Here is a 72,089-nt window from a genome sequence, read left to right on the forward strand (position 1 = left end):
AAACAAAATAGTAACCTTTGCTTGGAACCCACTATCGTGATACTAAATAAACCACGCTCCACCAACTAAATTAAACCATCCTTCTCATATTGATTCATATTATATTTATAAAATTTATAAATCCAATATGAAAAAGAGAAAAGTTTGAAATGTATTGTTGTTTTGGGAGTAAATGAAGATATAGTGCATTTATCATTGAAAGTATTGGGGAAAGTGCATAGTACAAGATCAGAAATAGCAGAGATTGTGAATCCTCTCAGTTAGCTGAAAGGCCATTTTTATTCCTTATGAAAGAGACTACCCTATCACCTAGTACCCCTGCCATCTTCCTGATACTTTCTGCTCAGAACTAGGATGAATATTAATAAAAATAAGTAACTTTTTTAAGTGTTTATTTAGAAAATAAAATACAATAAAAACAGATAGCAGTCAAAGTAAAAAAATATTGATAGAATTTACTATTTCTAAATTATCCCCTTGGAATCAAACAAGTTCTATTAAATTCTAATTATAAGGAGATTAGTTAACACAATAGTTAAGTGTTCAAAGAACTGATTTAAGAAATAACAAAAATTAATAAAATTAAAATTTTAAAGTTTTTGAAATTATTTTTCTTAAGTTAAATAGTTTAGTTCAATTTTTTAAATTAAAATTTAAAAACCAAACTAAATTGAAAATTTTCTTTTCTTTTATATAAATGTAATATTATATATTTTAAATTAATATATATATATATGAATATGTTTAGAATTATTTTCTAATTTAATTTGATTTTTCTTACAATATATTTCTTTATTAAAATAAGATAATAAAGATTTGGAATGTAATAATTTAATTTGTTTATAAATATGAAGGAAAAATGAAATTATGATTGTGTCAATAATTATATAAAAATAACTCATAACATATTTATATTTAACTATTTTCATTATAAAATATTTAATAATTTTAAAAAATGTTTTATAGTTTCTTTTATAACAAAAATTGATTTAAAGTTTTCTTTTAGAGTTTTAAAAGAATTTTTGTATTGAAAAACATTTTATAATTTTCATATGAAAAAGAATATATTTCAATTAAGTTTCTTAATTAAGGTCTTCAAATTATCTTTTACCTTGTTTTTACATAATACTTAATTTGAAGGACGATATTTTTTTTTCATATAATAACAATTCATTAGATTGGGCCTTTAAATAGGTTGTTTGTTAAATCACACCACTTTCATTGAGGACTTTTAACTCAATCGTCATCATTTATGCCTGCATATGCCTAACTTCCTTTCCATTTTTTTAAAACATAAAGTGACTTTCAACTGACTACCACTACATTCACTATAGACAAGAAAAAGTAATAACGTTAAACTGATTGGTACTAGATTGACTATAGACTAGACATGATAAAGTTTGAACATGTAAACTGTTTTTTCCTTCCTAACTCCAGAAAACCAACTCTTAAAATATTGTTTTGACAATTAATAAGTGTCAATCCAAACAGGTTAGCCTAGTTTCAATACCAAATCAACTGCATATTTGCACTACTCAACCCCACTGAACTCTATCCAATTAGCAAACAACGCCACCGTGTTGCACATTCCTTTGTGAACTACATGTAGACATTTACTTCAATCTCATAGACTTCCAGATATTATTATAATTTTTCAATTACATCCCATCAGAGGAAGCCTATTTCATATTTCTGAATTTACAACTCATTAGCGAAGGAACATTCTGAAGGTCATGAACCAAAACCAAAATGTTTGAATTCCAGAACATGACAATAGAATAAATTCCTCCAACGATCGATTTCTAACACAATCACAAATCATAAAACTACGTTCTACTAAACCAAAGAAATCATTTTACCACCATGAGATTTATGTCTACAGGTGTTTTGGTGGTTCCAAAGTGTCAGCAAAACATTCTGAAACCACCTAGAGGATACTTCAGTCTCTTTCAATCAGATTTAATCTGCTGTGTCTTGTATGATCCTCCGTTCTGTTGCTCACCATATGTCAAATCTTCCTTCAACTAAATCAAAGCAACAGATATGGGAAAAAAGAGAGTCAATCATTGCAATATTGTATACCCAACAAAACTAAGCCCAAAACAAGAGGATAAGAGTCAACAGAGCAAAATATAAAATTGTAGTTGTAACTAAAGTGTCAGGATGCAATCACATTTTTTCAAATGCCAAAGCTTTATAAATTTACCTTCTGAAGTATTTTCTTCTGATACCTATATCCCTGTGACAATCGAAGTATACCAAATCAATATGACATTTGGAAAGACCATTCATGTATTTATGCATCAAAATAATTCCAGAATGATGATATAACCTTGTCAGTTCCATAGATGTAATCACAGTATGTGAAAACTGAAGCAAAATTGCTATGACTTTGTTTTCCAACATAATGATGGTAATCGTGATATTCAGCGCCACCATAAAATGGAATATATTTTGTGATACTCCAAGGAAAGTCATACCTGAGATATGATAAAAAAAGGCAATATAATATAAAGCCCACCACATGCCAAAATTACAATACATGAACTAAAGAATGACGATTAACTTCTCATAAAGGGGAAAACGAAAAGGAGGGGAGGGGAGTATGCTAGTGTTTATCAATGACAAAGAAGGAGTGGCTACTGGTAAATTCCTAAAGACAATTATTAGAAAATTCAAGTTGGACACACTCCACAAGAATATTCTATCTCAACAAAATTAACCATTGTCCTAACATTATTGGATGTTTATCAGAGCAGAAGTTAGCAAATGTTTGTGTTTGACAAATAACAACTTGATCGGCGTATTGTTGAGGCAGCAAACACCAGAAAGATCCACTTGTCGGCATGATTAAGAACATTATAAATTACCAACACAAAAACTAGCAAATGTATCCAAGAAAAAATTTCAATTTTAACTTTTGGCTGTCAGATCAATGACAACAAACAAAAGATTCTCAACAGTAACCTTCAATAAAATTTTGCTTCCTGTTAAATTACAGAGGTCCAACAAGTTAATAACCAAGTTTCTTGTTTAGTAGTGTAGTGACAGCTAAATGTAATAATTTCACACTATTAAATGATTACCAACAAATATAATGCTCGTCAACCTTCTCCCAAACTGCTCGGATATCACTATGTTTAATCTATATTATTATTCATGTTTGCTTTATCATCATCCAGTACAAATTCGCCTCCAAACCAACCCAAAAACAATTGAAATTGCATGTTTGGAAACACATTCTGAGGTCAAAATACACGTCTACATTGTGAAAATGCAAAATCTAGAACTAGTGGCATTCACTTTGATGTTAAAAAACTTTTTCCAAACACACACTAAGTTGTATTTGCATATTCACGCCCACCACAAATTCACATCCGAACCAACCCAAAATTAACTAATAGATCAACTCAAAAGCAACTAATAGACCGTGTTTGGAAACACATTTTGAGACCAAAAAATCATTTATAAAATGAGAAAAGTGCAAAAGACTAGTAACATTCACTTCGATGAGAAAAACCACATCCATGATCTGTTTCTAAACACACTTAGTTGCACTTGTATATCCACATCCATTGGTATAAAGGTGTTACCAAACACGCGGATAATAAGATAAGGTTATCAGGTTTGGCAGACAGACATCTGTGATCCGTTTGTAAATATCCACATCCATTGGTATAAATATAAACGCATTTGCATATAGACGTGTTCGTACGTATATAGACGCATTCGGCGTCTAATGGAACAAAATTTGTTCCCAAAAAATGCGGGTTATAACATATAGTTGCATTTGCATATTCACATCCAATGGTACAAAATGCGTTACTAAACAGGTGAGTAATAAGATAGAGTTTGATAGATACAAATCCACAATCCGTTTCTAAATACACATTTATAACATGTCTGTTTTTCTCATCAAAACAATTAAAATTCAGGTCCAATTTTCACATTCACATAGAAACTACTCTATTCAGTTTCAAGTTTTCGTACCTCTTTTGGTTTCATAGCACATATGGTACGGATGAATAACACAAGGTTAAAACCAAATAACACATTTTTCTTCCACTAGGAATGAGACCAAGGAGAACAAAAAATATCAGATTGTCTTTGAGCAGAGAGTCAAGATTCTCTCCATTTCCTCCATTACTAAGGTCTCCGGAAAATAAATGAAATGGAGAGGATCTTTTCTAGTGAGGAAAGTGCAGCCTAAACAAAATCTCGTCTCCACATATATAAATGCAGCAGGAGCAACATATATAAATGTGGTAAGTGCAAACAAATTGAACAAAAAAAATTATCCTCCTGAAAATTTTGCAATCTTCTTAGAGAAAGAAATAAAATGTGACCGGTTATAATAAAGCAAAGAAAAAGAAAAGGAGCGAAGGGTGTGAAACAGATGCTAGGGCCCGTATGGGATCACAATCAGAGAAAAAGCAAGACACTATTAGTGATCGAAAATAGATTTTGGTGAGTGAGGGAGTGTTACCCGCTGTGCGTATCAATGGCCTCAATCTGACGCAAGGCTATCCACAACCAAAAGGTAACAATGTGGCCAGGGACCATGGCAGGGCCGAGAAAGGAGGGAATCCCGAGGATCAAGATCTCAGCCCAGTGGGCATAGGGCGCCGCGAATCCAATGGGAGCAGGGTACTCATGATGAACGCGGTGAATCTTCTCGTAACCCCAACCGTTATGCAGAAACCTGTGGATCCAATAATTGGTGTAATCCTCCACCAGAAAGTACACCAACAGCTGCGCCAGGATCTCCCACCCCGACGGCAATGGCAACCCAGTCCTGATCCCAATCATCTGAAAATTAAATTAAAAAAAAAACAATAAATTAAGCAATAAATAAATAAATCAGTGGATATAACCGTGAAGATGAGGGTGAGAGTGAGTGAAACCTGAATGGTAGGATAAGAGACGAGCTGGAGGGGACCGACAATGAAGAAGAACATGCGCATGACGTCCTTGTAGCACCTGAACATTTCTTCGAGGGATAAGCGAACCTTGGGCTGGATCTTGTATGAGTCGAAGAAGGAGAAGCGCTTGAGTTCAAGGAAGACGAGGGGCATGGGGACGAGGGAGAAGATGAGGAAGAGGAAGAGAATGTTGTGGCAGTAGAGGAAGTAATCGGACTTGGTGGCGGAGTAGTTGAACCAGAGGGTCTCGGCGAAGGTGAGGTTGCGCCCCAGCGCCGCCTCGACCGCCGAAATGGAAGCGTAGGGAAGCATTCTGACGGGAACCCTAAGACTGCCGGCGGCGGAGGGATGTTTTGTGTTTGCGATAGGGATTGGGAAGGTGAGGTGAGAGAAGTGAGAGAGGTGAGAGAAGGCAGAGAGGGGAGAGAGACGTGATTTGGCTAGGGGACGTGGTGGATGCTGCGCTGGATGTTTGTCTGTTGCAAATATTTGCGGGAATTTTCAAAATGCAGACAACCCGTATTTATAGACTCCAACTCTCTTTTTCCACACTGTTTTTAGAACATAATACACCTCTTCCCTTCCCTGTCATACCAGACCTTCTCTATACACGAATCACACACATCGACAATGCTCAAATCTTCTACCCTTTTCTTTCCCACTACTATTTACCTTTCATCACTTTTTTTTTTTTTATATATCTTACATTTCTAATATTTATTTCGATTAACTAATTTAATACAATATTTTAAAAAAAATTAAATTACTACTTAAAAAAAAATCTTCCACGTCACATTTACTTAAAATAATTTCAATTCAAAATTAATTCTGAACTTAAAAGATGTCTACTTAAAATATAGTTAATTGGTAATTCAATATAGTTTTTAATCATCCATCATTAATTCAAACAAGTTATTCATTTAAAACACGCTATTCCACACATAGATAATAAATTCAGTTTCGGCCTAACTTTTTCTTGGGCTTTTTTTATTTTTTACCAAACTAATTATGAAGCTAATTTCGTGCAAATATTTTTTGTGTTTAGCATATTCTTGTAATGACTATGTGCAACGATTAACGGGTTCACTAATAATAAAACATAGACAATTTGCTTCGTCATATGCATAAGAATTTAGTCCTTACCACTCGTTTTCTTAATCTCTTTTCCTTTTGTTTTTTCTCTCCCTTCAACCAAAAACAACTTTTTTCTTATTTGGCCCTATTGTTTTCTTCTCTTTACTGTGGGCCTGTAGCCATATGTAATCTTAAAAAATTAATTATTATGGCTGATAAAATATATGTTCTTTCCTAATGGAATTATTTGTTGTATATGTGCAAAAAATATCGTAACATGCCAACAAATTATTATTAGCTGCAATGGACAACATATTATACATCAATGTATCTCTTATTTAATAAAATAACGAAATATTTATTGTTAATGAAGAGTATATTGGTATGATTTTTTTCTTAAATATTTACAAAAGTATTTTTTAAATTATGAAAAAATAATTACAAGCTTAGAAATAAACATTTTAAATTCAAATTCATGAAAATAGTTTCTGAAAAAGACTAGGTGTTAGATGGAGCTGCCATTAATAGACCGAAAAGTATAGTTATAATAGTAGGACAAATGTCACAATTTGATTATAATAAAATTCACATCGTGATAAAACAATTTCTGCATACTACAATATTATGCCGATTCAGCATAGATTTATATCACTTATGAAAGTATATTATTTAATATGTTTCAAATTTATATTTTGAACATTTAGATTGTAAAATTATTATAATTAATTTCATTCAATGTTTGGAGTATAAGTTTTATCACAATGATTAAATATGTTTCTCATCAACTTTAATGTTAAATTAATTTTTATTTTTAGTTCAAATTTTAAATTTTATGAATATTTCTATCAATGGAATAAGTCCATTTTTTATATTAACTTTAATGTGGACTAAAATGTTAAAATATTTTTTATTGTTGATATAGAAATTATAATATTATATTATAATATTAAAAATTCATTTATTACCTAAATATTAATAATAACTTTCTTAATATATTTGTTATTTGGTCTAAAACTTCTTGGATTAAATTAAAGAGAAAACAAAATTTGCATTACATAGACGAAAAAACATTTAATCATATCACATCAAATTTTTTTAAAAAAATCTAATAATTTAATTATGAGATGGCAATATTAAAAAGCTATAGCATTAATCAATGCAATTGAAATAATAAGTCAAAATTGGAGGAAAGAAAAAGTCATAAGAAAAGAGAATATATAAGTACAGATGGTATGAATAAAGCATTAAACATTTTTAATAAAATAAGAAATATAATGCAAGCATTAATTTCCAGAATATTAGAATGTGTGTATGAATAATATCATAGGTGAAATTAGTTTATAAATATATACTTGTTTAATTCATATTTTTTTAATATAAATATTTGTTTAAATGTATTAAAAATTGAAAATAACTTTATTTTTTTTAAAGACTATCATAATTGAAATTATACTTTTAGAAAATATCGATAATTATCCATTTTCAGAATTTCATTATCGGAAAATAAACATTTCGATTATAATATATGATCAATTTATTTGTCAAAAGTACTACTATTTTTTAATCTTACTCATTTTTCTCTCTTTCAACTGATAAACAAATGTAAGTAAAACAACTATTATTCGAAGGAGAGAGTAAGCTTTATTTTTGTGGATATGTGTGATGCATGTGGTTGCAGTTAAACAAATTGAAGATTTTTTATTATCAGAAAACAAAGAAATTGAGATTGAAGTTGAAAATCCTTAGTACCAATCATTCCTTGTCTTATTGTTCTTGTTTAAAATGCATGGTTAGGTGAAATTACAGATAAATTTATTGTGAAATTGGAATTCGGAAGGAAGAAAGATAGCGTGGATATTGTGGAAAAATATTTGTAAGCCAAAGGAAGAGGGAGGATTCTCTTAAATTGGTGGAGGGATTTGAAGGAAGTGTGGGCGCCTGAGGGATGGAAATACAACTTTGAGGATAACTATTCATGGGAGGTCGGGAATGACAAGAAGATAAGGTTATGGGAGGACAAATGGGTGGGAAATGTGAATCTCAAGGTCAAATTTCTGAGACTTTTCTCAATCTATTCTGAGAAGGAATCTCTTATTTAGCAAGGAGGGGAGATGAAAGAAAATCAAGAGTGGGCTTGGAAGAGTGATTGGAGAAGGAATTCATTCCAATGGGAAGACTTAGGAACAAGATCGTTGATGAGTCTTTTGGAAAGAAATGCGGAGAAGGAGGATACATAGGTCTGGAAACATGGTGAGACCAAAATGTTCACTGTCAAATCGGCTTACAGAATCCTTAAGGGAGATGCCCAGGGGGATGAGGGGCATTGGTGTGGGTTTTTGGAGGATAAAGGCTCAGTCATCAACTCTCCTCACTGCATGGAGGGTTCTGGAGGATAAGATAATGTCTAAAGCGAATTTGGAGAGAAGAGGAATTAGTAGTATGTGTGGCCTGTGTGGAAAGGAGCAAACTAAGCTCCACCTCTTTTGTACTTGCAGAGTTGCCTAGCTAATATGGTCAAAGTGCTACGCGTGGTTGGGGGTGACATCGACGGAGCATCGCGAGCCAAAAATGCACTTTTTGAGCTTTAAGATTAGTGGGATGAATAAAAACGTTAATCAAATTTGGGGTTGTATGTGGGTAGTGGTAACTGAGTTATGGAAACATAGAAATAAGAAGATATTTAAAAGCGGTAGGATATATCATATTGAATTTTTTACCATAGTGCAAGTGAAGGTATGGTCATGGGTGAATTTCAAAGCGGGATAAGTTTTTCGTATTCTAATTGATGTCTTTAACCTTTGATATGTATGAGATCTGTTAAAAAAGGTTAAAGATTTATGTTTAATTGTGGGGTTATTTACGGTTGTCAGCTATGATCCTATGTTTTATGTGTTATGGTCTGTGTAATTTTTTTTTAGAATTGTCTCTGGTTGACTTTGTATAAGATTTGAGATATCTCTACAATATCTCAATTTAATTTATTAGTTTTTTTCTTGATAAAAAAAACAATCATTGCTTGCTGCTTGTTTACATGATTTTCCAAAATTACTTGTAGGTAAGGAAATATCATGAGTTATTTTTTATGACGTTGCCAGCAAGTGTACCATGATGGTCTTTATCACTTCTCCGTAATCTTACCCTTCTGCAATGATATTATAGAAAAAGATGACAAATTTTCTAATGCCACAACGTAACAATTAAGAAATATATGATTCATCACCAGAGTTTTTGTGGTTAATTTTAATGTGGTAGAAAAATAAATGTGTTGAGTTGTGCTTAAAGAAACAATTTAAAGGTTACAACTTACTACAAGGCACAAGCTGTGCCTTTCTGCATGTTGTTAAAAGTAGTTATTTTAATAGATTATGAGATAAAAGTATATATATATATATATATATATAATTTATAACTTTTACATTATTTTTTTGTATATATACATATTTGTAAGAAGTTTTATTTTTTTTACACTTCTTTTTCATTTATGTATATTATTACTTATTTTATATAACTTGTGAAAACAGGTTAATTAATGAGTTGATATGGATGTTGGAAGCATGTAAAAAGTTTGTACCACTGGTTCCTTCAAAATAATTAGGAATTCTATGTGGAGAAATATATTAAAATTGACAATGATGTATGTGTTTGAGTTGATTTCTGAAAAAAATGTTTTTTTTATTAGTAAAGAATTAAAAAAATTGTTGTGATACAGAAATTTGAAAATTTTGGAGTTTCTGTTTATTTAAATTGATATTTCTATTTTTTTAGTACGTACAAAAGAAAAAATAGAAAAATGAGAATAATTAATGTAAAGTAATCTAATATTATAAACAAAGACAATACATACACATGCGTATCACCACAATTTGGTCAATAAATTCTATTCTTTTATATTATTAGAAATATTTGATTTAATTTTATAGTAATTAGTTGCAGTAAATAAATTTTATTATGGTTAATAATACAAGATATTTTTTTATATTCTTTTGAATTTTGAAGATCAAACCTCCAATTACAATTTCACTAAATATTTACTTTATTATTATATTTATTATTGCTTTGTACATGATAGTATAAAGTTAAGAAAAGTTATTAATATTAAATAACAAGAAGAGTTAAGTAAGATGAGTTGGAAATACTCTACCATATCATAATTATTAAATAAATTTTAATGAGGTCAGATTAATCATAATCATAATTATCAATGTTGTTATTTTATTTTTCCTTTTATATTATAGGAGAAGAAAATAATGATTTTAATTTATATTAACGATTTAATCAATCAAGTTATCAATTCATTAATAGTGTAAGTTTACTTAATATTACAATTAAATTAGTATTGTCTATTGTCCTTTGTTAAGAACATCTTTTTTTTCTTGAACAAGGACAATTTAATCTGTCAAAGAACTTCCAAAGTTGCAATGTTTTGATATCGACAAAAGGCCTAAGTTAGATACTTTAATGTACTATTATAAACGAAGGGTTACGAATCCCTGTTAAAATATCCAAGTATCATTTATTCACTGCATTGTGTTATGCGATGCGCAATATATACGCCTTATTGTTGTCTTATTATTATTCGGTACAAGCACGTAAACTCAGCCCAACACCATATAATTTTTGTTAATAAAATGCAATAAATAGAGGAATAAGTTTAAATTAAAAAATTAAAATATATATTAAAGATCTCATATTACTATAAATAAATAAAAAAATAATATATAAGTCCAAATCTCATTTTTATAAATTAATATTACAAAGTTAAATTAAAATTAAAATTTATTTTTTTAATATGATATTAAAATTATATAAAGTAATAAGTCTTTAAATTTAAAGTCTAATTTTTAATAAAATATATATTTTTAAGTTTCTTTCTATTATTGGTTTAAAAGTTCTATGATGTATTCTATTCCTTCTTGGCAAAATCTTATTAAGACCTATTTTCTTTTGGATAGATTTTTCCACGTAGGATTGGGGTGTGCGCACGAGCTTTTGAAGCGTGGCTGTGAGTCATGGTATGCATGGTTGGTGGTCCTTCAAGCGACGATTTGTAGTTTTTGGCGATGGCTGTGTGGGATTGTGTTTACGTGGCTGGGTTATCTAGACTCTTCACATGACAGGGTTGTTTGATTTTTTTTTTTTTAGCGGTGTGCTTGGCTGAAAGTTTCACGGATCTACTAGTTTCCTCTTTGCATTGTTGGATATTTTTTTTGGGATGTTATAAAATGGGTACTTATAGTTCTGCATTTCAAATTTATTGGGAATGTCTCTAAGATCATCAAGGTTGTTTCTCAAATAAAAAGATCTCTTATACTATTCAATTACAAAAGAAGAAGACTTTGACACAAGCATTAAATAATGCTTATTATTATTAATAATATAAATATATTATTAATATTATTAATTAATAATAAAAATATAATAGAAAATATTATAGTGTTAAATATAAATAAATTTATTAACTATACTAAATAATATTAACAATATTTAATAATATTAATAATATTTATATTATGAATAATATTAATAATATAAATGATATTAATAATATTAATAATAGTTATATTATGAATAATATTAATAATATAAATTATATTAATAATATTTATAAAATTAATAATTTAATAATATAAAATATGATTAATAATATTTATATTATGAATAATATTAATAATATAAATGATGTATCTTGCATTTTCAATGAGTTCTTATCCTGAATGTGACAACCATTAGAGTCAAAGGTAAGAACACAAGATACATCATTAATCAATTTTGATACTGAAAGAAGATTAAAAGTGAAACAAAGAATGTACAAAACATTATATATGACATGATTTTGATTGAAAAAAACACCTCCAAAATAATTGGCAATGACTTTATTTCCATTTGGTAATTTGACATAAATAGGATTAATTTAATGATGTGGAGTGAAATGAGATGAACAAATGTGGTCAGTAACCACTATCAAGAATCCAAAAACTGAAGGATAAAAGAAATTTATTACCATTTTGTGTTATCATGTTGGAAGGAATAACAAAGAATTGATTAGAAACATTGTCATTGGATTTGAACTGTTGTAAAAGAGCTAACAATGTTTGATATTGCTCACGAGTAAAACCAATTTGCTGAGACTGCAATCTTGTCTTTGAACTTTCATGATTTTGCTCATCATTATAAGAATCTTGTTTGAAAGAAGAAATTATCTCTAGACTATCAGAAATATGAATCATGTCTCCTTATGAGAATCTCTCCTATAAATACTTCCATATGTTAAAGGCATTGTCCATACAGATGATGCTATGTATGAAAACAATAAGCTGGTATGAGTGGGAGCTTCTATGATTCCATCAATGAAACCTATCTTGTTCTTTGAAATGAGACTCATTTGAAATAAACGAGACTAATGATGATAGTTTTGGTCCCTCAAGAATAATAGGAACAATGAGAAATGAAGGATTATTAGATGAACTAACATGGTAAGGAGAAGACAATTTTTGTAAGGGATCAACAAACTTCAGTTATGTGTAAATATAGCAAACAAAACTCTCATACCAAATTATAAAAAAAACAACCGAGATAAACAAAAGAGAAAAGGAAGACAAAGGATATGAGAATAAATATTTCTTCTATTTTATTTTTCTTACTTAAATTAAAGCAAAAAGTCTGACTATATATAAACAAGCAATACACTCATTCTAGGTCTAGCTAAAAAGAAAGAATATAAAATAAAAAAATCAATAAAAACTAGAATAAAAAAATAAAATAAAACCTAAACATATATACAAATAAAAATAACTAAGAATTAAAAAAATAAATCTAATATTAGCTTCCAGTCTCCATATCTTTATTAAAGTTAATATAAAAATTACATAGAAAAGATGTGAATGTATAAAATTAAACACAAACGTGGGTTTGTCTAAGATCCTGTAGTCTCACAGGATGGGTTCACATGGGATGTACTTTTTGAATGTATCGCAGAAGTATAAATAATGAAAAAGAAGGGCGAGGTGGTAAAAATGAATTACAACAGTTGAGGTCACCATGGATCTATCATCCCCATTAATAAAGTACAATTCCTGTGCCTCTTTTTGACTCCTACCTATTCCACATCAATTAATATATTGGAGAAACATAGGATCGATATATAGCAAGATAAGACTGTGAAAAGCTGGTCCTGTTGCTGGTCACACTTTCTAAAGGTGAAAACTAATGTTTCTCATGCCAATCCAAAATGCCAGGACTTGTCAAGTATTCATTTTTGGCTCCATGTTACACCTAGATTACCATCATTATAATAAGTTTTCAAATTATATGTTAGACAATTAAGCCAGAACCCAGGTGTGATTACCTTTTGTCATGGGAAAGGAGTTACCTCCACTCCTTCGTAGACCCAACCGGGAGCATGGCTTAACACCCATCATTAATATCTTCCATCTTGCCTTTGCAACCCTATCTTTTAATCATTTGCTCCCTTCACGCTCTTACTTCCTGTTCTTCTATTCACCTTATTCCTATAGTACTTTTGCAATCGGTTTTCACTCTCATTTTTTCATCTTATCATATTCTGATTATCACCGTCATATACTTTCACACTTAACTTCATCATAATCTATATGGCTATGTTCTAGATATCATATATACTTGCTCATGAAACAAATTCACTGTTATTAATATTATTTCTCAATCATATATATTAACATCTACAACCATTGTGTTATCTTATCTTAGCTCACGTTACTCAAAATATTGATTATAACTACAGTGGTAGTAACTAATGAAGCATTAGTAATAAAAATACCACTATTGTTCCTTCTGCCATACCAAATCTTTTTTTCTTCTACACTTATTTGTTTGACTATAATTACCATCAATCAATTCCTTCCCCTTTTCTGCAACTTTTGGCAAACTCCAAAGTGAAAAGCAGAAGTGATCACCCCAAGCTAATCACTGCATGCTATTGATATTTCAACCCCACTTTTATTACGCAACCCGAAGTGCCATAATTGTAAGATCAGAGCTGCAATATATTTCATCATCAAATAGAATGATAGATAGATATGCCTACTCCCAGCCTTTAATTTCCTGGATCTATGAAACTTCACTAGTACAATTTTAAAACGTCTATGCTGCAGTAATAAATCTCAACTGCATGAAGTATACTTTAACCTAAATATTAGGTGCTTTTATTTTCTAACTGAATATTTTGTAGCAGAAAATTAAGGATTCATATCTTAAAATATGACATCTATCTAACTGGTGCATGCTATATACTGAGAAACACGTTCCTTCTAACTGTAGAAAGAATTTTGAACAGTAGGGCTAGTAAGTAAGTGAGAAAAAATGATGGGGTGGGACAGGGAATGGATGCTTTGGGAGTGAGATGATGATTGGATGCGGTGTTGAGCCCCCCACCCATGAATTGGATCAGTGGTCTTTGCAGTGACGATGATGTGATGGGTGCAAATGATTTGGTGGGTGGACTAAAATGACCACTGAAAAAGATTATTCTCCAACTGTTGCATGTTTGTGCTTTCTTATAGCTGTAAAATGTTGACAAAATATGTTAACATCACTTAGGATCTGTAATGCATGTGGTGAGAACTGATTTGCATGCGGAGTTAAGCATTCATCGAGTACCATGTGGCCTATATATGTACAAACAATGGTGACTGTTAATGGCCATCTGGCTTTCTAAAAAAGGAGCTTTAAACAATGGCGGACCCATTCATTACAAATTACAATGTGGGTCTTCTTGCTCAAAAATTTGCATGTATATTAGCATGCCTCTTTGTTGAATTTGTCTTAAAATTGATCTTGCCGTGAAACGAATTGGATACCGATGGAGCTTTTGGTTATTGACCAAGTTGAACTCGCACTGTGTGATCTACTCATTGTTTTTTGAACCTGGTCAATATATCCAATCGATTCACTTTGCCAGTTACCTGAGCAAAAGAGCACGCACAGTTAGCCTTGTAAGTGCGTTCAAATCTAGAGGGATTATATGTCCTTGACTACAACGCACCAATGATATGAATTCGCCCCTGAAAGAGAGGACAAAGCCATGAAATGTGTGCTATGCATGGAGTTAATTATATATATTACCATGAGCTTTTTGCAAGTAAATGTTGCAATTTGAAAATTTTATTATTAATTTCGGTAAAAGAAAAATTAAAATTATTACTGATGATTTAGGTAAGTCGTATCTTGCTGGTAAGGCTTTTATAGTATGAAGTTATGCATGACTTCCATACAGAGAGGTCAACATTGAAGTTATATATACAATATAGAGAGGTCAATAATACAATATGTTCACGATTTATGTGAAGCTTACACAATTTTAGGATACAAGTAATACAATCGAAAGTAGAATTGTGAATTTGTGGTACAACTTTAACGTTAATCACTCTTTATATGAAGGTCGTGTGTCCCGTGTACTAGTTCTTTGTATATGATCAATAATAATTTTTTTTACCTAAATTTGTAATAAATGATTCAAATTCATGCATGTGGGAAATTATGATGCAAATTAAACTTTTAAAGTATAGAGGTAAGAACTAAAATACAAAGATAAAAACCTAAATTCATAAAAATATATAAGAATAAAAAAAATTGAAATACAAAGATGAAAACTAAACGAGAAAATTAAACACTAATTCTTTTAGTCCCTAAAGAGACAAAAGTCAATTGAGATTTTTAAAAAGAATTAATATGATCTTAATTTTTTTTTAAATAATTTCACTACAAACAATCATTAAATATAAACTAATTTTATAGACAAAAAATAATTAGTTGCTATAGTGACCAAATTATAGACAATTTTGGAGACTAAAATAAAAATTGGTTTCTAAATTAGTTTTTATTATTCGTTAAATGATTTCTAAATTGTTATCTAATTAGTGTTGGAGATCCCACATCGACGAGAGATGAAGACAATTTATTGTATATAAGTGTGTGCAAACCTCATCTCATGAGTCGGTTTTATGAGCTGAGTTAACTTTAAAGTTCACTTTATAATATTAGCTACGAAGGATTTTATACTCTTTAGTATAGTAGTGTTCAACTGTATTATTATCAAACTGAATTATTTAAAAAGAATTATTTTAAAAAGTTAGGACCACATTAGTTTTTTTTTAAAAAAAAATTGAGATCAAACTAAATTTTTTTTAAAATAGTTGAATTCAATTTTTTATAATCAGACAAATATAATTAATTTTCTATACTTAATATAGGATTAAAAAGATAATTAAAACTTAAATATTTTTTATTCAACAATTCTAATTAAAAAAATACTCAGAGAAAAACATGGCAAATAACTTCAGAATCTTAAGAAAATAGAGAGAGAACATGAAAGAAATAAATATAAAAAAATTTAAAATTTTTAAAAAATAAATTTAGCTAAATTTTATATTTATATTCTTAAACATAACTTATAAATTTAACACTTATCTTTTTAAAATCATCCTTTTTAAACCAAAAAGTAGGTTCTTACCATTTTAAATAATGCAAGTATATAACAAATTATTAGATTTTTTTTACATTACATATAGTTTTAATATATTATAATAATTTTTAAAAATATAAAATATAGTTATTATTTTTCTTTAGATATAAAATATTTTTTTCAATACATTGAAATCAATATTTAGAATATAAATCCTAAGCACTAAGTACAAATAAAAGATTTAAAAACAATTATTTTAAATAAAATAAAATATTAAAAATAAATATTTAATTAAAAAGTAAAAAAAAATTATTAATGTAAATAAGAAATATATTATTTAATTGAATTTTATGTCTAAAAATATATAATTATCTTAATTTAAAATATTTTTTAATATTAGTTATCTTAATTAACAGTTTTCATTTTTAGCATTAAAATGATTATAGTTAATTATAAGAAAAAATATAATTAGAAAATATCAGGAATTTAAAATTAGTAAATAATTTTGCAAGGGCTGAAAAATAGAATCATATTTGCAGGAGATAAAAATAAATTCTATTATAACTTTATCAAAGTAGAAAAATAATTCAAACTAAATATATAAACTGAACATTCTGCCACTAAATTAGACAACTCAATAATTTATTAAATGGAAAATACTTTATAACATTGTGAACATAAATTAAGTGCATGTTCACACACACACACACACATATATATATATATATATATATATATATCATTTAAATGTATCTAATAATTACATGAAATGAAGCTATTTTATTTTAATTGCGATATTTGATTAAAGTTTTTATTTTAAAAGTTTTACATTGCATGTAAATTTTGAAGTTAAAGAATCATGTATGTGATGTTGTAAAATATTTCAAATAATATTTTCTTCAATTAATTTTAGCATACATTTATATTTAAATATGTAAATTTATATTTTTTATTTTAAAATAATATCATTATATTAATGTGGAATGTATCGATAAATATCCATTATAATGTTTGAATGAAATGAATAAATCAAAATTGAATAATAAATTGGTGATTTTTTTTTTGAACATAAACGATCAATTTAACTTAGGATATATTTTATTGTATCTCATAGTCAGGGACGAACTAGGTCTAACAATATAGAGAAAGTTGCCCCAAAAAATATCTCTATCTTAAAATTTTGCATGAATTAATATATGATCTGATTATTACATTTGTAAGTAAATTTTTCTATAATATATAATTAAATATAAGAACAAAGTATTATGAGTGGATTGATGGTGAATTTCTTCCAAATCAATTAACAAATATGAGGATCGATATATGTAATCATGTAACGTGTTCATTAAACAAAATAAGTGGTTTAAAATTTGTTACAGATTAGATCAAATAAGCAAATGGTTTCTTAATCATGAAATACAATCCTTGAGCTACAGTAACAATCTAAAATATCATTGCAAAACATGATTTTAATCATCATTATAACAATTATTATCCTTAAAAAATACAATTTCTTTTACTAATTCATTTAACTTACACGTGTTGAAATGATATTTTAATTAAATTTAAATATATTGGAAATGCAAAAGTTTCTTATTATTACCCAATCTTGAATTTATTCAAAAAAGCGTGGTTTGTATAGTAAAAAATATGGATTTTTTAAACAACTATTTTTAAAATTATACTTAAAGTAATTAAAATCGTTTTCTTTTTTCAAATTAATATTATATCATAGTTAAAATTTAAGATATTTTTAACGTTACTTTACATATGATTTTTCGTTCAAGATCAATCTTCAGCAAAGCAATTATTTATTAGCATAATTATAAAAAGTATTATATATATATATATATATATATTTATAACAAACTTTCCCCGATATTTCTACGCGTATATATGGGAATCAGATATTTAGTTTTATTCAAATAACGATCTTAAAATAAAAGTAAGTGTCTTTTCTTACATTTTATATAAAAAATATTCATCTTTAAATTCTGAAATGAAAATTTCAAAATCTATATAATTAAACCTTTAAATTTATCATTCATTTTTACCTATCCATAGTGTAGTTAATCTATTTGGATTTTTGGATAACTTTTGAATACAATAAAAGCCCATAAAGAAGTGGCCCAGTTAACTCTAGATACAAAAAAGATAAATTATATCTTGACAATGAGGTATTAATTGGCTATCAATTGAAGATAATTTATTTAATAAAAACACATAACTTGTGATTTTAAATATCAACTTGTCTATAACTCACAAAAAATAATGTGTTCTTTTTAAAACTCATTTTTAAGAGAAATTACTCTTATATTTTCTTAAATAATGTAAAATAACACTCAAATTCTTCGTAATTCTAAAATAGATTATCATCTTTGTTATAATTTTAATAAAATAATATTTAATTTTTTCTCATTTTAAAATAGATGGTCTCTTCTATTCTAATTCTAGTAATAATATTCAAAAAAACTTTCAATTTTTAAAGAGAGATTGATTTTTAATAAATAATATTAATTTTTCTTATATTTTAGGAATGTGATGTGACACTGACATCTTATTATACTTAAATCATTCATTTTTCTATAAAAAATATTTAATTTTTATAGTTAATATAATATATTTAGATAAAATAAGGAAAGTAATTATGACATGATTAAAATATAAAGAATATAAATATAATTTATTATAAACATATAACATGTGGATATTTATTTAAAAATTAAAAACAAGAGAATTATATTTTATTAAAAATATAAAAATTGAATGTCTATTTTAAAACTGGAGAGAATATAAATGTTATATAAAATAAAATAAAGGAAATAAGTATAACTTTCTTAAAGTATATGTTACTATAAAAGAAGTAAGAAAAATATTTTTTTTTAATAAATTATGTGCAAAAGAAAATCTCAAAATATTAGTATAGAAAACAAGATTTGATACAGACTAATGGAGAAATTAGACCAAAACCAATGGTATAAAAAAAATAATAAAGAAAAGAAAAAGAAACGTCCCTTAAATATAAGGGAGTTTGGGAAATCTACTGAGACTAAAAACACGGGCTAAGCCCAATAATAAGTATCCTATGACTCCTGCAACAAAACAAAAGTTGAAGAAGATTAAAATATTATTTCTGTGTTGTTTTATTTGCATAAACATTTGTTTATAGAAATAAATTGAAATATATCACATATAATAATATGGAATTTTTAAATTTTACAATATCGTTATACAAATTAAATATTTATATGTAGAGGACTATTAATTTATTATTTTAAAATTAAATTTGTGAGTTTCATTTGTTTTGAAAAATATTTTTCTAAAATTGTAAAAATTCTGAAAATATTTTTCTTAAAGTATATTTGCAAACCATTCGTTTTGGTTTTACATAGTTAACTTCTTTATAAAACAAATCTATTGGAAACATAATCAAAATATAAAATATATACATTAACGTTGAGATTTTGGGTTTAGAAATAAGAGATGTATTACATGAAGGTATTGTGATTTATTTCATGTATTTTATATAAAAAATGTAACAAAATATTAAAATTTAAAATATCTCAATCTTAACTTTTAAAACCTAAATAACAATTAAATGTATTTTTTTATCTTTAAGTAAAATATATTGAAAAAAATAGAATGATTTCTTAAAAATTAATTTAGATAAAAAATAAACAAATATTGTTAAAATTCTTTCATGTTTTAATATTTTTTATTTGAATTTTAAATTTCAAAATTGTTTCTTCTCCTTTCAAACTGAAGTAACCATTTACAAGCATACCGATAACCAGTTTTACATGTGTCATGATTAGGTAACTAGTTCTATAGGATGATTGTAATATATGTGCTTCTTGCTGCTTCTTTCCCTGTTCCTCCGACGAGGTCATTGCTTCTTTCTCCCTTTCGTTCGACCTTTCCTTTCATTTGAAATTCTTCTGCTTCCGCGTCCGCACCCACGCCTACACTCAAACGCTAAACTCTTACACTTTTACAAAATTGTCACATCACTCCCATTAAAATTAAAAAAACATGACTGTCACATCCTCACCCAAGCTACATCTGCGTTGTAAAGTATTTGTTAGTTAACCAAACATTTTTGAAATAAAAAATTATTACTTTAACATCCTTAAATAGAAATAATATTTATTTTATTTTTTAATTTAAAATTTTAATTTTTTGAAAGAGTATAAAATAAAAACATTTGTTCATAAACAAAAGGTTAAAATGCAGCAGCTCCACGGAAGTAGCACAATTAGAAAAGTTAGGTGGAGCACTTTCAGAGAAGCTTCCCTCAGCGTCCTTACTTTCAAGTTTTGTTCTCTCCTTAAGCATTACTTTTGCTTCTCAAACCCCTCAGACCAACATCTCTATCTCATGTTATGTGATCTATAAGCAAAACTACCAAGGAGAATAGAGAGAAAGCCAAAATACTTATCCTCATAAGCATGACTTCAGTGTCACCGGGTCATCGGAGAAAATTCTCCGGTAAGGACCTGACGAGTTCGCAGCGGCCGGAGAAACATTGGAACGGTGGCGGATTCGCAGTGACGCTGAAGGTTCCGGTGGAGAGCAGCAGTGAGTCTTTTTCTCGACCATCAAAGGTGTTGGTGAACGTGAGCATGGAGAAGTGCGTGGGAGCGGTGCAGGTGGTGATATCACTTGAGGACACCGTCGCCGATCTGATAAAAGCGGCGTTGGCGTCTTACAAGAAGGAGAAGAGGAGGCCGTTCTTGAAGAACAATAATTCCAAGTGCTACGATCTTCACTACTCTTCTTTCGCCCTTCAAAGTAAATAATTATCTTATCTTTCTCTTCTTTATAACTACTTTTAGTAACTGATGAATAACCATGCTCTTTGATTTGAAGTGCAGGTTTGAAGGTTGATGAAAAGTTGATGAACTTGGGATCAAGGAATTTTTTTCTTTGCTCAAGGCCCATGTCTTCTTCTTACTCTGAGAAAGAGAATATGGTAATTGATTCTGCATTTTCATGGATGGTGTTCGTTCCTCTTCTGCTTTAGATTGGGCATAGGCATTAATAAACAACACGCTCCTTCTTTTTCCAACTACCTTTTTCTCGTTACATCTAGTATACTTTGAATGATTCTGAAGAACGTGTTACAAGTATATCAAAGGGGTACTTACTCTTTTTTTTTTAATATTTTCTAGTTAAATTTGTATACTTATTGGCAGCTATTCATGGAAGTTCATGTCTTACCTTTGTTCTTTTAACTACCCTTAACGTTATTATATATGATCTTAATTATATATATTTTTTTTGAAATTTTTAGATAATTGATTGATACCTAATTTATAATTTGCTTAAATTAATATCAATCCAAATTTGGGATTGTGATATCATTTTTTAATCATATTCGTGGAGATTATATAGTGAAAATCATAATTGGAGAAATTGGCGTGAAGAAAGTTGTTCTCACTGAACACGATTTTAATCAGGAGAACATCCTTCTCAAGCTGTGCACATAATAATTATAAGCAAATTTTTTTCTTAAAAGAAATGAATCAATATATCATTAAAAACAAGTTAAATAACAAAAATATACTATGTAATTAATAAATTATTAAACAAAAAAAACAAAAGAGTCATAATATCACTTTAAGTAAATTAAATAATAAAAACGTAAGTAAATAAAAAAGACTAATGCTAAATTAAATAATATAAATATAACTTAAAATAAGACTAATACATAACTAAAAAAATTAAATAACATAAATATAAATTAATAACAAATATTATTGAGTGAAAATGAACGTAAATTAAATAACATAAGTATAAATTAAAAAAACGAGTAAAAGGAAATCTAATTATCACAAATATAACTTAATAAAACAACTCGCAGATAACTATAACTAAATTAAGTTGTAGAACAATAAAATATAGAAAATAAATAAATTAAATAATAAAGATACAAAATAAGAATAGACGAGTGAAATCAAATTAAATAATAGAAGAACAAAAATAAAATATGCAAAAAAATAGATAGCTTAAAAATAAAATAAAAGATTAATAAATAGACACAAGTCCATTAAGATTAATTTAACGACTCTAAGGTGACTCTTTCCTTACCTTACTATTTGTAAAGATTTTTTTTATAAATTATTACTTTTTTTAACAATTATTTACAAACATAATTATTACATTTATAAATATTTTAATTATTATATTTATTATCCACAAATCAATAATTTAAATTATATAAAATATTTTCCACTATTCTTTTAAAAAATCGTTTTTCTATTAAATTTTCAAACCAAAATTTAAAAAATAAATTATTTTAAAATTGATAATTATTATTTACCTATTTTGCTAAATAATTATTTCTGAAAGTATATGTTTTTGTAAATAAATATTTTTTCTAAATTATTATATTTATATAATGATTTTTCCAAATGAATTTTAAAAAAAAAAATCCAAACCATTTTTGTTTAAAAGTAAAAAAAAAAACTAAAAATATAAATTATGTTTCCGTCATTTTTAAACAAAAACAAAGTTAAGAATAAACTCATACACCACTAAAATAATTTAACAATAAATCATACCATTGTTGGAGATCCCTACTAAATTTTATGGAAAATTATGACCAATGAATATTGGTAACAATATTGTGGAGAGCTGAATTATCCTCAATTAAGTCAATTAAGAGAGAGAATTGTTGGGAATCTTCAACAATTTAATGGGATATTATGACCAATTAATATTGGTAATTGATCTATTGAATATATTTAATGATGACCATTAAAAGGTTTTTATAAAGAAGTCTCTATGTAACGAGGATTAATGAAGAAGTCTTTCGTCTCATTCTCTATATAAAGAGAACTTATGAGGAAGATGGAGAATGAAGCAAGAAGCAATGAAGTCGTGAGAAAACAACATAGAAATCCTAGCGAGATGTTAGAAAGACTTTGTAATCCCACTTTCATAGTGAAGACGTTGTCACCATAATAATGAGATTAAAGATCCTAATAAGATGCTAGATCTCGTGGATTTTATTTCTCAAATTGAAGAAAGTTTTCCCACATTAAAAATTCTATGTCTCATTATTATGAATTTTCTCAACAACAATTTCATGTTTCCATGCTTATAAAAAATAATAATAATGAAGTTGAATAAGGTGCACTTTATTATCAGTGCATTAGAGACAACCAAAGCTCACATAAATATACACTGATTTTCATGTATATATATTGACTTGACATATCTATATCAATTACCATTTGCTTTACACATCTTCTCCTTAACTTCAGATAACATGTTTGTTAGTAAAAACTTAATTTGTTCACTTTAAAAATTCCTACCAAACTTCTATTACATATTCAAATATCAGATTATATATTATCAATATGCCCTTTTTATAAAAAAATATTTTTTTTTATAAATTCTTAAAAAGAAATAAACCACTTAAAACTATTTTACATAATTTTATTTATTTATTTTGTAATTATGTCTGATAACAAAACAAAATGTTGATTATTAACTGAAACTTAGTAAAACAAATTTATAATAAATTAAAAAATAAACATCAATAATTTATTAATTTTTTATTTCCTTATCTATTTAAAATTGATCTTTATTATACCTCTGTCTTATCTTTTCATTTCGTCGCATTTCTTAAGTTTTTTTTCATAATTTTAAATCATATGACATAACACTATAATATTATATGTATTTTTTGTAAGTAATTTATATTGGGATAAAATATTTATCTTTATAAAATAATTGACTAATTATTTGAAAGTAATTTTTTTTTTCATTATTTGTTAAAATATGAAAAGAAAAATGTAATAAATCTCTTTTATCCATTGCATAAATAAAAATATCTAACAATATATATAATATCTTATAATATATAATAATATCTAACACTTCTTTTAGGTATATAAATCATATATACCAGTTTGTTACAAAAATGTAATCAATCATAGGTTCTCCTAAGGGTTTAGTAAAAATATCATCTAATTGATAATTTGAATTAACAAACTCAATCTTGATATCAATTGATATAATTTTTTCTCAAATGAAATGACAATCAATCTCAATATGTTAGGTCCTTTCATCAAAAACTAGATTTGCTCTAATATGAAGAGCAACATGATATTCACATATAAGTGTTATTTAAGTGACCTTTTGCTATTCTTTAAGTAACTGTTTAAGTCAAATAAGCTCACAAGCATTCGAGACCATAACTCTATATTATGTTTCTGCACTAGATCTCGCCACAATACTTTGTTTATTGCTCTTCCAAGAGATCAAGTTATCACGGAGACAATATAACCAAAAGTTGTTCTACTATCAGATGGAGATCCTACCCAATCAACATGTAAATAACAAACAATTTTAGTGTAGTTATTGTGACCATATAACAAACCTTTTCTATAAGAGCCTTTAATGGTATTTTAGTATATGGATAACACCATTCCAATGGTCTTCACATGGAGAATTAAGAAATTGACTCACCACACTGACTACAAAGGTAATATCAAGATGAGTAACAGTGAGATAGTTCAATTTTCCAACTAATCTTCTGTACTTCTTAGAATCTGAAAGAGACTCTCCCTGATTGGATAGAAGTTTGACATTGGGATCCATGTGAGTATCAACAAAATTCGAATTCATCAACCCAATTTCTTCCAAAACATCCAATGCATATTTTCTTTGAGAGATAACAATACCAATATTGGATTGTGCTACCACAATCCCCAAGAAATATATGAGTTTTTCAAGATCTTTGGTCTGAAAGTGTTTACATGGTGATCACTGCCTGTAAGAACAATGTCACCAACATATACTGCAATATAGATACAATCAACACTTGAGTGACGATAAAAAAAATGAATGATCTGTTTTACTGCAAGTCATACCAAACTGTTGAACAATATTGCTAAATTTTCCAAACCAAGCCCTAGGAGACTGCTTAAGGCCATATAAGGATTTGCGAAGACAGTCCAGAAGACTCTCCCTGAGCAAAAAAAAAACTGGGAGGTTGCTCCACATAAATTTCTTCATGCAAATCCACATTAAGAAAGACATTTTTGACATCCATTTGATAAAGAGGCCATCGTTGAAGAGTATCCATGACTATGAATAAGCAAACAAAAGGCATATTTTTCCGTGGAGAAAAAGTATCACCATAGTCTAAACCAAAAACTTGGGTATAACCCTTAGGCACAAGACGAGCTTTGAGACGATCAATAGTACCATCAGGACAAACTTTGATAGCAAAAATTCAATTGCAACCAACAAAATTTTTTCTATAAGGTAAAGGAACAAGTTCCCAAGTTCCATTATTCCGAAGCGCATTTATTTCATCAAGCATGGCCTGAAGCCAACTAGGATGGGCTAAGGCCTCACCTAATGATTTTGGAATGGATACAAAAGAAATAGACGAAAGACAAGTATAAAAATGTTGAGATTGTCTATGATAACTCAAAATATTATAATGTGAAAAAAGATTACAGTTAGTACATATACCTTTATGAATGACAATAGAAATGTCAAGTTCAACTATCGAAGGTTAAACTATTGGAGTAAGAGGGGTTGGCACTAGATAGTCATCTAATTGACGATGAGATATTTAATGACGACTATACACCTAAAGAGTTGGTGGTGTTGAACACATAAAATTATATTTATATAGAAAAAAACATATAAACTAAACTCATTACATAAATAAAAATATCTAACAATATCTTATAATATATAATAATATCTAACATTTATTCAAAATCTTCCTGTGCAACTTCATTGTAATAAAAATAACAATCAAAATAATAAAAACAACGATCAAAGTAACAAATATTGTTAATTAATAAATTCTTTCACCAATTTTTTATTGGTATGAATTTAAAAACAATTGTTTGTCTCTTGTTCAAGAACTACGTAAACAAAATATAAAAATGACGTAGTAACTTCGATTAAAGTTGAAGAGCATTTATCTTTGGTTTTCAGTTTTTCTTTTTTAAAAAGGGTTTACTATTTTCTTTCTTTTCTCGGTTGGACTGGTAAGGACCCTTTAATTGTTAAGTTGGCACACGATTCTTAGCTTCTCCGAGTGTCTGTCTGCGGAATCCAAACCCTCCGAGGTTTCTTTCCTGTGTTCCTTCTCGTGCGGTGCACCCTGCGCACGAGCTCTTTGTAGCTATCATCGCATCAATTAACATCGCATGTTTCGAACGCGTTGTGCTGCAACTGAAATCGAAAACCGGAGAAAAAGGAGAAGAGAGGGAGCATGGCTGATCTCTTTGCGTGGCTCATCTCCTTCTTTATCATCATTGCCTTAATTGTACTCGTCATTTACCAGGTCAATTCCGAAAGCCCTAACTCATGCTTTTTGCTTGTGTATTTTTTTTTTCTGTTTATTTTCTTGTTAAAGTCAACTTCAGAGCAATTTAAAGCGCCCCATTCTCCGAATTGCTTCTTTAGTTCGAGCATTCAACAGGGTGTATGTTTGATTGCTATGGGTAAAAGTAAAATGAAGTCGATTCGTATTTTAAAAAAAGTTGAAGAAAAAGAAAGTACTTACCAATTTCTAGAGAAGATACTTGAGATAAAAATTATGTGGGTATGGGTTCTTATCTGGTGTAAAAAAGTTTCGCATCATCTTTATAGGCAAGGATTTAGTTTGAGTATTTCCTCAGAAGATGTACTTCAACGAACAGAATGAACGTGTCAGTTTTTATGATACATAATTGACAAATATATGAACATTTAATTATAATAAGACTTGGGGGGTTCTAAGATTGATACATGTACGCTTAGGTTACATATGTGTTTATTATGATTTTGAAAAGAGGTCTATCTACTGGAAATGACCTAATTTTCTTATGTTTTATGTGTTCATGTCTTCATTTGATCAATTGTATATTCTAGGAGTTAGGAGCTTCATCCACCTTTATGTCCATGTTTTGTTACTTTTATGTTTCTGCTTCTGAAGATTGTTAAGTGTTATTACCACCAAAATGTGTTTTGTCATTGATATTTTCTCCAGGAGTCTAATGAATTTGATTGCGTTTGGTGGCTTTCATTTTTTTTTAATTGTTGGTATAATCTGACTTGTAATATTGTTTAACATTTGTTGCAGTTGATGTGCCTGGCAGACCTAGAGTTTGATTATATAAATCCATATGATTCCTCATCTCGAATAAACAAGGTGGTATTGCCTGAATATATTATAGTAGGTGTTCTATGCGGCTTCTACCTTGTCACAGGGCATTGGATAATGTCATTGCTCTGTGCTCCTTACCTCTACTACAATGTGAGACTGTATGTTTTCTATCAAATTTAGAAATAATCCAAGTTTATTGTTTACGGAATATACTGGTTAATGTATATTATGGTTTTAAGAAAACATTTAAGTGAAAACGATCCATGTCTGTACACTAAGAGTGGATGATAGATTGAGTTAGAAATTTTAATCTTTGCATTCTTTGGCATTGAAGTAGTGTGACTACCCAGGAAAAGAGTCACTTTCATGGCATGAAATAAGTCAATTTGATTGATATAATGTACCTTTCAGTTTACACTTCATGGAGTTGCTAAGCAGCCTATATGTTACGAAGTGTAATATTTTGTGCAAGTGCAGTAGTTTGGGTGAGGGTTTGGATTTTGGGTTCTTTGCATTATTCTGCACTTTCATTTGAGTATAAGAGTGTTAAGAGAATCAAACCAACGGGTTAACCAAATCTTTTACTATATGGCAAGTTTGTTCATTCTTTTTCATGGTTTTGGTTCGCTTAAAAAAAGGGCTGGGGGATTGGCAATTTTTCTTGTATGATGAAGCCAATAGGCCTCATTGTTGAATCTCACTCTAGATGTAGAACTGTGAACTTTATGTTATTATCTTCTTTAATCCGTTTATTGTAAAAGGTCATTATAGTTGGTTTAGTTTTTGTTGGAATTCAAAAAATCCAAATGAAATAGGGACAAGCGGTTCAGTTTGGTTTCTAATTTTTAAGGATTAGTGAAGGCTAATTTAATGTAGTTTTGATTCTCAAACCGAACCAAACTTGAAAATAGCCCCTAACATCCCTAATATTGTAAATCAGCCAAAGGAGTGATATAGGCATGATGCACCACACAAAAAGGAACTCAGTACTTGAAGCTTGCTTTATCCATTCATATAATTGATAATCAGGCTCCATTTTTATGTGTTTGCTGCTTAAATCTCTTCCATGTTACTTAAGGGAATGATTTGGTATCCAAATTAGTAACTCAAGTTAAAAGTTACCTGTTGGATGCCCCTTGTCTGTCAAAATAAAGCAGGAGTTTCCTGTTGTAGAGTTCAGTATCAGTTTCTCATCGACATCAGCTTGTAGCATTTGTGTGTCCAGCTACCATTTTTGTTTAGTTAATGGTTTCTTGTAGTTAAAGGGGATTAAAGGGATGGCTTCTTTTCATGCTTTAATCATCCTTAATATCTTAGTATGCTCTGGAATGTGCTTGGTATGGTGTTGCTAATTACATATTTTATTCCCTTTGATCAGGTATAGACAAGGAAAGCATCTGATTGATGTTACAGAGATATTCAATTTGCTCTCCAAGGAAAAGAAGCAACGGCTTGTCAAACTCTTCTATCTTGTTTTAATCCTTTTCCTATCCTTATTTTGGTATGGTGACTAGCAGAGAAAGGGCCAACATTCATTAAAAAGAATTGCTGTTAAGTTATTATTCTTACTAGTGGTTTTTGGTGCAGGATGATCTATACATCTTTGGATGATCATGATGATTGATGGCTTCTTTTGTGGAGGCTTTCTGGAGTCTCCAATGCAGCTTGAGGGCACAAATTACGACCCATATAAGATGCTGGCTTGTTTCATTGTTGGACATTGACAATGGGATATCTGGTTCTGTATAACACATTTCAAAGCAGTTTTACTTTGCTTTTCGATTCATGCTTGTTGTAGTAAATTCAAATTGCAAAATCTTCCCTTATAACCTTGCTGTACGCTTAAAATTTTAAGTTATTTAAAAACTCACATTCATTAAAAGACCAGTTACTTTTTATTAGGTTACTTCGTGTGGGTGAAACACAATTTTAGTATTTTGAATAAAACTGTAACTTTAATGTCTAAAAAACTAAGGAAATAGAAAATAAGTCTCGAATAGAAAATATCAATAATTACAATTACAGTTTTAGGGATTTAAATGGTCTTTTATCTTTTTGTATTGATCTAACCGGTAAAATGTGTGGTACTTTTAGGAAGCCTTAGATAAGAAAATAACGTGTCAATTGGTTGAATATGATGCATGAGTAGTTGTAAATTTTGTAATACTTATTTAATTTTTACAAATAAAAAACCGGTAAGAGCAAAATTGAGACGCCAAAATAACAATTAATTATTTTAAAATTAAGCATTGTTTATGTATAATATGAAAAATCATTTTAATTATCCTAACTTTTACACTACCAACTATACAGTATATATGTTATCATAATTTATATTTCCTCTCTCTTTCTGGGTGGGTGGGTATGTGTGATCTTATGTACGTGATATTTACTGTACTCTTAAACATGACTACTTTCTCCATGTATAAACACATAATTTTCCTGTTTATTAAAATTTTCTTTTTATTATTTCTCATATAGGATAAATAGAAAAAATAATTTAAAATATGTTTCAAAGAGTTTACTTTTTATTTTTTTAATTATAATATTTAATTATAACTCATTATTTTATTAAATTTTTAAAATTTGGACACAAGGGACAACCTTATGTTTTTGTTCATAATAACAATAACATAATATTATTGATTTTTTCTAAATTTTATTTCAATATATTAATTGGTATTATTACCAGTTTTCTATGAATAAAATAATGAATTTGTTATTATCTAATAATAGCGAAAACCTTTGACTTTTTTTTATATGCATTGTTATAATTTATATATATGTATTTTTATTTTATTTTATGTTATTATATGTAAGTGTTATTTATTTGTTTTGAAATTTGAATTTATAGTCCAATAGTTTTTTTATTTGTTGTGGTATGAAACATTTATTTATATGTACTTAGTATTGAGGATAACATTTATAACATGACTAATTTTTTTTATCATGTCTAATACAGAGGATACGTTGCTACAATTTTTTTTTAAAAAATAATTTCATAAAAAATGTAATGTTCATCTCGATGATTTATATAATCCACATACTTTATTTAGATAATCTATAAACCATACTTCAAATTTCATTAACATGATTTTGATCATATGTTATTACATCTATTTGCACATCAATTAATAATAAACATAACTTTGATATAAATTTTAGTCTAGTGATTTTGCTCTTTACATGTAAAAGTTATTCCAAAAAGATCATTTAGCTCAAATGTGATTCAAGATGTGAGATAAAAATTGTTGCTTAAAATTTTAATAATTAATTAGGTAAAGAAAAAATTATTAATAATTTAATTCTAAACAAATAATATATATTGTATGAAAGGCCTCACGGATACTCACTAGTTTACCTAAAGGATCGAAACGGCATCGTCTGTGATTTCATTCATCTTCGTTTCTCTTCAAGTAACTCATTCTTGGTTCTTGGAGCACAAAAAGTGCGTTCCTATCCGCTCATAGTCATTTCAACATGGCGGTTGCACCCTACACCACCGGTTCTGCACCTCGCCTTTCTTCCGATTTTAGGTCGCAGTCTCTCTCTCTTTCTCTCTCTCCTCCAAAATTATATAATTCACTCTGTAATGTAACTGATGGTTCTTGTGTTCTCTCTTTTGCCGTTGCAGTGTTGCCACAAAACTCTACTCCGGGTTGAAACTTCAATCTGCGAGTGCGTCTCATTCCATCTTTTTCTTGTTATCTTTCAATCTTTTTATTTCTTTACTTGCTTGGCTCATCGTTTTCCATTGCAGATTCTTTTGGAGCGGTAAAACCTAACGTAACCGCTGAATTTTATGGAAAAGTACACAAGACTCTTCTTCAGTGTCGGTAATCCTTCACTCTCCATTTCCAACTCATCTTCGTTTCTTCTGTCTTATATATGGATAACAAACAAGAAATCGGCTCTATTTCCTTTTTATCCTCTTCGCTGCTCATTGTTTTATGAGAAGTAAATAATGTATTTGTAATGTTTCTGCCGTTTGACGTGCTTGATTTCTGCTATATTGTTTTGCTACTGTGCCTGGTATATGTATAGACTCTGATTCCCTAAATATGCAAACGCAGCACTTCCACCCCCGTACAGTTTTTCTTTCTGCAGGAAGCAAATCCTACTTATTTTCTTGTTATTATTATTGGTTAGTAAGTAATTTTAAACAGCAACGGAGTTCATGCTGGTCACATAACATCATATAACACCTATAAAAAAAGGGGGGGATAGGTGTGTTATTTTTTGGTAATTTGTTTGGATATGGAATTCTTTTCCGAAGGCATCTCAAGACTCTGGACAGCAATTTCTGTTGTATTCTACTTATTTTGTGCCATTTAATAATACTGTTCTTCAATTTAACATCTGGCATTCTATTTCTTTGGTCCTTGCCGGATTCAAAAGTGGAGGTTATGTAGCAATTGAATTCATCATTTCACAATGACCAATGTGACCTAGCTATTGGGTTCGTTGGAGACCAAAATCGATTCTTCCTTCCGAAGAAAAGATAGGATCTATGGAAATTTCATGACTGAAAAGCTGTTAACTAAGGTAGTGGCCAAACATCCAGTGGAGAAAAATGAAACTTCTAAATGCAATGATAGAGATTAGGAAGGAAATGGGTCTAATTTGGATTATCATCACAGTTTTGATGAAGATATTATGGCAGTAAAATAGGTGGAACTGCCAACTTTTAGTGAAGAAGACCCCATTGAATGGATCACAAGGGCTAAAACCTATTTTGAAGTTCAAAGTGCAAGTCAGGGTGTCAAAATTAAATTTGAAAAACTAAGTACGAAGGCTCAAGTATTCGTTGGTTCAATTTTTTAAGACAATTTGTGGCACATTTAACTTTGGGAAAATTTACTGCAACCTTGGTGTCAGGTTTAGAAAAGGGGAGACTCGCTCCATTTAACAACTCACAAATTGATAGAAAGGAAAAGCAAGGGTTTTATGCTTCAGGTTTGGAGAGTTTCAACCCTTATATTCATGTGTATAGAAGCAATTAAGATTGTTAATTGTGTGAAATAATAAGAGCTAAGTGAAGATGGAAAAGTAATTTCTATTTGAAGTGGACTAAGATAACGTGGAAGAGCCAGTTTCTTACTTTCAGCCTTGGTGACATATGGGATAGTTATTAGTAGCAGTAAGTAATATTTTTAGCAGTTATTATATATTGAAACATATTCCATAATAACTATCATTAGGAGTTTATGTATTATTAGAATATGTTGAATAGTAACTGCCATGCTGACAGATAAGGCCAGAATGTTTGGATATAGGTATGTCATAGGCATGTAGGGGGATTGGTGAGTTACTTTTTTGGTGACTCTGGGACAGCAAATTCTGTTGTATTTTCTATATATTCTGTGATTTAAATAATCATGTTCTTCAATATATCAATTTGTATTCTATCAAAATTTGTTAATTAATTTTCTCGATTCAAATGTGAATTGTGAAGAGCATTCTTAATAATCTTTTGCCTAGCAAAATTATGGATACAATGTGGTACTTGGGGGTGCATGATATGTCACGATTTGTAGTTTATATAGTTTGAATCAGACTGATGCAAACTAATGATTTTTCATGTTTTCAGGTATGCTAACCACAAATCATCAAGGCCGTGTATTCGAATGATGCCCATAGGTACTCCTAAAGTCCCCTATAAGACACCTGGTGAAGGAACTTGGCAATGGGTTGATTTATGGAATGCCCTTGTAAGTCATTACTCCTTGGTGTATATTTACTAATTTTACACTTCACGCGTTGCCGACCAAAAAAAAAAAAAACACTTCACACATAAAAGATGCTGGTTTTCTTTTGTATCGCATAGGTATGATTCATATGTGAACCTCAAGTTTCCTTTAGGTATTCATCTCTTTTTTAAAGTTGATTAGTACAAAAACTAGTGCATTATTGATGCAGTATCGAGAACGTATTATCTTCATTGGACAAGAGATCGATGAAGAATTTAGTAACCAAATATTGGCGACTATGCTGTATCTTGACAGTATAGAGAACTCTCAGAAGCTCTATTTGTACATAAATGGTCCTGGTGGTGATGTAAGTCTTGTGACTAAGTGTTAAATGATCGATCAATTAAATCCTACTATTTATTGCTTCATCTTGTTAATTAGTCATGGTTTTTAACTTGCCTAAGCTTGCGAATTTTGCAGCTTACACCAAGCCTGGCTATCTATGACACCATGCAGAGCTTGCAAAGTTCTGTAGCCACCCACTGTGTTGGTTTTGCTTATAATCTTGCAACATTTCTCCTTGCTGCTGGTGAAAAGGTACTCTATAATCAGTGTCTGTTGATACAACTCGTAAAAGTCAAGTCTGTGCGAGTGACTTTATATGTTTAGAAATTTCTACTCCCAACAATATATATATCCAATGTTGTATGGACTTTAGACTTGTGTAAAGGAGAGTTATCTCTATATCATACTTGATACATTTGTGTCCCCTCCCCATCCTTAATATGATTAAAATTAGTCTTGACATCATATACATTTGAAACAACAAGGGAAAAGATTAGATAAAGGTACTTGACATGTACTACTGTTTATATTTATAGCGTATCACTATCTTTCATGAATGGCCATTTTACAAGTAATAACAATTATGGTACTCTATTACAATTGAAAACCTGGCAAGTCTTTTAGTTTGGAAATAGAACGGGAATATATCCCATACAGATTTGGGATCACACAATTAAATAAAAAATGACAAAAAAGTAGTAATAACATTGAAATACTTTTCAGTCATTAATACTATCAAAGTTTTGACTCCTAAGATTCCTCTTTCTGCTCCATTCTGTTGTGTTGTTTATGACATTCACGTCTACTTGATTTCATGCAATTTGGCCTTTAGCTCATTCGTATCACTATCTTTCCTGAATGGCCATTTTACAAGTAATAACAATTATGGTACTCTATTACAATTGAAAACCTGGCAAGTCTTTTAGTTTGGAAATAGAACGGGAATATATCCCATACAGATTTGGGATCACACAATTAAATAAAAAATGACAAAAAAGTAGTAATAACATTGAAATACTTTTCAGTCATTAATACTATCAAAGTTTTGACTCCTAAGATTCCTCTTTCTGCTCCATTCTGTTGTGTTGTTTATGACATTCACGTCTATTTGATTTCATGCAATTTGGCCTTTAGCTCATTGTATTGAGTCTGCTGACCTCATTAGTTCATTGAAATGAGTCTGACGATCTATTAATCTTTTCATGATATTCTGTTGTATTAAGGGTAATCGTTCTACAATGCCTCTATCAAGAATTGCCCTTCAATCTCCAGCTGGAGCTGCTCGTGGACAGGTATGACTTGTCTTTATTGATATCACCTCTGAGATGATGAATGGGACTGTTTTTACTTTGGATGCTAACATCATGAAAACTTTCAGGCTGATGACATTCTTAATGAATCAAATGAGCTACTTAGAATCAGAGATTACCTTTTCAATGAGCTGTCTAAGAAAACAGGTCAGCCTGTTGAGAAGGTAAGTATATCCATCAATGAAATTCATTGAGTTAAATGAGATTGTGACTTCTGTGCTGGTTTGAATGACATGACTGTATGTCTGCTTGACTATCCAACTTACTGCAAGACGAGAAAAAGTCTTGAAAATCAGTAGCTTTTCTTTGTTGATGAAGTCGAATTCAACTTTGAGATGTGTGGACAAATCTGTCAAGAAGCAATTTTTTGAGAAAAAAAATGAAACTCAATTTTCCGGAAGCTAAAATTAACTTATGCAAAAGTTAAAAATAAGAACTTAGAGAAGTTATACCAGAGAGTTTCTAAAATTTAATTTATAAATTTGAACTTATAGAAAATCTTATTTCTTTTTTTTCTCTTTTAGAAGTGCTCAAACAAAAAATTGTCCAAAGAGACTCTTCGACATAGCTTCTTTAAGAATTGTTCTTTGCCTCTTTCAGTTTTCTATTTCAAATCCATTTTTTTGTGGGCTTATTTTAATTCCTGCCTTTATGGGTATTTATATCACCATTTCAGATTGCAAGTTTTGAAACTAATGTGTATTGAATGCATCTCTTCAGATTACCCAGGACCTGAGCAGGATGAAACGTTTCAACTCACAGGAAGCTCTTGAATATGGGCTTGTTGATAGAATTGTCAGGCCGCCACGTATTAAGGCTGATGCTCCTCGCAAGGATGCAGGCACAGGTCTTGGTTAAGAACACATTTATAATCCACATTACCGAGTAATATCGCTGTATCAAAATGTTTCTCGTGTAATATTTTTTTCCTCAATTTTGGAGCATGTATACAATTCTCGTGAATGAATTCGAATCACATAGTTGAAAGCAGTAAGGTAAGGTGGCTCAGACGTAGTTGCTCAGACCCTCTCTGTACGTTAACCATTAGCATTCAGAAATTCCATATTAAACAAATCATTTTATGAAGAAATTCTTACGTGTTCCAAGAGTAAAGAACGAAGTATTTTTGTATCATTGAATAATGAACGTGTATAATTTATTATGGCATTAACAATGAGAAATTTAACTATACTTTTTTTTATCGGCAAAAAGAAATTTAACTATACTTATTCTTATTAACATTTATTATGGACTGAAATTTATTGGAATTAATGAATGTATCTGTGATTTAAGTATATAGCACGATATTAAGTTTTAATAAATTTTTGTTAATGAAAAAATTGTTAGAAAATATGTTCTTAAGATTTGGCTAATGGCCAAGATAAATGGTAGGGATGGTTGCTGTAATCGGTGTGAATAATCGAAAATTGGGTTTAATTTGATAAATTCGACCCAGTCCAAGCAAATAATAAAAAACCAGGTTAGATTATACTTATGGGTTTAATTGGTTTGATATGTTTTTAACTAATTGTTTTGATTTAAATCTAACTATTCAACCCAACTCAATTATATGTACACATAATATAACTATTTTCAAGATTTTTTTTAATGTAACATTTTAATGATAAATATAATGTTATATTAGCTTGAATGTGACTAATTCAATTTGGTTTGAGTTAGTACTAACTGTTTGAAAAAAAAACTGAACTAATTCAAATTGTCTAAAATGATAAAAATCTGATTCTACTTGTTGTATACACAAGATGGTAGGATATCAAATATCTATTGTTGAACTAATTAAATGGTAAGTTTTAAAAACTAATGTAATGAAATGCGAAAAAATTATCTTAGATTACAATTTTGTGTTAAGGAATTGTAGAGATTTTCTGAGATTTTACAAAACTTTAAAATTTAAATCACTGTTATTACGGGTGTGTCGTTGTTATTTTAAATAAAACATATTTAATTTTTAAATTATAACGACAACAATTATTTCAAATTTGTATCAAATTATTTGATTCTGATTACGATGATATTATTTTCAATTAAAATTCAATCGTACTTTTTTTTAAGTTCTAAAAATTATTATCTTAAAAGCATTATTGTCGTAATGATACCATTATCTTTAAATTAAATTAAAATCAAATCAAATATTATTTTTGTATTAATTTAATTCAATAAAAATAATAAATTTTACTTGATGAAATTAGACAATTGTATATAAAAAAAATTTATTTTGTACAGTTGAAGAAGTAAAAATACCAATTTCTATTAAATAAAGTCTCTTTGGAATTTTGTGTATGAAAAAGTCCCCACAATAAACAACACGCTAATGTTCTTTGCTGTAACTTGTACGGAAGTAGTATCCAACAGCGTAAAAAGGAGAAATTAAATGCTTAATAATTTCTTATCACGAATGCTTGGAAGCTTCCATTACTTAGAAAACAAGTACACATACTCTATCAATCTTTCCAAGAAAAAATCCCTACCCAGTTTGTTAAGAAAACCTCATAAAATATTGAACAAAAATTCCCTATATATGTATTAGGACATTCGTAGTTGGTACACAATTACATCAAAGCATGATCACTAAATAGTTTCAATAGACATGGATGTGAATCTAGATAGGATACTAATACCTGTAATTTTGTGCATAGTAGGAATATCCGTTCACAATTCAAGGTCATTAACCTCTTTTCAAGTGTTTTTTGTGATTAACACAATAATTTTGGCCATTCTCCTAGGAACTCGCAAGCCATCTTTAGCAGAAGTTGACAAGGTTTCAACTTTATTACCTTCATCTTTTTTTGAAGTAGGGGAAGAAACACAGGGTGGTTTTTTAGAGAACGCAGTGTATGACGAAGTTGATGAATGTGATGATGCATATTTTGAATGTGTAGGTAATATTAAAGATGAAAGTGTGCAGAATGTAGAAGAAATGGTAACGCTAGTGCAAGAAGAATCCGATGATAATCTGAAGACAAGAATTGAAAGCTTCATCACGATGGTCTACAAGGGTTGGATTGAGGAGAGACATTGGGATATATATGGCAAAGACAGATGAATTGGGAAATGGAGCTGTTAAAGCTTAACATAGTTTATAAGACTATCATTATACTTAACTATGTACTAAGCGACTAGATTGCATTTGTTTAATGGTACGAATCCCTCTTACATACCGAAAATCACTATTTGTTAGGATAAAATAAAAATTATTATATTTGTTGACATTTAATCAGAGAAAAATGTATATAATAAATAATATTATACAATACAAAAAAATATAGATATTAATATATAGTGATTGTAATGTTAAGGGATTACAAAGTGATTTCAAGAACAAAGTTCATGTTAACTATGATTGGAGAAAAGAAATAATCAAAAGGGGTATATATATGAAAACAAAAATTCACAACAACAAAAAGGGGTTTAAAACTTTAATCATAGATTTATTGGATTGTAATAATGAATAAACCAATTGTTTTGAATAGATTCATCTAAATGAGTTTATTTGGATTTTAACTATTTTTAATGATAATTTTATATTCTTAATCACAATAGATAGTTTGACTACATGATCTAGTGGTTACATGAAGTAGACGGTCCAACGACTCAATTAAAGAAATCATCTCAGCAACATCAAGTTTAATGGAGAAGAAGGTGTAAAAAGAGTTTGATGTAAATATATTAGACTACACGACCTGATAGATACTTTGGAAACATATACTACAATAATGCATGACCGATGTGAGTGAGCCTAATAAGTAAAAGTTCAAGTTGTTTATTTGAATCAAAATGAAAAACAAAATTTTAGTAGAATAATTAGATAATAAAATCTACAATATCTCAACAATAGAATTGGAAACAAATCAATTCGAAAATTAAAAAGAAAAAAAATTGTGACAAAACAAAACAAAGAACAAAATCTAAAATTTCTGGAAAGCAACTAAGAAATTAATGAATAATATCTAAACCAGAGTCTAATTCTAAGATCCATAAAGAGAATTCTCCTCTTAATTACTTTTTTAGTTACTTTTTTTAGTGTACACATTTACTTCTCAATTTTACCTTTATATTAATATTTATTTTATTATAGACTCATTTTTGTCATTTGTTCTAATCACTTACTAAATAACCAACCATTTTAATAATTGGTCCATTTAGTTTGGGAAACTATTTTACTTTTTTTGTTTTTAAAACTATTTTTTTAAAAAATATCTATTGTGAGTTTTGTATTCCAGATCACCTTCTTTGTGTTTAAAACTAATACTTTTTATTTATTTATTTTTTATTAAAATTAGGTTAAATTAAAAAAATTATAAATATAAATAATTCACGTTAGAAAACATAACTTTAAAATAAAAAAATTTAATTTTATATAAGACTTTTATATTGAAATCCTTTTAACAACTTAATTACACTATTTTTTAAGTTTTCATGTCAGTGTATCCATTACTTTTAATTATTTTTATTCATAGTAAACTTATATAATATATCTCCATACATAACTTTAAAATAAAAAATTGTGCTTTCATATAAAAATTTTATATTGAAATTTGTCTGAACAACTTAAATACATTACTTGCACTGGTAGAGTCCGCACGATAAGACTCTGACTCAGCATCTGGTTCAGATCCATATTCAAACCGACCGATATGATCAACAACAAAGTTGATTAATGATCAAACGTTTGTTAATATCTTTTTATTAGACCCATTAACCATAATGAGCCAACAATAATTGTATAAATTAGCACAGATCTCAAAGGACCAGGTATGCAATAATCTAATCCTAAATACTGAGTGTCGAGTCCTCAAGTCTAACTTAAGCGTCGGAATACATTTTGCAGGTACTATCCGAGTCTAGAGCGAACGAGGAGGAGGAGTGGAAGAGATAGAAGATGAGAGTTCAGCTAAGAGGAAGAAGCGAGGTGCAGGAAGAAGTGTCCGAATCGTTCTCTTAGTTTCAATCCAGTTCGAGAAAATTACTTATAAAATTTTACTTTTGGTTGTATGCATTACTTTTAGTTCTTCTAATTCATCACAAATATATATAGTATAACCGCATTTTTTAAATAAATAAGTAGAAGTATATAACTTGGGTAAATATTTAAAAAGTATAATAAAAATAAAATATGCAGATAATATATATAATATAATTTATATTTTTAAATTTTATCATAAACTTAAAACTAAAATGGTATTATATAATACACATAATATCTTATACATACATAAATTGATGATGAAACTAAAAAATAAGATAAGAAAATTATATATATATATATTTTTTTTTTAAATATGTATATTAGGTGAAAAATATACATAAATTATGATAAAATTAAAAAATATAAATACACATAAATTTAAAATATATTAAAATATAAATTTATAATTTATTAAAATATAAATTTATAATTTATTGTAATAAATATGAATACATATGTAATAATAATAAAAATAAAAAATTAGACACAATAATTAAAAAAATAGTTACATTTATGATAGATTTATAATTAATTAAACCTAATTTTAGTAATTAAAACTAATATTCATTTTAATTAATTGAAGACTAGAAGTTTGACAAGAAGAAACAAAAATATAATTATGACTAACTCAAATGAAATCTAAAATTATATAAATTGGTTTCATATTTATACTAATTTTGAAGTATCAAATGATGTAAAAAAAGGGTAAGATAGTCAAGGGTTCTTCCTTCTTTGTACTACCGTCACCATGTTCTTCCTCCATTTTGGCTCAATTTAGCTTTGAATCGACCAACACCAATCCCAATAATGCGAAGTGGTGCAAGTAAACAATGAGAAGTGTCGTGCACGGTGGCAGCAAGGGAGTCCACAACCATAACAAACCAATGGAGGTGGTCGGCTAATATTAATGCAAGCAAAGAGAAGGGAGAAAGGAGCGACGGTTCAATTTGTGAATCCCTATACAATTTTCTCCTTTTACTATTTTGCGAGTTTATTTATTGAATCTGACCCTTTTTCTACTTGAGATTCCTTTTTATCTGTAATGAAATTGTAGTTTCATAATGTTTTATTGTTTCTTCTTCATTTACTGTTTTCCAACATCTTCGTACATTGGGGTGGTTGAGAATTAAGAAATAATTTTCTATTATTAAGAAACGATTATTTTTTAAAAAACTCATTGAAACCTACAATGCTATGAGGCTGCTCTAAGTGACTCTTATACACGTATTAAAAAAATAACTATAAATTTAAATCAGTTTTATAAAATTAAGTATATCAAAAAAATGTAAATTGTATATAAAAAATGTGAATTTTAAATTTAAATCAATCTTATTTTTATCGGCAAATACTAAATAAAATAATATAGAATATTTGAGAGATGTTTCAATTATATTACATAGAGAAAGTCCAACAAAGATGACTTCATACTAAACCTACAAAAACTACATACTCTTGTGTCCTAAAACCAACATCATTAGAAAAGTTTCTCTAAAACTTTGTTCCATTAATAACTTCATGAAGAATCGACTCTTAAAAAGTCTTATTTCAAATATACATAACTGCTCCACAACCTTATACAAAACATATATATTCCATAATAGAAACAACATAAACTAAAAAGATATGTATACAAAGTACAATCATTAAGACCATAAATATGTTTAAACTTCTCAAAAATTCTTTGAGTCACAACTTCCACTTAGCTCATCCATAAGAATAAAGTCTAAGTCCAATTTTGCGTACGAGATTGAATTGCACAATTTTACAAAAATGACTGCAGCACCGACATCTTGCACTCTAGTCTAGACCACCAGATCACACCTTTCTAGCCATGGAGTGTACTCTACATTACTTACAAAAAACTTTTCCCCAACAACTAAATGATTTATAACTAAGAAATATAAAGGAATAATTCATTCAAGAGATTTTAATCATAAAATTTGATACATAGACCAATCAGAGAACGAGAAAAAATGAACTCTTAATTTGCATTTCAACTACTGTCAAGATTTAAGTTTGACCATTTGCAAAATTTTATCAGCGTCAATAATCTTTTTTGCAAAACTTATAAAACCTCAAAACTCATAAGATAAAATTGATTTGTAACTATTTATATATTATAAAATGTCTTTATTCTAACACTATTAATTCACTATTATCTCTTGTGAACATTTTTAACTTCTCCTCCCTCACCCTCTCGTCAATTTTAAATAGCTTTGATAATATATATAATTATGAATGAATACAACGCATCCCATGCATATCCAATATAACTAAACGAACTAGCTAGTGGGAGAGGCCAAGTGGGTCACATAGATTCAGATAGGGACATGGACCGAACAAGTTACTTCTTTGCACAATTAAACTAATCAAAGTAGTGCGAATGGCTCAAAATATCACTCTCATACAACTTCCCCTCCTTTCAAATTTTATATTACCCAAACAATAAAACAAAAACTAGTGCAAACCAGCCTGAGAGTAGAGTTGAGATGTCAAACCAAGGTTCAACAAACATTTATATATACAATACAAGACAATATATTTACTTGACGATGCCCGAAGATTATGGCCGTTGACAAAATTAAAGTAATCCAAATCAAATGCCAAACCCAGCTTCATGGCACATTTATCTACATAAGACAAACCTGCATCACGAATATGGCCGTTGACGACAAAACACCCTAGATTCTCGGAAGGGAGCTAAATCATAGAAAGAAAAAACTAAGCTGTCTAAGAATTTATTTAGACACACGCACACATCATATTTATAGTAATAAGGATTGAATGCGTTCTAAATGATTGAAATATAGAGGAAAACAACGTCTCTTACGTTACTATTATTGGTTAACCTGGAGACTAACATTTAAATTATTAACTGATCAGGAATCTTACGTAGTGTATGTAAATTAATTAGAAACGATCATTTCTCAAATTAGGAATTTTAATTGTCTTAATAACAAGCAATATCGTGGATTGCACAATCTATCACTCCAAAGGAAGACGGATTCTGAGGAATAACTATGACATCAAAGTGTTCTTCATGACACAATGTCTGCATTAAAAACATACCTAATTGGCCAACTCAACTCAAATTCTACAAGAACATGAACCTGGTAAACCTCTGAAAACAATGATGGTCCCGATACACAGTCAAGAAGCTTACAGACACAACAAACAAGGATAGAAGACCAACAACTAGGAATCCTCCCATTACAATGTTGTCAGCAGCAAATGCATGTGTAAATGCAGATAGAATGAACCCTACGAATTAATTACCCTGCTGGAAGCGACACATTAATGTCAGCTGGTTTATTCTTGGCCTCTGCTGGCATAGCAGACCAACTTTCTCCGCGGATGGAAGTTGCAGATGAGAGAATTGGTATTGGATCAAGAGTGGAGATGGGAACAACTGCTGCTGGTGTCACACTTGTTATAACTTCATGTTTATGTTTTCTTGGCTTCTGCTCATGTTGGTTTCCTGCCAGAAAACTTCCTACCACTACCTGATACATATCAGTCAATTGGACAATAGAATGGTCAGAATCATATAAAGTTGTTATTGAATACTAAATTATCATCTAATACATGAAAGTTGAAACTAAAGTGTTGTTACATTTCAACCAAACATAAATTCCATTGAATAATCTTTATTACGTGAAGCATATTAGTCCGTTACATATCTGATTTTAGGCCTATGCATACTTCATTGATTAAAAATAAAAGGGAATAAAGCTATGAGTTGAAAACATACCTGCACAGGACTTGCAGCCACCAATAAACCAGCTACTCCCCCACCTACAACACGTCCATCGGGGCTTGCCAAAGATACACTCATGCCACCGGATCTGCTTCGGGTTCCTCCACTTTCACTGGGCATGAATGAACCAGATAAAGATAGAATTTCAAACCGTCCCTGTAGAAACAGCAGCAAGAAAGATTGGATTTCTCCTTGCGATAGAACGCTAAAGAAATAGTAATACTTCAAATATGAATGCAGAATGAAAAGAAGTTAGCAGGTTGAGCTAGAGTTTTGACTGTGTTTGATGAAACTATTACTGTAAGTAGTAGCAGTAACCAAGAGCAATAAACTGCAACAACATACCCAAAGGCAAACAGATGGAGAATAAAGGATATACTAGAAACCAAATGCAAAAACAAAGCTCAGATAAGCAGGAGTGCTAGAATTATTTAGCAGTGCAGATCAATAAATGCACTCTGCACTGCTGAATTATATAAAAAATTCACTTCCCACCCTCTGATTGATTACAGCCTGAGGAGAATAATTATTTTATTCCACATCATTAGCCCAAAGATTTTTACACAAGTAAGCACCAGTGAGTGACATGACTCGTTTGATCAAGAAACAATCCAAGTCAATCAGTTTAAGAATCCAGGCAGATCGGATACTGCTAAGCATTTTCTAATATTAACTTTCATTGAAACCATGGCCTCCATAAAAACAGTTCTCTAATATTTAGTCAAAGAAAATCCAGAGTCAATACAACTGTTAAGAAACCTTCAAAGATATTGTTTTTTACCAGTTAGCTATCAAGTTGATATAGTATGTTAAAGTAGCAACCGATCCTAAAATTTCAAACAATGACAAAAAAAAGCACAGCAAAGAAGAAGCACTATGCAACTTACATATCAATCTGACAACAAAAGGCATATTTTAACATATACCACAAAACATAACTTGGGAGTGATAAACGTCTAGTTTCAATTCCAACACAGTTTTAAAAAAAACAAGAAAAAAGAGAGAGAATAAGAAGACAGAAAAACAACATCAAAGAATACGAAAGAGGGAGACATCAGCATTGTAGTAACATCCAGATCCATCCTTTTAATAGTTACACTTCTTATCATAAAAAATGAAACATCACTTTTAAGTATAAACTAATCAGCTAAAATTATGAGCATTATAATAATAAGAGGAAGGAACAACATACAGGTATCAACAATAGTGTATTTGGATTACGTATTTCTTTGAAAAAAGGTTAAATGCAAATCCAATAATCGAGAGGATAACAGTGTAGCTGGCATATAATCTTCCTCTACGAATGTTACTATAATTAAATAACTATAAATAAATTCAATATTTTGTTCATGGAATAAAATGATAGTATCAAATTGCACAAATGCTTCACCTCATATGTCAATGTACCCCCCGAAGAATCGGGTTGACGAAGTGTGACACTTGATATGACACCATTAGCTGAAAGAATGCATATTGCTCGAGGCCCTTGCTGAGAAAATGATATTACCTTCATAGTAACATCCTAAGATAACCAAAAGAAACTAGTTGTTACTCGTCAACCATCATAACAAATATTTTCAGTTATCACAGTAAAGAAGAAAATGAACATAATCATTCCTGGAAACTAACAAGTTGTTCAGTATGCTCTTTCTCATTCTCATTTTTTTGATAACTAATCGTTCATCTTTCGTATAATTATCACTTTGTATGGTAATAGGCACGTATGTAACGTATGTTAAACTCAGAGAGAATGTGGGCAAAGAAAAACTGCCCACAGAGGAAACTCCCTGACCATGAATATGAGAAATGTTATTTTGCATTGCATAAGAGCACAACAGGTAACAGATATTTCTGACACTTACCTCTCCAGAATTAACAGTGATGATATGGGGAGTGAAATTAGCACCAACTGAGCATGCAACCCATTCACCTAAAAAAGGGTAAAAAATAATTAACAATAAAATTGGAAATGAGAAAGTCTCAGTTTCTATTATAAGGCTTTTTAAATATAGGCCAAATAAAGAATGGGAATATTTATATCATATTTATCATCTAAAAAGTTGAAACATTATACTGTCCTAGATTGAAGGAATAATGTCGATAACTAATGGTTAATTTCATTTATAAACTCATCATAAGGTTGGTTATATAAATTATATATATATAATTTTTTTCCTCCAGTACCTTCATGCCAATCAAACAATATTATTAAATTTAATTAAATTTCCAAGTAAAAAACACATACAATCCTTTTCAGGAATAATTAAAAAAATCTTTTGTGGTAATTTGTTTCAAAAGCTACTCATTCAAATTTCAAGCATTTACCAAGTGTTTCCATAGAAACGTAAAACTGACATTCGTATATATATATATATATATATATATATATATATATATATATATATGTGTGTAAAAGCAATTTAAAAATCTCTAACATCCCTCGGCAAAATGGAAGATTATTGAAAGGCAAATATTGATCGGGGAAGTTAGCAAACAAACAAAAAAAAAGGCAAATCTGAAACAATAGATTAAAAACAATAATGGCCGAGGCAAACTAGTTTGTAAAAAGTCTTCAGACATTTATCATGTATCCAATACATATCAAATATCATATTATTACCATCTTATATACGCACAAACTAACTTGATGACGTTTAGACTACTGAAATTCATAGCTCTATTTATTTTTAGAAATGGAATAGAAAAGTAGAGTTCCTGATTAATACGTTTACGCTCTGATAAAACAGTTGTTTCCCATTTAAATGTGAGAGTAATATTAGCTTGGCGCGCATGAGTATATATATATCCCAACAAGCAAACAAAGAGTCCATATTTGCCTCGTCATCCAGAAAGCAGTATGAGAAAGAAGGACCACGTAATTGCATTGCATCATGTATCAACTAAGTAGTACTAAATAGCGTTGGTTGATGTGAGAAGACTAAAAAGAGGACCTGATGTCAACTTGGACTTTGGACCTCACCTTGCCAAACAACACACAGTGAGTGAGTGAATGCACAACAATATTAAAGTCCTTTCATCACTCTACCCCTAGAAAGCAACACCCACAACACTACTATCCTAACACACACAAAATCCAAATAACTAAAAAAAATAAAATCAGCATTTTTACTTTCCTCCTATAAGTCCAAGTGTGTTCCCCATGAGTACCAGATGGTGGTACCTAACATAGTACCTAGAAAGATTTGGTTTGGTTTGGGTTCCTACGATCATGTTTGAACTGCAAAAACGACAGACACAACGAGATTCCACCGTCCCATACCGACCCACAAAGCTAACTCACTTTTCAGGACAGCAATTACCCTAACTTAGTCATCCAATCAATCAAAGGTCCCACACTGTCAATGTGCCTATGCCTCAATCTCATTCCACTTCCCTATAAGCCAATTACTCATCTCAGTTTTCATTTTCCATTTTCCATTTTCCAACACCAAAATCCAAACCACAACACAGTATACAACTTCAACTCAATTTACTTCTTTCTTTAAAAATAAACTCGAAAGAAAAAGATTTATTTATTACCTATATTCTCCAACTCAAATTTGGTTTTGCTCACGGAACTGGTTGGTTTTATTTTTCCGCGATTCTCCGACGAGAAATCGATCACCGGCGGCAACGGAGCGGAGGAAGATATCGGCTTCGGAGACAGCGCCATGGTCACCGAGCCGTCCGGTGCGTACTTTCTCGGCCGGCCCCTCTTCTTTTTAGCCGGCATCGTCGCCGGCGACGCCTCCATCGCTGCCGTATGCGGTGGATGTGGCGGTGGAGCACTCCCCGCCGTCGCCGGAATTTGCGTCGTGGATCCGCTTGCGGGAGCTGGGTTGTCGGTCCTCGGAGCTACATGGTAGTCTGACGGAGCATCCGATCCCACCACCGTAACGCCCCCGCTAACACCGCCACTTGACTCCATGTTCAAACACTTGTGAAGTAGTACTCACACGTAACATAAACTAAAATCACACATCAGTATCTCATTTTTTTTCCTCAACAATTCAATCACCCAAAGTCCTCTCAACTATGCTGGGAAAAATATTTTAGAAAAGATGGAAATTTTTGCCAGCAAATGAGAAAATCAATTAAAAGTTTGAGGACCTGAGCATAAAACAAGATGTGAAAAATCTTCAGCTTTGCACCATTTGCATAAATTTTATCATTAAAATAAATTAGTAGGATGGGATGAAACTGGAAAAATAAAACTGATGAGCTGAAATTTTGTCGGAGAAAATAATGAGTTTTGATAAAAAAAAAATAGATGGGGAAAATATTGTGCAGAAAGAAAGAGTGAAATTTGAAATATTTTGAGTTTCCAAGGGAAATGAAAATGGGGAGATAAAATGAATCCTTGTTTTTGTTGATCAGGTAATTGGTTCCTAACTCTCCTAAGACTGTCCAAATTGAGATTAAAAAATAAAGGGAAGGAAAAGGAGATATACTGAACTGGGGTATTAAAAATTAATTTAGTGAATTAATATTTAATGTGGGAAATAATATTTTAAGGGAAATAATTATTTGGTTTTGGTTGGAATCTGGTGGAGAAATGTATAAAATAGTATTAAAGTTGTTGGAAGGGGCTTTCTTTTTCTTTCCCCATTTTAAAATATATAATAATGTGTGAATATGGACAAAGGAGAAAAAAAGAAAGAAAAAATAAAGAAAAGAATCACCACACGTTACCATATGATTTTATTAGGTGAATGAAAAAGTAAAATAGGTTGCCAAGAACCAAAGAAACTATCCTCCAAAGGAAAAGGAAGCCATGGTAGAGACTCTCTCAACACAATATCATAATACCTATTACCCAAATACCAACTTAAGCTTCTCCCATCAATTCTAACTAATAAATAACTTTCACTCCACCTGTAATAATTTCAATTATGCCTTCCCAACACATTTTCTTACACAGATAAAACTCCAAATCATTAAATAAATTTATCATTCATATATTTAGTGTTAGATTTAAAAGAATTTGATTGGAAGGAAAAATATGTAAGTTTTGAATTAAACGAAAATTTTCATTTGAAGATATGTTAGTTTTGTTTCTGAAATTAAAATTAAAATGTGAGTTGTGAATATTTAGCTAAATAGAGAGATAAGTGCAGAGTGTATGAGTGTAATATTGAGAAATTAGTAGTAAAAAAAGAAAAGGAAGCGTGACCCGCACTTTCGCTTTTTTCACGCTTAAACAAAACTTTATTTATGAGTGGAATAAATTGTAAAGCAAGACATTCATAAATTCCCCCTCCACTTAGAAAGGAAAGTTAATTTGTGAGAGAGATATACATGACATGATGAAACCAATAAATTAAAGAAATAAAAAAAACTAAACAGTGAACAAACACTGCTTCTTTGCTTCTTCCAAGTTCCAGTATTTGCGTTGCCTATCACAAACTGCTGCTTTTCAACTTTCAAATCTCTCCCTCCCTAACTATTCACCAACTCCACCACTTTTTTTATTCTTTTCTAAATATTTCTATAATAATTTTTAGGATAAACATATCATTTAATTATTGTAGCAGTTCTGGTTTTTCAATATGTCCAATTTTTTAAAACCATTTATATTACGAACGCTATTGGTTTGGTATCAATAGTCACGCGTTGACAATTACTTTTCTTATATATTTTTAGTTTACACACATATATAACATTTTTTCTATACATCAAATGTAAAAAAAAAAAATACCAGTCATAAAAATAAAACTGATTATATCCACGCTTATAAAAGTTCGTTTAATAAAATTTTAAGTATTGGATCCAAATTGAATATCGGATATACATATAAGACTAAAGTATTATATATTTAATCTAATTTGTAAAAACTTGAATAAGAGGCGTTAGATAAAATAGTTAATTAAATACTATAGACAAATAGACCGACGAACTATTTGTATATAAGTTGTAAATTATTTTCATAATTTAAAAAAAAAAAAAATATATATATATATATATATATATACAAATATTTATATCATTAGATAATTTTAAGTAAACTGTAAAGTTTGTTCAGAGGTTATATAAATACAACTTTTATTTTCTCAAACTGGATTCAATTTGGAATTTTCCTCAAAATTATACATTTAAAAAATAGTGATGAGGTATGATAATTAAATACAGTTTTTGAGTGCAGTTTACTCCTAAACTTTTTTTAATAAATATATTATAGTAGTAGTGATTAATCTTAAAGTTAAAAAAATACGATGATAGGTGTTGTGTTGTGTTTAAACTAAGTAGATCATGTGCTTAAACAACCACTGGTTGTTAGTGGTTGCACATGGTGGAGTATAAAATTGAGTGCCCCTCCTCTTTAATGCTGTTAATTATCTTTTCCCAACAAAATGCTTATTTTAAGACTATAGTGGAATCGTGCCTGTTTGAAACTAGGAGATTAGAAGAAAAAAACTGATTATGTTAAAGGGAAATAACTTATCAAATCACAGTTTTTTTTCTTCATAATTAAGATTGATTGTTCATACCCTATTTATTATGCAAATTATTTCTAGACTTTAGGAGTGATTAACGAATAATATAAAAATTAAGAAACTGTAATAAAATTTTATATATTCCAAATTTCGTATATAAGAATCTAACAAAAGTTAAATCATGGCAGTACCGCATTTCTTCATAGGGTCTATTTTTAAATATTGTTAAACAAAATAAATCGTAATATATAATAGATTTATTTTATCAATAGTAAATATTTTCTTTTATTATATATAAACCAAAGGTGTAGATATTTTTAAATTAAATAAAAATATAGAAATTATAACACATCACTGTCATTTGTGTAATATTTAATAGTTAAGCGCGTATATATATATATATATATATATATATATATATATATAAAGAAATAAATTAAAATATATATGACTTTTTCTATCTCTCACCCTATTTATATTAAGATTGTTCTCCTATAACATAATATGTTCATATAAACGACATACCAACACACATGTTAAACTAGAGTTTTAAAAATAAACTTATATACATATTTTAAAAGAATAAATTCATATATTTTAGTCATATTTATTCATATATATATATATATATAATATCTCAATTCATTCATTAAACATATACTAAAAATTAAGTGTGTATTTCTTAATCAAAAGGTTACACTCATGTCATGAGCTACTAACATCATACATCACAAATGTTTTACTATATTTTCAAAAGACTTATGAATTGAATTAGACTTGAAGAAATGCATTTATAATATTATCTTCGTTAAGTTGTCACCACAATAAAGATATTTTGTAGAAATCCAGTCTACTTTGATGACAAGGTAAATCCCTTTAATCCACCAGACATAGTTCTTTTTCGCACGTAGGTTATAAGAATCTCCTTCGACTCTCACCATATTCTATTTTTCTTTATGTGACTCCATAGGTTGCAATTCGTCTACCCATTATTATGTTTGTCCTGCCAAAGGTGTCATCATGTTCAACGAATTTTAGTTGTCAGATGAAAACTATGCTCATTCAGTACCAAAGTATTTGTCTAACGACTACATCATTGGAAGTTTCATAAAAATAACTTGCTGAAGAGAATTCGCTTGCCCAATGATTGAAACTCTCATTTAATTGAATTTTTCCTAGCGAAAGTAGGATTTCCAAGCAACCAAATCACTGAGAATTTTTATTTAACAACTTGCCAAATGAAGTTGACCTGTCGAGAAACCAAAACTATTAGATTTTCAATTAATTGAATTTCACCTAAACGAGAGTTTTCAATTAATTAATCTTTTCCCTAAAAAGACCACATGCAAGACCTCTAGTCCACATGCATGCAAAATTTTATAAAACCAACTTAAAATAAGAGGTAAAGAAGAATTACTCTTAATTCTGATCGAGCAACACCAAAATTCCTATGGTTAACTGTGATAAATGAAAATATGAACGTATCTTTTAAAAATCTAGAAAGAATATAGAGAAAAAGTGCTGGCAGAGACATAGTGATTTTTCTTAAATAAAATTTAAATAGTTAACTTTTTTATTTTTCAAGTTTTATATTTAAATAATAAAATATTTATACTACATCTAAACTATACTACTTTCACTACTAAATAATTAATTAGATTCTTACAACAATTTATCATTTCATATGCAGCATCAAAATTTGAAATTTATTGTACTAGATCATAAATTTAGAATATATTTTATAGCATGAAATATATTTAATTTAATACGTTGTGTTAATTTAAGTTTAAATGGTGATGGATTAAGTTCAAACAATAATTTGAGAGGAATAAAAAAAACATTTAATACGAAAAAATTACATAACTTGACAAAAAAAATATTTCACAAGAAAAAAAAATGTTTGGAACCTTTGTTTTCAATAATGAGATTTAGATAATTGGTGGCGGTTAAATATAGGAAATGGAATAAAATTATCGACAAATAATAACTTCGTTCTCTATGTAATAAAAAAAAATCTAGCTTCACATATACTAAAGAAATCGATTAAATTATTCTTTCTAGTGACGTAGAATATATTAATAAATTTTAGAATATATCAAAAATAAATTTATAAATAAAACTTAGATGTTAAAATTTTAGTTGTGTAAAATATTTTCTACCTATATATTTTTTTAAACTTTAAAATAAGTTCAATAGAAATTTTATTAAATTAATATCTTAAAGAACCAGTGAAGAACAATTTTTCTTTTAAATCTATATAACTTAGTTTTGGAGATATAATGAATCTTACATGAGATTTAAGTTGTTTTTCTTATTTTCTTGATGGTTAAGTGAGAATATTATTAGTAGAGGTATCTCTAAGCTTGTGAATGATAAGAAAATTTTACATATAGCTAGTTCACAAGGTTATCTCACTCGCTCTCATATTTTATATGCTGATGACATATTTGTTTTTTGTAGGGGGATATTAAGTCGCTTAGAAATTTGAATTTTTTCTTAAAATATATGTTGATTTTTCTGGTCAATATGTTAATACTTTAAAAGTAGTTTTTTTTCACCATGGATAATTCTGAGAGATTTGTCACCAAAATTCAACGTACTTTTTCTTGCAATCATGATTGTGTTGGGTTTATTAGTGTCTAAGTTCAAGAGGGGAGGGGTGAATTGAGCTTATAAAATTTTCGCAAGAACACACAATTTTTCAGTATTCCAAAGGCAAAAAGAACAGATTATTTTTACATGAAACAGATTGATTCTTCAGAGCAGTCTTGGCACAAATTGAATTTTGTTCAATGTAAAATTGTGATCAACAGAGAATTATAACAGAACCAGATCAGCTTAATATTGTGAGGATGAAGGATACAGCTATGCTTAGAAATCAACCAAAATTACACAACACAAGATTTCAAGAAGAATGATCATTTCTCAGGTTTTAATGAATGGACAGTTTGTTCACAATTCACTTAAACCATTATATGCAGCAACCTTGTTTATGATCATAAAACTTTAACAAATCAGGAAGAACAGTTTTCACTTAAACCCAGAATTAACAGATTCAATTTCAAAAGAACAGATTTAGTTCTTGACAGAATTAAGCAAAAACCATAAATGAGTGCAGGGATGAGAATATAAGGTACACACGTTTTTATACTGGTTCACTCATACAGAGCTACATCCAGTCTCACCTTACCCCAAGGTGGAATTCACTAAAAACAGTACCAATCACTTACAAAACCAACAGTTCTTGAACACTACAAGAACAACACACACAATGCTGAAAAGCCCTATTTCAGCACACCTTGCACTCCAAGAAATCCTATCAAGGAGTGACTAACACTTACACCTTTACACAACAGAATAAAGAAAAGATTACACCTGAAAAGAAGATGCAAGAACTCAAAACCAGTAGTTCAATTTGCTGCAGAACTGCACCAGCACCTTCACCAAGATCAAAGGTTTCCTAGAACAAGCACACTTGAAAATCTCTTTGGAAAACCTTTCAAAAACTCTTTCAATCCTTCTTCTCACATGGAAATTGTTTGATCTCTATCAAAAGCGTAATTCCTCAGCACTAATTCATGTGAGAGAGACTTTTCTTTATATAGAAAACAGTTTCTAACCTCTTTTCAAAAAACAGTTGAAAAGCAGTTATGAAAACAACATATTCATTTTTGAACTTAACAGATTTATTTTGTGAAAACTGCCAACTCAGCTTAACAGAAATAACTGTCTGAGTTGTACCTTTGGTGCCCTAACTAACTTGTGAAAAACTTTTCAGCAGACCAAAGAATAAACATGTTCTTTCACAGTAAAACAGATTAAAGTATAACAAACAGGCCAGCTCAGCTTAACTGAAATAACGAACTGAGCTTTCCCTTGGTGCCCTAACAGAAATTTAGAAAAGCCTTTTAACAAAGAAGAAATAAACAGATTCTTTCTCCATAAAACAGATTTATTTGTGTACTGATTTAAAACTTTTAAAATCATTTTAAAAAGCTTTTCAAAAAACCATTTAACCACATCATGTGCTTGATCTAGACTTGATTAGGCATCTAGGATAGGTTATACAGCAAAAGGCAATCATACACACTTACAAGCCTAATTACAAATGAATCTAAAAGCCTATTACAATCTTCAAAGCACTCAAGCCATTTTCTTCATCAAACACACATCAAGCCTTGGTAGGGAAGAAGCTTCCTCCAGCTTCAACAATCTCCCCCTGTTTGATGGAGACAAATTCCCTTTGCTTTGCACAGCTTTGAAGAAAGATTATGACCAAATCTGTACATAACTATATACAAAGAAAACAGGTGTTAAAGCAGAACAAACAGATTTAGAAATGATATACCTGCAGATTTAACATCTGAATCATATCAGCAACCCCTGTGAATATCATTTGCAGAACCTGTACCAGGCTATTCTTCTCCCCCTTTGGATTCATCAAACAGAATGGGAGCACAAAATACCAAAGAAACATAGTAGCCATACATAACAGTTCAAATAAAAACCAACAAACCATAGAGGTTCATTACAAACCACAAAACAACCAAAAAACCAGTGCAGGAGAAAAAACAGTACAGATTAATCCCAAATTGTTCAACAACATATAAAAGATAAAGACTTAGAAATAGGATCACTTGTTGTTGTAATAGAGCTCAGCTAGCTGCACTTGAACTCCTTCAAGTTGATCATCCAAGTGTTGAAACCTGGCGTAAGTCATCTCATAGTGTGCCTTCTGCTCATCTGTGAGTATGTCCAGCCTGCTTAGCACTTGTCTTTCAAACATAGTCAGAGGTTCACCCCTGTACTCAGGTGCCTCATATGCAACTATTGCATTCTGACTAGTGGCAGCAACATCTTCATGTTCAGCATAATGTACTGGTGATTCGTCCATGTGTTGCACACCATCAGCATTTTCTTCTTCTTCATTTCCTTGAGGAGCAGCTTCTTGCTCAGCCTTTTGTCCAACATTTCTTCTAAAAACCCAGCCATCTTCATCCTTATAGAATCTCATTTTCATGAGTGTGGAGTTATCTATTTCACTTGCAGCCTTAATAGAGTCATTCCTTTCATTGGTAGTGTCCACTTTAAAGTGATCAATTAGTTTTGACACAAATATTGCATAGGGAAGACGATAATCAGGTAGTCTTGCAGATTTCAGCATATGTTTAACCATAGTACTTACCCAATTTACCTTAAGCTGGTTCATGATGCAATACAGCAGTATCAAGTCTTCTTCATGAAGTACAACATGATTACTTCCTCTAGGGGTAAGCTGCCAAGCAATTATATGAGCTAAGAGTCTAGGAATTAGAGTTAGGCTACCTGCATGATACCTAGCTACTGGTTCAGTGGGATTCCTCACACAGCTTCTATAAAATTGCAATTTGTTGAATCCTTGAATTCCATCAGTGTTTCCTTTGCTCACTTTCAGTCCTGAATATTTGATTCCACCCACACTGCTCCAGATTTCCCTAGTGATCTTCAGCTTCACTCCTTTTACATGGGAAACCAGATTTTTACCATCATGTTCAAGGTTGCAGTAAAACACCTTCACAAGATCTAGATAGACATTTCCATTCATCTCCAGAAATCCTTTCAGCTTTTGATGTTTGAGCAAGTCTTTGGCTTCTATCAAATTCTCCTCTCTCAGCCATGAGAACTCAAGCAGCTTGGGTACATTAATTTGCTTCCTGCCAGTCTCATGTATGAACCTTGTCATTGCTTCTGAATCTCCAGCAAACCAGTTTTCCAGGATACCTTGGCTGCTTTGAGATTGCTCCTTGGATTTCTTCTTTCTATGTGAGGAGGATGCCATGCTTAATCTGTTTTTCCCTGCATCAATATATTACCATACAATTCTAGAAGAAAGACATTACAGATTATTATTCAAAAGCAGAAACAAAACCTGTGGTGAAGCAATGTGCACCTGGACAGCTTATAGTACAAGTGAGAGGGTGTGAGAGACGAGTTAAATTGTGCTAGGTTTATATAGGATTATTAAGCCACAATTGAAAACACAAATTTTAATTCAGGGCAATGTGATCAGATTTTGGAAATCATGAATTTTGAAGAAAAATCAAATCCCACAGATATGCTACAGATTTTATTCCAATGGTGTAGCAGGTTCAGGTGTGGATTCACGTAAGAATATCTTGGAACCTGATTTTGGTACATCAAATCTGTTGCATCTACACAAAATCCAATTAGTTAGGATACCCACACATTGATTTGCATGGATCTGCTGGTCAATAACCGTAAAAGCAATCAACAATAAAGTGAGAGAGAGAAAAATAAATCTTTCTCTTTCCTAGTCACAACTGTGATTTCTTGTTAGGATACCACAATCCAACATCCTTAGATCCTTGCAAATATTTCAGAATTCTCTTTGCTGCATTGTAGTGTGATTCCTTTGGATCAGATTGATATCTAGCACATAGACATACAGCAAACATAATGTCAGGCCTGTTGGCAGTTAGATATAATAAGGAACCAATTAAACCCCTATATTTCGTTTGATCCACTGATTTTCCTGCAGAATCTTGATCCAGCTGACAACTTGTTGAAATAGGAGTGCTGATTGCTTTGCATTGATTCATATCAAACTTCTTGAGCAGTTCCTTGCAGTATTTTTCTTGACTTATGAAAATCCCATCCTTGAGTTGCTTAACTTGTAGACCAAGGAAGAAATTCATTTCTCCTAACATTGACATCTCAAACTCACTTTTCATGGTTTTCACAAAGTCTTCACACATCTCTTCATTTGTGGATCCAAAGATAATATCATCTACATAGACTTGCACAAGTATGATATCTTCACTTTTCTTCTTTAGAAAGAGAGTTTTATCTGAATTGCCACGGCTATAACCTTGAGACAGCAGAAATTCACTTAGCCTTTCATACCATTGCCTAGGTGCTTGTTTCAATCCATATAAGGCCTTCTTAAGCATGTACACATGTTCTGGATTTTTGTGATCTTCAAACCCTGGAGGCTGAGATACAAACACCTCTTCATTTATGTAGCCATTTAGAAATGCACTCTTGACATCCATTTGAAACAGCTTGAAACCTTGTATGCTGGAAAATGCTAGAAGAAGTCTGACAGCTTCAAGACGTGCTACTGGTGCATAGGGTTCACCAAAATCAATACCTTCTTCTTGGTTATACCCTTTAGCAACCAGTCTTGCTTTATTCCTAGTGATAGCTCCATGTTCATCCATCTTGTTCCTGTACACCCACTTGGTTCCTATGATATTCATCTCATGCTTTCTTGGAACCAAAGTCCACACTTCATTGTATTCAAACTGGTTCAGCTCTTCCTGCATTGCTGTTATCCAATTGCTGTCTTGCAGTGCTTCTTCCAGGATTTTAGGCTCAATCTGTGACACAAAAGCTACTGTTCTGCAGAAGCTATTGAGTGAATTCCTTGTTGAGACTCCTTTCTCAATTTTACCAATTACATTGTCAAGAGTGAGATCCCTTGGAGTCTTCCATTCTTTAGGCAGTCCTGCATTCACAGTAGATTCTTTGACAGAATTTGGATTAGTAGCATCAAGCTCACTAGATTGATTCTGTTGCATAATTGTTCTTAAATCATCCATACCAGGTTCATCCATAACAGATTTGGGCACAGAAAAATCTGTTTCATCAAACACAACATGTATAGATTCTTCAACAACAAGCAATCTTTTGTTATATACTCTATAAGCATGACCATTTATAGCATAACCAATATGTATTCCTTCATCTGATTTAGGATCAAACTTCCCCAAATTATCTTTACCATTATTTAAAACAAAGCATTTGCAGCCAAACACCCTAAGATGACTAATGCTAGGCTTCCTACCTTTATACAATTCATAGAGAGTTTTCTTAAGAATTGGTCTAATCAATGTTCTGTTAAGCACATAAGAAGCAGTATATACAGCATCAACCCAAAAATATTTAGGTAAACCAGATTCATTTAGCATAGTCCTAGCTAACTCTTCTAGTGATCTATTCTTTCTTTCAACAACACCATTTTGTTGGGGTGTCCTAGGAGCAGAATAACTATGTATGATCCCATGTTTTTTCACAATATTTATCAAACTTTGCATTTTGAAATTCTCCCCCATGATCACTACGAATCTGTTTTATCCTATTTTCATTCTCATTATGCAGAACCTTAGCAAGTTTCTTAAAGGCTTTATATGCATCATTTTTAGAAGCAAGAAACAAAGTCCATGTATATCTTGAAAAGTCATCAACAATCACCAAAGCATAGTAATTTCCAGCTAAGCTAGCAGTCCTAGATGGTCCAAACAAGTCCATATGCAAAACATCCAAAGCTTTATTTGAAGAAACCATATCTTTTGATTTAAAAGAAGTTCTAATCTGTTTTCCCTTTACACAGGCATCACACAATCTGTTATTTTGAAACTTTATGTTTGGTAAACCAGAAACAAGTTCCTTAGATTTTAGCTTATTCAAGTGATTTGTGTGAATGTGAGCTAGTCTCCTATGCCACAGCCATGACTCATCATTTTTAGATAGCAAACACTCATTTTCAAAACAACTCTTTATAATGTCTAGGAGATAAATGTTGTTTACCCTTTTTCAAGTGAACAGCACCTTACCAGAATTTTCATTTGAAATTGTACAAGTATTGGCTTCGAAATTGACCTTGTATCCCTTGTCACACAGCTGGCTAATGCTTAGAAGACTATGTTTTAGCCCTTCAACATATAGGACATTCTCAATAGTAGTTGAGTCTTTAGTACCAACATCTCCTCTTCCAAGAATTTTTCCTCTATTGTTATCTCCATATGTGACATGCCCTTCAGCTTTGAGTTTCAAATTTATGAACTGAGTCACATCACCAGTCATGTGCTTTGAGCAGCCACTGTATTTGAATTACTAAAAGAGGAAAAACCTGTTTTGGAAAGAACAAAGAAACTTGACAGCTTTTTCACATTACCTTTCATTCCAGGATTATATCCTAAACCATTTTTATTGAAAACAGCATTCTGTGAACCTAATAATGTTTCAAGATTTTCTCTTCCCTTAGTGAAATTTGAAAGTGTTTTTAACAAATACTCAACCTGTTTTTCCAGCTTTTTGCAATTATCACAAGTTTTAATTGATGCATGCAAACATGTCAATTCAAGACTAATTAATTCAGTTTTAGCTTTGTGCAGTTCTTCTTCAAGAGCTTTAACCTTTGGTTCAAGTACCCTATTTACTCTATTCAATCTGTTGCACATTATAGCCAACCTGTTTGCTTCATCATGTGTTTCCTTAAAGGCTAATAGCAATTGATCATAGTTTTCAGAATCAGTGGAGAAATTACTTATTGAGTCAGAGTTGGATCCCTCATCATTCACCATGAAGCAAAGATTTGCTTCTTCACTTTCAGTTGAAGAATTACTAGATGAGGATACATCATTTTCTTCCCATGAGATATATGCTCTTCTACCTTTCCCTTTGTCACTCCTCTTGCTTGCTGATTTTTCTTTACTTTGATTGTTTGGACAATCAGCTTTTATATGACCTGGTTTACCACATCCAAAGCACGTGTAATTGGAAGAATTTGAATCAATAGGTTGTTTGGAATACCTCTTTCTTTGCTGAGTTCTGTCACGGTTTTTCTTTCTAAGAAATCTGCTGAATTTTCTGGTGAGCAGACTCACAGTCTCATCATGTTCTGGATCACCTTTTTCCTCACTTGTATCATGTTCTATGGTAGTTTTCAGAGCAATTCCTTTGGCCTTCTTCTCCACTGTTTCTTGTTCTTTCAATCTTTTCAGCTCAATTTCATGTTCTATCAGTTTTCCAAAAAGTGCAGCAGTGGACATCTTGGATAAATCTCTGGATTCTGATATTGCTGTTACCTTAGGCTGCCAGCTCCTATCAAGACATTTTAGTACCTTTATGTTAAGCTCTTCCTTGTCAAAGACTTTACCAAGGCCAGTGAGGTGATTTACAATGTGTGTAAATCGTTTCTGCACATCTGCAATACTTTCTTCAGATTGCATTCTGAACAGCTCGTACTCCTGAATTAGTGAGTGCTTCCTTGCTCGTTTCACATCATCAGTCCCTTCATGAGTCACCTCTAGTACATCCCACATCTCCTTTGCTGAGTTACATTGAGAGACTCTAAAGAACTCATCCATATTCAGTGCAGAGGTGATGATATTCTTGGCTAAGGAGTCATATTGGGCCTTCTTCTTCTCAGCTTCACTCCATTCAGACCAAGGCTTCTTTATTGTTTCATCTTTGACAACCTGCATAGGTATAAAAGGTCCACTGACCACTGCATCCCAGATTCCCATGTCAATAGATTCCATAAAGATCTTCATCCTGATTTTCCAGAAAGCATAGTTAACACCACCAAACATAGGAGGTCAATTAATAGACGCACCTTCAGCAAAAGGCATTTTAAACTCAGACATCATACACACACTTGAGCAAAATACAAGCCCTAGCTCTTGATACCAATTTTTGGGTCTATTAGTGTCTAAGTTCAAGAGGGGAGGGGTGAATTGAGCTTATAAAATTTTCGCAAGAACACACAATTTTTCAGTATTCCAAAGGCAAAAAGAACAAATTATTTTTATATGAAACAAATTGATTCTTCAGAGCAGTCTTGGCACAAATTGAATTTTGTTCAATGTAAAATTGTGATCAACAGAGAATTATAACAGAACCAGATCAGCTTAATATTGTGAGGATGAAGGATACAGCTATGCTTAGAAATCAACCAAAATTACACAACACAAGATTTCAAGAAGAATGATCCTTTCTCAGGTTTTAATGAATGGACAGTTTGTTCACAATTCACTTAAACCATTATATGCAGCAACCTTGTTTATGATCATAAAACTTTAACAAATCAGGAAGAACAATTTTCACTTAAACCCAGAATTAACAGATTCAATTTCAAAAGAACAGATTTAGTTCTTGACAGAATTAAGCAAAAACCATAAATGAGTGCAGGGATGAGAATATAAGGTACACACGTTTTTATACTGATTCACTCATACAGAGCTACATCCAGTCTCACCTTACCCAAGGTGGAATTCACTAAAAACAGTACCAATCACTTACAAAACCAGCAGTTCTTGAACACTACAAGAACAACACACACAATGCTGAAAAGCCCTATTTCAGCACACCTTGCACTCCAAGAAATCCTATCAAGGAGTGACTAACACTTACACCTTTACACAACAGAATAAAGAAAAGATTACACCTGAAAAGAAGATGCAAGAACTCAAAACCAGTAGTTCAATTTGCTGCAGAACTGCACCAGCACCTTCACCAAGATCAAAGGTTTCCTAGAACAAGCACACTTGAAAATCTCTTTGGAAAACCTTTCAAAAACTCTTTCAATCCTTCTTCTCACATGGAAATTGTTTGATCTCTATCAAAAGCGTAATTCCTCAGCACTAATTCATGTGAGAGAGACTTTTCTTTATATAGAAAACAGTTTCTAACCTCTTTTCAAAAAACAGTTGAAAAGCAGTTATGAAAACAACATATTCATTTTTGAACTTAACAGATTTATTTTGTGAAAACTGCCAACTCAGCTTAACAGAAATAACTGTCTGAGTTGTACCTTTGGTGCCCTAACTAACTTGTGAAAAACTTTTCAGCAGACCAAAGAATAAACATGTTCTTTCACAGTAAAACAGATTAAAGTATAACAAACAGGCCAGCTCAGCTTAACTGAAATAACGAACTGAGCTTTCCCTTGGTGCCCTAACAGAAATTTAGAAAAGCCTTTTAACAAAGAAGAAATAAACAGATTCTTTCTCCATAAAACAGATTTATTTGTGTACTGATTTAAAACTTTTAAAATCATTTTAAAAAGCTTTTCAAAAAACCATTTAACCACATCATGTGCTTGATCTAGACTTGATTAGGCATCTAGGATAGGTTATACAGCAAAAGGCAATCATACACACTTACAAGCCTAATTACAAATGAATCTAAAAGCCTATTACAATCTTCAAAGCACTCAAGCCATTTTCTTCATCAAACACACATCAAGCCTTGGTAGGGAAGAAGCTTCCTCCAGCTTCAACAGATTGTTTTCCTTTCAATTATTTATGAGTGTCTATCTTTGTTGATGCTCCAAAGTGTCGATTTCTTCAACCTTCATCATGAAAATTATGCGTATCTTTTTAAGTTTGCTTGGAACTTTGCTTATAGCCAAAAACCTTGGTCTTTGCTCTTTAAAGTCAGGGTTCTTAACTCAAAATATGAGTTTAGAATGGTTTATAAATTCTCATCTTAGTCTGGAATTAAGCAGTTTTATTCTACTATACTTGATTATACTTTTTGGACTATTAGTACAAGTTCTTTTATTAATTTCCGGAATGATAAATGGTGTTCTACTACTTCTTTAGCAAATATTGCAAGGTTATCTGGTGGTGCTAACATTTCAGATATAGTCTCTTAGTTTTGGACAGGTTGTGATTGGAATATTCCCTTATCTTTACAACATATGCCTCATTTTTTTAATCATACCATGGTCAGGGAGGAACAAATATTCCTAATTGGATTTTAGATAAGTCTGGTCATTTCACTCCTAAATCGGCTAGGACTTTTTTCTTGGAAGCAGGAGTTCCCTGTGGTTGGGCTAAATTCCTTTGGTCTTCATCTATTTCGTCTTCCAAAACTCTAGTACTCTGGAAGGTTTTTCATGGACGACTTCCTATAGATCAACATATTCAGAATAAAGGTTTGCATATATGTTTTATGTGTACGCTTTGTGAAAAGCATGAGAAATCTATTCAGCATTTATTATTTGAATGTTTTAATGCATTGCATATTTGGAGTTGAGTTCAATAGATTTTTCTTACCCCTCATTTCTCTAATAAGGATGATCTTCTTTCTTTTATTAAGAGTGATGGTGGTCCTTTGGTTAAATTGATTAAGCTTGTTGTGATAACTTTTTCTATTTGGATGATATGGCGTATGAGGAATTATGCTAGATTTCAAGATAAGATTGAGGTTTCTAGGGCCATTTTGGAATTAAAGATTTAACTTGTCTAGTGGGAAATTCGTCTAAAGCTTCAATGAAGAATGATATGTTGAATTTCAACGTGATTAAGTTTTTTGGTATTAATACTCATAGGGGTAAAGTTCTTCGTCCTCTTCCTGTTAGATAGGAGTTTCCTTCACCAGGCTGGATTAAAATTAATAATGATGGGGATGTTAGGGTATCTTGGTCTTGCTACTTGTGGAGTATTTTCCGTGGGAGTATAGAGAAATTTATTAGTGTTTTCTCTGCGTTTCTTGAAGTTCAGATTGTTATGGTTGATGAGTTTTATGGAGTTATACATGCTATGGAGGAAACTCAAAATATGAGACTTACTAATGTCTAGCTTGAATGTGATTCTGTCTTAGTTTGTGTTGCGTTCACTGCTAGGACTAAAGTTCCTTGGATGCTTCGTAATAGATAGATTACTTGTCTTAATTACTGTGAGAAAATCAGGTTTAGGGTTACTCATATTTTTTTGTGCAGGGAATGTGTGTGCTAATAAGTTGGCTAATATAAGATTTATTCATAGATAATCATTTCATTGGTATAACAAGCTTTCATCTAGTCTATTCTTAGAATTCTTTATGAATAAGTATAGTCTACCTATGTATCTTTTGTTAACATATGGATTTTGATCTAATCTTCCATATTTTTTATATATTTTTTTTTAATAATATTTTTTTCATGTGATGACAGATGATTATTGTTACTTGATGCGTCAACCTAGCTTAGATTTCAAGTTGTATAATAATACCTAAGATAAAAAAATTTATTAGAAAAAAACATTGAGAAATAAGTTGAGAATAAAAAGTTATACCTTTCAATCCCTATTTATAAATCACCTCATTGCCATAAATACCATTGACCTCAATACACTATTTTTTAAAAGGCTTAATTTTATTATGCTAACTTTATTATAAATATGATTTTAGTGCAGGCTTTAATATCTCAAAAAGAATATATATATATATATATATATATATATATATATAAAAGAAATTAGAAACAAAGTAATATATATCCAATCTCGTGTGACCTCTTCATTGGTACTCGTAACATCACTTCTATAATAAATATGATCATCACAATTTTAAATAACTTTAAAGTATACTTATAACTGCGAGCTAATAATTTAAGCAATTATTGTTTTCAATAGAATATGTCATACAAACATATATACATATATTATTATATATGTAACATTTGAAAAAAAAACATATACATATACTTCAATGAGATTTAATAAATAAAATTATCTAATGGTGAGAGTTGATAGAGATTTTAAATATTAAGTCAGGATGAAGTTAGATAATCAACTAGATGACTAGAAAATTATTCTATTATAAAAAAAATCAAATGTATATATGCAAAAGAGAGTAGATTATCAAGTAAATCGTGTATATTGATATCTACGGTAATCTCAATATTAGTTTATCATTTATGCATCTTTATTAATATGAAAAATTACTTTGATAGGCTTAATTACTTTCTCTCTTTTTTTATATCTCTATTATATATATATATATATATTGCTTTTGAGGTATAATTATTTTTTTATACATAATATAATATACTTATGGATCTTGATATTCGAGATATCTTTGAATTGTTTTAAGGAAGTCATCTTTCAATTTAATTTAAACTAATTGGTGATTTAACCTATTACCGAAGTATTCACACGTAGTGATCATAATCAAACCAAGATTTGAAGTATATATAATACCAACAACTGCTAAGGTATTTAATCATCAAATAAGTTGGAGGAGAATTACTCAAATAATTTTGTTAAAGTATAAATTCAAGTACGATTCCTGTGTTCCCAACCTTATTCAAATACGGAATATATATTTATTGTTTTATAATTGGAATTTGAATGTTTTAAAATTATTTTAAATTAAGTTCGAAAAACCCTTTTTTTAATGCTTTACAATTAAGAATTAAATAATATTTTATTATTTTCTTGAATTAATATTATATTTTACTTTAATTAATATTTTGATTGGTTTTTCATAATTACACTATATTATAATAACATTATTCATGACGTTAGCGTTCAAATAAATTAATAATAAAATATAAATTGAAAATGAACTAAATTACGACTATTAAGTTTCTACACATAGACACCAAACAAATAAAGATACAAGTATTATAGTTACTATCAAACATATTGTAGTATATATGTTTTTTTTTTTTTTTATTGCCGTGTACACAATTCTATAAATGATAAAAAAAGTTGCAATAAAGTTGAAAATGTTTTTAAAGAAGTTTTAGTGAAGTCACCAAAAAAGAAATATACTAAAGTAATTAGGATGCGATAAGAACGAACTTGATTTTTGTGCTTTTATTAAAAAATATAAAAATATTATATTAGGTGACGAGTATTGATTGCACACTAGCTTTCTGCAACTATACGTTTTTTAATTGAATTGGCTTCTTTGCTTTCTTGTTTTCATTGGTTATGTATTATTCTGCGTTTGCCCTCAAACTTTCAACTTCTTTTTATTTATTTATATATTTATAATGTAATTATTATTATTATTATATTTTAGTTGATAAAGGACCTAACTTATAAAAGCGAAAGATGATTAAAAAATTATATAAGTTGCCAGCTGACATGGCAAAAATTATCCCTACAATTTATAGGCAATGAATGAGTATTAAGAACAGCTTAGTTAGTGGAGGTCTTTGTCAGACAAAATATGGCCTTCTAGTACTCTAAAATAATAATTTAACATTTTTTTATATACATTCTTATATTAATATATATATATATATATAATTATAAATTTTGTATGTATAATAAATAGGAAAATTTTTAAATATGATTTCAAGTAACAAAAACAGGATTTCTTTTCATGAGAACATTAGAGATTTTTCTTAATTTTTGTTTTCAATATTTATTATTTTTAAATGGAATTTTAATATTTATAAAAATAATATTTAGAAATAACTTTATGTTACAATAGAAATAATTTATCATAAATCTAAATATAATTTATACGATAAAAATATCTATTTATTTATTGTAAAATTTAACTATGATATAATTATGCAGTTAAATTTATTTTTGTTACTTGAAAAAAAAAACATTTATGAGGCATGTGTAAATAATTAATTTAAATGTATTAATGATTTGTTAATAAATAAGGAGAGGGGTAGCGAGAATCTTGTGATCTAAATCTGCATCTAATTATAGTAGGTGGATTTGGCAATTAACAGCATCTGTGAGTGCATTTCTTATTACCAATTAATTAATTAAAAGTAATTGGTTTATGTTTTGACTGTGATTGGAGTGAAGATGATTTTCAATATCACATGCCAAGCTAACTTTCAACTAGATCCTGAATCCCTTCACTTTTTTTTAATATGTTTTTAGTAGGTAATTTTAGTTTTTATTTAAATTTGGAAACCATTAATGGTTATCTCTAGAATTATATGATACTAATTAACTATAAAAATATAATTTCAAACTAGGTTATGCTAAAACAATTCTTAAAGTATGTAAAATATATATTATTGATTTATTTTAAAGAAAATGTGAAAAGCTGAAATGATAATTTGAAATTTTTAAGATAAAAAAAGAAAATAAAATCTAAATTCAAACCATTTATTAAAAGTCAAAAAAATTAAGAATCAAATTTTAAATAATCAATACCTTTAAGACATTTTTTAGTGAATATAACAAAGTGACAATTTTAAAATAAACACTTCAGTGTGTTTCACGTGAATAACAAATATAGCTTTAATGAATAAATTTTAAAATAACAAAGTGACAATATATATATTTCTAATGAATATATATAAAATTACTCCAAAAATAACTTTAAACAACTTACTTAATATCTTGAAATTTATGACTCATAAACTTAAATTTATCTATAAATTATAAAGTATAGTTATTATGAATCTCATTTATAATGTAGTTTATGCAATTAAAATAAATATATACTATAAATATTAATTATATATAATTAAAAACTTATCTTGTACAACCTACAGATATATTATAATTTTAATAAACTCAACAGTGGTAAGAGAAACATATAGTATATAAATAATTTTTAACTTATTGACAAATTTCATGTGTGCCATGTGAAAGTGTTCAATTTTGCATAAATGCGGCAATTGTTAGACATGGTATTGTTTGTTTTGGCCCTACAACACAATGCTATTATTATTCCACTTCTTAAAACCAAATTTTAAAACATTATCACTCTTTTTTTTATTCTTTCTATTTCTTCATCTCTTTTAAATATTATATACGTGAATTTGTGTCCTTTCAAATAAAAAAAATAACACGCTTTTACTTTGTCAAAGTGAGGGGTATAAAAACAAATTTTATCGCTTAAAGTTTAATGAATTTTATTTAACAAAAATGCATTTTCCTTTATTGAATTTAAGTTTTATTGTGATTCAGAGTTAATTCTAATCAATGATAGATTATTTATCAAGGAAAAAAGTGCTGCAGAATTTACTCGACTCAACCCTTCTCTGTGTATGACATAGTGAATTATTAAATCAATAGTACACTTTCACAACTCATTAAAACGAAACAATCATTTCATTTTAATAATATAAAAATCTATTAATAATTTAATTTATAAACAGTAAAAATATAATTAAAATATTAATATATTGAATATGAAATAGTTGTTTTTAATAGTATTAAAAGTATCATTGTTCTTATAAAAGACAGCACATGTATGAAATAGTGACTAACACTATCTTTTCATCATAGAAAAATAAAAATCTTGAAACAGAAATTCATCATACTATTTATTCTCCGCGTCGACATAATACTTGTCATTTAAACAAATTTTAAAGATAAATCATTTTTATTCTATTCAATGTGAAAAATAAATATTTATTTCCATATGAATATAATTTATAATAAATAAATATTGTAAATGTATGTATTATTCTGTAAATAAATAAAGATAGCTTTTTTTTCTGTTGTTGAATTATAGAAAAAGGAAAGAAGCTAAATTACTCTGGGCCAGAAACGAAGATGATCCATTGAACAAATCCTACAATGGCCCTGCATTCTGGACCCCAATATATTTAAAGTGCACCCCCATAAATTTTAACTGCACCTCATAATGTTTGTGAAAAGATTAAATTATTCTTCCTTATATTTTGTATTTAACTTACCTTCTAATTTATTATCTTCCACCTCTTCTTCTACTTTCGGCTGTACCCCTTCCAATTTTTCTTCGCTCGAGAGATCCTACTGTAACTAACTATAATGTTTATCATCTTTGAAAAGGAAAGGTTTTTTTTTTTTCTGGTTTTGTGTTTAATTTAACTTTTGAATTTAAAAGATATTTTAAATTATAGAATCTAAAATATATATAAATTATTTGTTTAGAATACTACAAACAAAAGTGATGTTTTTAGGCGTAAAAAACTTTATAAATCTACAATATTAACACAGAGTAATGCTGAATTAATAATGATTAACAGGATAAAGTTATATTATAATAAAAGAAGACGCTATATGAACTGTGCTAAGTTTTATCTAAATTTATGACGTGTAAACATCTCTTGGAATTCACTAGTTTGTTTCTGTTGTCTTTATAAAACCTAGTATAATACTTTTTTTCTTCTTGCTTATATTTATGATTTATGCTGTTGGTTTATATTTATAATGTAGTTGCATAGATTATTCTTGCAATTTTTTTTTATGTCTTTTATTTTTTTAAAGAGTTTTTTACTTGTCTTCATATTGTTTTTTTTTTTTCTTTTTAGTTTTATTTAAAATTAAAAGAAGGTACATGATAGGAGAGAATACAATATTTAATGTTCATGACCAGATAAATGTACACTTAAAAAAAATCATAAAATAAAAACTAATTTTAGATAAAAAAAAATTAATTAGTTACTAAAATGACTAAATTATAAACTATTTTAAAAATTAAAAAAATAGTTTTTAAATTAGAAAAATGATAATAAAACTATATATTCTTTAAAACACATATCATTATAAACTAAGAGTTGCATGAATACATATTACACTTGTGAAGATTTTAAGAGAAGAGTTGTTAAGTTTCCTAATTTTCTATGTGAAAGGATACGGGAGTGAATATATTATTTTTCGTCTATTTATTGTTTAAATTAAAATGTGTTATGAATTTTTTTTAAAAATGTTTGTTTATTTTGAGATTTTCAAGAAGAATAATATATTGTACAATAATATTGATCATCAGAACACGTCAACTTTTAGTGAATCTCTTTAATATTTTTTAGAGAAAGACATTTTAAATTAAGATACAAAAATTTAAAATACATTTAAATTATCTATTTATCACAACTTCAGTATACATATTAAGGTACAAATTAAAACATAACTCGATTATTAGAGAAGTCGTTTCTACTTCACTTGAACTCTTTTAATTTAATTTTGATAAAAATATTGTGATTAGTTTTACATCACTTAAAAATCGATATTAATGACAATTTAAATATTAAGGGTCACAATTTTATCTTTAAAATATATTTAAGAGAATTATTAAAAGAAGGTATATTTAAATAATTTTTTACCTTATTTTTTAAACTATATGAAACTATTAAATAGTAATACACGTAACTAAGGTGCAAAATCACTTATTTACCTTCATCATGATATAAACTTACAGTTTTGTACATGAAATTACACACCAAATCCTGCTTTGATAATATTTAATATCTTCAATATTTTCTAATTAGAATCCTTCTTTCATCATATTTAATATCTTCAATATTTTCTATAGATAGTTAACTAGAACCATTTTTACTCATCCCATATTCATTAATTCCTTTTTTGTTTCTTCTTTCTCAACTCATACACAAAGAAAGACGGTACACCTCTAGTAACAATTTTTATTATTATATTTTATTTTTGAAAGAGATACCAAATAACATAATATAACAAATTAAAACGATACCATATGTTATAAATGAAGGATATGACTATTTTGACGTTACAATTTCGTTTGGATGCATAAAAAGAATCTTTGGAAGATGATGCTTGCTTCCTAATGTGGTTTTATGTAGCAGGAATTGTGTAAGTGTGAATCAGACATTAATAATTGAATGGTTTGTACCTATACATGAGTTTGTCAACAGCCAAGGGCCAAAGCAACAAATAGATAACTGCTGTTTATTCTATGATATCACATGTTACACAAAATTATCAAAGCTGAAACATATCTTCAAAGAACATATCTTTCCTTCCTCCATCTTTGACCACTTTTATGACTCTGTCATCGATCCCTTTTTCTTCTGTGTTTTCGACTTTGGAGTACATTCTTTATAATTTTTTACTGGCGGCACGTAAAATATCATATAAATATTCAAATTAATTTTTAAATAAATTTTTCATTCTGATTTTGAGATAAGCCAAAGTAAACAAGATAAAAAGAAATAGTTCATGAGCATGAAAAGAAAATTTTATTAAAACATAATTTTATAAGATTGGCTTACATAACATTAGGCGGTTAAGAGTCATTATATAATAATTGTGAATCCATTTATATTTGTTTTGTTAAATTTATAATGTTATTTGAATCAATAATTAGAAGAAAAAAAATTAAAATACCATATGGAAAGAGTTATTTTTATAACTCTTAATTATTTTGTCTTCTTACAAGGTTAAAGTACTCTATAAACTACTTGTTACTCTAATATTTCTCCTTCAAGAACCTTGACTCTTCCTTAGTTTTTGGTCTTTTTTTTTTTTTTACTTTTTATACTCAAGTTTAATGTTTTTTTTTTATTATTTTTGTGCACGTCTAACAATGAAGAGTATCTACAAAAGTATTATGACGTTCAAGTCAATATATTTTGTGAGTGGCTTGTCAGAACAAGGTTCAAGAATTAATTACAGAGATGATTTATCTCGATAAAAAAATTCACTCCCCTTATGATACTCACATATTTATACTGATATTTATAAGTCTATTTGTATAGATTTATGGAGAAGACCTAAGTACTCATCATTTAAGTATAATGTCATTTTTTAATCATGTGTTTATCTATAGTGACACGTTACTCTTGGTCATGCTAAGAGTGTGTCGTTCAACTCCTATTGCTGAGAGATGGTGATGTTTACATTGGTACCATCTATGTAGTATACAAATGTCTCAGTCCCATATATTAAATTGGTCATCCAAGCTCGAGTGAGTTTATAATGAGCCTTGAAAGAAAAATTCATTTTCTTTTTCGGGTTCATATCACTGTCTCGTATGGTATATTGGTCCCATCAAGTTTGAGTAGGTGAAACCCTATGAAGAGTCTAGTAGGTTCTAAAGGTATGGGGTGTGGTGCATGTCAGGGGTGCAAAAAGTCGCTAAATCACAACCATTGATGTGAAAATTATTTGATGATTGTGGAGTTGTGATGGTCACTTCTCTTCCACTTCCTTGTGGCTATAAATAGTGGGCCTTGTGGGTTACTTGTGTCACTTTCTTTGTTTTAGTTTTGTCTGAGAGATCATTAGTCTGAGAAATTTTGAGTGATTTATGTTCATTGAGGTAAATAATGTCTTTCTTCTATTCTAACACTAGTTAGTCTTCAAGATTCTTGGAGGAGTCTAAGGGTATCGATAGGTGAATATTTTTGGGTGATGTTATCTCACATCTCATAGACCAAATGAAGAGTGAGATCATTTGTATCATAAGCTCTAAACATGTTATAGACAGATTCTATCAAAGTCAAAATATATGTATAATTTTTCACTACCATACCTAATTCAAAACAAAGTGTTTAACAAATTAGGTTTTGTCTACATCATCTTTTCTATAAGAACTTCATTCTTCGTTAATACCCAGTTTGAAATGAACGTTTCAAAAAATTTAAATTTATATAAGCTCTAAACATGTTATAGATAGATTGAATCAAAGTCAAAATAAATATAATTTTGCCCCCACCATACATAATTCAAACCAAAGTCTTTAACAAATTAGGCCTTGTCCACATCATCCTCTCTATAAGAACTTCA

The 72,089-nt window shown here is 29.6% G+C and overlaps 5 protein-coding genes and 1 pseudogene across 5 annotated transcripts; 4 read left to right on the top strand and 2 right to left on the bottom strand.

Annotated features, from left to right (window-relative positions):
• Nucleotides 1-1,612: 1,612 nt before the first annotated feature.
• Nucleotides 1,613-5,592, bottom strand: LOC137808020 (methylsterol monooxygenase 1-1). The gene is made up of 5 exons (XM_068608912.1): nucleotides 4,905-5,592; nucleotides 4,487-4,809; nucleotides 2,333-2,480; nucleotides 2,207-2,239; nucleotides 1,613-2,024 (listed from the first exon to the last, which is right to left on the bottom strand). The coding sequence occupies exons 1-5, from the start codon at nucleotides 5,232-5,234 to the stop codon at nucleotides 1,950-1,952; spliced, it is 909 nt and encodes a 302-aa protein (XP_068465013.1). The 5' UTR covers nucleotides 5,235-5,592; the 3' UTR covers nucleotides 1,613-1,949.
• Nucleotides 5,593-20,694: 15,102 nt separating this feature from the next.
• On the top strand, nucleotides 20,695-21,653 carry LOC137808021 (uncharacterized protein At4g22758). Its single transcript, XM_068608913.2, has 2 exons — nucleotides 20,695-21,225; nucleotides 21,309-21,653. The coding sequence occupies exons 1-2, from the start codon at nucleotides 20,883-20,885 to the stop codon at nucleotides 21,455-21,457; spliced, it is 492 nt and encodes a 163-aa protein (XP_068465014.2). The 5' UTR covers nucleotides 20,695-20,882; the 3' UTR covers nucleotides 21,458-21,653.
• A 4,849-nt stretch (nucleotides 21,654-26,502) lies between these two features.
• Nucleotides 26,503-29,441, top strand: LOC137808022 (protein cornichon homolog 4). Its single transcript, XM_068608914.2, has 4 exons — nucleotides 26,503-26,755; nucleotides 27,536-27,717; nucleotides 28,938-29,060; nucleotides 29,147-29,441. The coding sequence occupies exons 1-4, from the start codon at nucleotides 26,684-26,686 to the stop codon at nucleotides 29,181-29,183; spliced, it is 414 nt and encodes a 137-aa protein (XP_068465015.1). The 5' UTR covers nucleotides 26,503-26,683; the 3' UTR covers nucleotides 29,184-29,441.
• Nucleotides 29,442-30,908: 1,467 nt separating this feature from the next.
• CLP2 (CLP protease proteolytic subunit 2) lies at nucleotides 30,909-35,994 on the top strand. Its single transcript, XM_068608915.2, has 9 exons — nucleotides 30,909-31,095; nucleotides 31,194-31,237; nucleotides 31,320-31,395; nucleotides 33,150-33,270; nucleotides 33,479-33,616; nucleotides 33,730-33,846; nucleotides 34,818-34,886; nucleotides 34,973-35,068; nucleotides 35,625-35,994. The coding sequence occupies exons 1-9, from the start codon at nucleotides 31,040-31,042 to the stop codon at nucleotides 35,760-35,762; spliced, it is 855 nt and encodes a 284-aa protein (XP_068465016.1). The 5' UTR covers nucleotides 30,909-31,039; the 3' UTR covers nucleotides 35,763-35,994.
• On the top strand, nucleotides 31,963-32,703 carry LOC150028869 (uncharacterized; annotated as a pseudogene).
• A 6,803-nt stretch (nucleotides 35,995-42,797) lies between the features above and the next one.
• LOC137808024 (AT-hook motif nuclear-localized protein 1) lies at nucleotides 42,798-48,478 on the bottom strand. Its single transcript, XM_068608916.1, has 5 exons — nucleotides 47,189-48,478; nucleotides 45,511-45,578; nucleotides 45,039-45,170; nucleotides 43,643-43,804; nucleotides 42,798-43,394 (listed from the first exon to the last, which is right to left on the bottom strand). Exons 1-5 carry the CDS (start codon nucleotides 47,574-47,576, stop codon nucleotides 43,164-43,166), a joined length of 981 nt encoding a protein of 326 aa, XP_068465017.1. The 5' UTR covers nucleotides 47,577-48,478; the 3' UTR covers nucleotides 42,798-43,163.
• Between the last annotated feature and the right edge of the window lie 23,611 nt (nucleotides 48,479-72,089).

The sequence above is a fragment of the Phaseolus vulgaris genome, chromosome 3 (assembly GCF_051622355.1).
Source record: "Phaseolus vulgaris cultivar YP4 chromosome 3, ASM5162235v1, whole genome shotgun sequence".
Taxonomy (NCBI): Eukaryota; Viridiplantae; Streptophyta; class Magnoliopsida; order Fabales; family Fabaceae; genus Phaseolus; species Phaseolus vulgaris.

Bases quoted from the DNA above. Each gene is read 5' to 3' on its own strand.
- LOC137808020 (XM_068608912.1), bottom strand. From the start codon at position 5,234: ATGCTTCCCTACGCTTCCATTTCGGCGGTCGAGGCGGCGCTGGGGCGC. The intron at 2,240-2,332 runs GTTATATCATCA...CGATTGTCACAG, and splicing joins ACATCTATGGAACTGACAAG to GGATATAGGTATCAGAAGAA. The intron at 2,025-2,206 runs GTAAATTTATAA...GCTTTGATTTAG, and splicing joins AGAAGAAAATACTTCAGAAG to TTGAAGGAAGATTTGACATA.
- LOC137808021 (XM_068608913.2), top strand. From the start codon at position 20,883: ATGACTTCAGTGTCACCGGGTCATCGGAGAAAATTCTCCGGTAAGGAC. The intron at 21,226-21,308 runs GTAAATAATTAT...TTTGAAGTGCAG, and splicing joins CTCTTCTTTCGCCCTTCAAA to GTTTGAAGGTTGATGAAAAG.
- LOC137808022 (XM_068608914.2), top strand. From the start codon at position 26,684: ATGGCTGATCTCTTTGCGTGGCTCATCTCCTTCTTTATCATCATTGCC. The intron at 27,718-28,937 runs GTATGTTTTCTA...CCCTTTGATCAG, and splicing joins CTCTACTACAATGTGAGACT to GTATAGACAAGGAAAGCATC. The intron at 29,061-29,146 runs GTATGGTGACTA...TTTTTGGTGCAG, and splicing joins CTTTTCCTATCCTTATTTTG to GATGATCTATACATCTTTGG.
- CLP2 (XM_068608915.2), top strand. From the start codon at position 31,040: ATGGCGGTTGCACCCTACACCACCGGTTCTGCACCTCGCCTTTCTTCC. The intron at 31,238-31,319 runs GTGCGTCTCATT...TTTCCATTGCAG, and splicing joins GTTGAAACTTCAATCTGCGA to ATTCTTTTGGAGCGGTAAAA. The intron at 33,847-34,817 runs GTACTCTATAAT...TGTTGTATTAAG, and splicing joins TCCTTGCTGCTGGTGAAAAG to GGTAATCGTTCTACAATGCC.
- LOC137808024 (XM_068608916.1), bottom strand. From the start codon at position 47,576: ATGGAGTCAAGTGGCGGTGTTAGCGGGGGCGTTACGGTGGTGGGATCG. The intron at 45,171-45,510 runs GTAAGTGTCAGA...TGGTTATCTTAG, and splicing joins TCACTGTTAATTCTGGAGAG to GATGTTACTATGAAGGTAAT. The intron at 43,805-45,038 runs GTGAAGCATTTG...CTGTTTCTACAG, and splicing joins GGGGTACATTGACATATGAG to GGACGGTTTGAAATTCTATC.